Source organism: Cryptomeria japonica, chromosome 11 (genome assembly GCF_030272615.1).
Source record: "Cryptomeria japonica chromosome 11, Sugi_1.0, whole genome shotgun sequence".
Classification (NCBI taxonomy): Eukaryota; Viridiplantae; Streptophyta; class Pinopsida; order Cupressales; family Cupressaceae; genus Cryptomeria; species Cryptomeria japonica.
In genome coordinates this window covers 340021156-340093244 of record NC_081415.1, presented here as the reverse complement: position 1 = coordinate 340093244, position 72089 = coordinate 340021156, and the positions used below count along the sequence as shown (strand labels likewise).

The window sequence follows — 72089 nt, the reverse complement described above, 5'->3', positions numbered from 1 at the left end:
ATCAAGCATAAAGCGGCTAATAGGATAACCAAACTTATTGTGGATAATGGGGAGTTGGTCAAGGAGGAAGAAATAAGGAATGAAGCAAAAAGGTACTTTTCAGATCGTCTTAGGAGGGATCACAGTTTGGATGTTGATGCTCAATCTTCTTTCCTTCAAAATATTCCCTATCTCATTGATGAACAGATGAATGTCTCCCTTTCTTCCATTCCTTCGATCTTGGAAATCAAAAATGTTGGTTTTTCCTTTGATGGTAACAAAGCTCCCAGTCCAGACGGTTTCCCCATGTTCTTTTTCCAAGATTTCTGGGACATAGTTGGGAAAGATGTCTCCAATGGGGTCAAGAAATTTTTCAGGGCTAGAAGACTTTTGAAAGAAATCAAGGGTACTTTCATTTCTCTCATTCCCAAAATCCAAGGTGCAGACTCTATGGACAAGTTTAGACCAATCAGTTTATGCAGCTCTTTTTATAAGATTATTTCCAAGGTTCTTACCACTGGAATTCTGACTGTCCTTCCTTCTTTGATTAATCATCAGCAAAATGGATTTGTCCCTGAAGACAAATTCTTGACTCCATTATAATTGTCCATGAGAATATTCATTCTCTTGTTAGGGCCAAGAAGCAAGGTCTCATCCTTAAGCTTGATCTCTCCAAGGCCTACGACCAGGTTGACTAGCCTTTTCTTGTGAAGGTTCTTATGGCTTATGGTTTTTCCACTAAATGTGTTGACCTCTTTAGCCAACTTATTATTTTAGCCTCTTTTGTTGTTCTTGTTAATGGTTCCCCTTCCCCCTTCTTCCAAGCTTCTAAAGGACTAAGGCAAGGGGATCCCATTTCCCCTATCCTCTTCATCATTATGGCAGAATGTTTTGGTAGGTCCATGGAAAATATGGTTATGCAAGGATATTTTAAGGGACTCCAACCTTCTTTTGTTGACCTTATTTGCTCCCATCAACAGTTTGTGGATGATACTATTATCATGGGGGAATCAAGTATCTCTGAAGCTAGAACCCTGAAGAATACTCTTTGTAAGTTTGCCTCAGCTTTTGGTCAACTCATTAATTGGGTCAAAAGTGAATTTTTTTCCATCAATACTCCAAAGAGAAGACAACAAAGAATCAACAGAATCTTGGAATGTAGGATTGTTGATCTTCCTGCGACCTATCTTGGCTTCCCCATGGGCATTGCACCTCCTGATCCTTTTTGGAGCTCATTAGTGGATAAATTTCATAAAAAATTAGCTGGTTGGAAAGGAGCCCTTTTGAGTCAAGATGGAAAGCTTCAACTTCTAAAAGCTTCTCTTCAAAGCATACCGATCTATGCCCTAAGCATTTTTAGAATTCCAGTTAAGTATGCTAATGCAATTGAGAAAATTCAAAGAAAATTTATATGGTCAGGGGTTGAGGACAAGAAAAGAATGTCTCTTGTGGCTTGGTATCAGGTATGCAGACTGAAAAGTAAAGGAGGTCTGGGCCTAAGAAGAATCCAGACCTTAAATGAATCTCTCCTATCCAAGCAAGTCTAGAGAATGTTCCATTCAGATACTAAATGGTGTAAAATTTGGCGAAGTAAGTACTCTCTTATGTCCTCTTCTCTTTCTTCTTTTATCAATTCAGAAATCAGTATTAATGGGTCCCATATATGGAATCATACCTCTAAGTGCAGAGAAAGCATTGCTAAGGAGTTATATGGAAAGTTGGAAATGGTAGGAGAGTTAAATTCTGGCAAGACCCCTGGCTTTTTGATAAACCCTTGACTGATTTCCCTGAATGGGCCCCTCATGCTCCCTCCTGTATTAGAATTTTTGGCACCTTAGTTGAAGGGTATTGGATTGGCAATAAATGGAAAAACATTGAAGTATCCACCCAAGCCTCATAAAGCTCAATATCCACTTGTCTTCAGTCTGGTTGAACAAAGAGGAAGACTCCCTCATTTGGAAATATTAACCCAAAGTTATCATTACTATTTCTTCAATGTATGGTGTTCTCTCCTCCACCCCTCCTGATAATCCTTTCTGGTCTAAAGCTTGGATTAAGGGTTTGATCCCCAAAATCAAATTTTTCTATTGGACTATACTTCAAAATAAAATCTTGACCCTAGATAACCTCGAGGGTAGAGGTTTTGCCTTTCCTAATAGATGTGCTCTGTGTCTTAATGAGGAAGAGTCAGTGGACCACCTAGCCATCCACTGTTCCTTTTCTGCCTCGGTCTGGGAAAGATTTCTTAAAAGTTTTAGCATTGATTGGGTGTTTCCTAAAACTATCAGTGAGTTGTTCTACTCCTGGAATATCCATTGGTCTAACTCCTTTTTGAGATCTATGTGGCAACTATCACTTCCTCACATTCTGTGGGGATTATAGAAAGAAAGAAACAATCGTATCTTCAGGGACACATCCCTCCATCAGGATATTGTGTTCCAGAAAATACAATGGGTGATTGTGGAGAATATTAGGATCATTGGGGTTCCTTGTTTTTCAGCCAACCCCCTGGAATCTAACATTTTAAGTTCTTGGAATTTGAAGAATGCTAGAAGCTCTGACCCCAAGCAAAACAAAAGACTTGAAGCAAGATGGAAAACTCCCCCTCATGGTTGGTTCAAAGTCAATTTTGATGGTACTACAAAAGGTAATCTGGGCCCTATGAGTTGTGGAGGTATTCTTAGAGATGATAAAGGTATATGTATGGAAATGATTGTTGTCCCAATAGGGAGTCAAACAAACCACAAAGCAGAAGCAATGGAAGCTCTCCAAGGAATTCTCCTTGCTAAAAGATGGAATTGCCCCTTCATATGGATTGAAGGGGATTCAAACAACATCATTAAATGTCTCAAGGGGACCTCTAAGCTCTCATGGTCTATCAATAATATTATAAAAGCCACTAGAGACCTTATTAGCACTTTTGAAAAAAGTTACATATCTCATATCTACCATGAAGCCAATGGGTCTGTTGACTGGGAAGCCAACACGGCAGTCAATAAAGATGAATTGATTATGTGGATGGGAGAACAAGGACTCCTTGAGGATGTCAAATTAATCATATTTAAGGACCGATATAGTAGAACTCCAAAGATTTTTGATGGACAAAACAATAATGAAATGGACTAAATGGGTTACTCTGATTTATTATAATATTGTCAGCACCATTTATTATAATACTCATTCTACCACTTCCCATGCTTTCTGGGTAAATTTGGTAGCTCCGAGAAACTTTCTATCTAAAACTCTCTGCAAGTTTCATTTTTCTGCTCTGAACAGCGAAAACATGGATGGAAACAGACGTCGATACGAACCTAGCAGCTGCAAGGAATGGAAGTAGAAGGAAGAGGTCTGGAATATTTTGCAGAAGGGTGGGTTTTCTAAATTTATGGAGAGACTCCATGGATGGGATGGCACGGTCACCACTTTCTTCTGTAAAAACTAGAGAAAGGGCACTTTGAAGATGGGAGACTAGTCTGTTGTCATAGATGAAGATCTTATCGCCTAAGCCACAAGTCTCCAAAGGGAAGGAAGCCACTTCTATAGAGATAGAAAAGTGAGTAAGGAGGCCATTGATAGATATCCTGAAACCGACAAGGAGAAAAAATGCCTAGTGAAGCTAAGTAAAACTTACTATCCCCCTAGGGCTTTTGTTAAACCATGGTGGGAGGTCCTCTTTGTTATAATGCATTATATTACATTGGATGGTAGATTTACTAAAGTATACAGCTACCATTTTGTTTTGCTAAATTATTTTAGGCATGATGAGAAGGTTAACTTTCCTTATTTTCTGTTATGCTCTATGAATGCTACCTTTAAGGCCTATAAAGAGAACCCTATTGGGAGCACTGCCATTCATCAAGGCTTAATGGTTCTTATTTACGACCATCTCAAGGCTAATTAGATTGCCCACCCGCAGCCCTCTATTGAGTCTGAGGAGGATGAGTCAGACTCTATTTTTTCTGTGGATGAGGGTTCCGATAGTGACCCAACAAGTGACTCTAAGGAGAGTTTGGATGACTCAGAATTTGAAATTGGTAAGAAGAGGAAATATATGAAAACTAGACCTTCTTCCTCAAAGGACAAAAAACCTAAAGGCAAAATCCTCCAGATTAGCTCCTCGAAGGAGGAGGAGGTCTCTAAAAACTCGGAGAAGGAGAAACCCCAGGGTTATCTGAAAAAGAAAACTAAAGTCCATACTCAAACTAGAAACAAGTATAATAGAAAGGTGGATAATGTGAAGGAGTTGGAGGCTCATAAGCAGGAAAAGATTTCAGAAGCTGAACAGAACCTGCAGAAGGTGACCACTGGAGAGGTTCATAGGGTTGACGACATAGCTACTGTTGGTGACACTCCAAAAAAGGAACAGGACAACTCTGGTAAGATTGATCTTCCCTCGAACCCTCCTCCTGAGGGTATGAAAGGTTTTATGGACACCATGGAGTGGTTAATAACTAGTTACAAGAAAGTTGTGGATGACAACAAGAAGCTCAGCCACAGAATTCAGATTCTGGAAACTATCAACACTGGGGAAGGGAAGACTATGGCTAATTATATTGAGGATCTAAAAAATACTATTGCAAAAGCTGAAAATATAAGAGACTCCTTCAACCCTAGATTTGAGAAAATAGAGAAAGACCTGCTGGAGAGGAAAACTATTGCTGACGCTATGGATCAAACTATATCGGGCACTGTCAGTAAAGTCAGCAAAATTGAGGATTGTCTCAAGAGTATTGTAGAGAAAAGTTTAGACATCCTGAAGGTTTTTGCTGGCAATACTAAAACTCTCATCAGCAAATTGGACGAGGAAAAGGATACCCAGGATATTGACCCTGACACTGAAGGCACAGGAGATGCTCAAGGACCTAGAACTAGAACCAAAGGTAAAAAGAAAGAAAAGAAGCCTAATAAGGACCTGGATGATCCCAAAGCTATTGCGGCCACCTATGACCAGTTGGTGAAAAAGGCGGAGGACCTTCTGAAGACTATAACTGTGTAGTGCCTTCCTAGTTTCTTTGATGTTTCTTTCTTTTGTTGTCTTTTTGGTTTGCTGGCTTTTTTGTGAGTCATTTTGTAAGCGGTTTTTATGCTCTGGACTCTTTGATGACTTATTTTAATTTCCTATGTTAAAGGTTTCGGGTCCTGAAAACCTGTTTTTCTTAATTAATCAGAACATACTTACTCTGAGATAACCAAAACTTTATGTTTACCCAATCACCATTGATTTTCATACCAAAGTATATACCTTTCAACTCTCAAATCCTTCATATCAAATGCTCATGAAAGTTGAGCTTTTAGATCACAAACCATTGCCTTAGAATTATATATTAGTAACATATCATCCATACACAAGACAATGATTATAATATGGTCATCAAAACATTTAATGTATGCAAAATGATCTTCTGCACTTCTAACAAAACCCAATATCAATTTTATTTTTTTTAGACAGTAGGAATCAGGTATAGCACCCCCTATAAATTGTAGTGCATCGAGTAAAATTTTTAATGTGATAGGTGATGTTGGTACGACACATCCTCTGGTACCATGTGGTCTAGGGGGATACTAGACCTCATGACCTCGTGCTTCACTACTGGAAGCTCTCACTAATTGAGCTAGGCCCTCGGCCCAACAAAACCCAATATCATGACAAATGAATCAAATTTTTTATACCACATTCGAGAGACTATTTTAAACCATAAAGAGACTGTTTTAACCTACAAACCAAGTGTTCCTTTCCTTTGACCTCAAAATATTTAAGTTGTTGCATATGAATTTCGTCTTCCAAGTCTCCATGTAAAAAAGTAGTTTTAACATCCATTTGCTCTATCTCAAAATCATTAGCTACAACAATGAATAAAATCAATCTAATAGAAGATAATTTAGCATCAAGAGATAAAATATCACCAAAATTAACTCCCTCTCTCTGGGAGTAGCCCTTAGCTACTAGTCTATCTTTGCACTTTTCCAATGAATTGTCTGCTCCAAATCTATTTTTGTATAGCCATTTACAACCAATGGCTTTTCTTCCTTTGGGAAAACAAACAGAGTCTCATGTATCACATGATTCTAATGCCATCATCTCCTCTAGCATGTCTTGTTGCCAAGAATCACAATCATCTGCTAAAATAGCTTCTCTATAAGATCTAGGTTCAACATCACCACTTAATAAAGAAAAGATACAATGAAAATCTAGTGGGCTTATACTTGTCAATTGAATTTCGTTGTCTTGTGGATATTTTAAGAATAGGAGTATAGGGCTCATGTTGTTCTTGATCTTTCTCAAACTCTTCCTATCCTTTGACTTGATTAGTAACTATTTTAGAATCCTTGTCTTCTTCATCCTCGTTTGCATCCTCATGTCCATCTCTTTGTTCTTCCCCAAGTGCACTTTCATGCTTAATTTCAAAATACACCCTCTTTTCCTTATATTTTTCTTTTGGATGTTCAAGATCATAAACAATGCTATGTTCTCTAAACATCACATATCTATAAAGTCTTTTTTTTTGCGAATTCCATAGCTTATATCCATTAGACACAATGCACCACTGAGAGGGGGGTTAATTAGTGGTTCTCAAACTTTTCCCTTTAACTATCCTATGTGAGTATACTGGTTCTTAGATCTAACTCAATGCAGACTTACCGGTTAGTGAGGAGACTAAACACAAAAGCATTCACGCAAGAAGGACATCACATAACACCATCATACACGAGGAAAACCCAAGATGGGAAAAACCTCAATGAGAAATGTTGTTGGAGACTACTGCTCCAATCCAGCCTCATAATCAATCTCTAATTATAATGTTTAGGGCACCAACCCAAGAAGCACCAACCCCTGATTTTAGGGCACTAACCCTTGATTTTAGGTTACCAACCCAAGGAGCTACAACCCCTACACCGAGCTCCAACTCAGTGAACACAAAACTTGTTCATTTACAAGTTAATAGCCTTGTTACAAATGGATTTTGTAACACTTCTTCAAATCTCTCTACTGGATCTTTTGTCCAGTTCACTATTAGTTCTCTCTCTATCGGTTCTCTCTTCCAGTTGCCTCTTCTCTCCATTGCTCTGCTACTCTCCATTGGTACTACACTTTGTCGGTTATATCCCTGCCTTCTCTGCAGTTTCCTTCACTTCTTCTCTGTCGGTATCGTCACTGTCAGTTCTACACTTCCATTGTCAGTTGAACACTTCAAACTTGTTCTTCCTCACTCTCAATCTCTTCTCCTTCTTCCTGATGAGCACTTGACTAATTTCACCTTACATGCAGGAATACTCCCTCATCCAGCGTCAACTTTCAATGATTTTGGCTTGTATATTTATCACCTAGTTATCCTGCCAAAAGCCAATTCAAATTCCAGGTGGTTAGGGTTTCTTCTTCAACCCTGAGGCAAACCAAATCCAATCATATATCATTTGATTTGATCCCCAAGACAACTGTTTGCACATCACCGCCATTAACATGCCTTCCAATATACGTTTTCTAAACTTAGCAAACATGGTCCTGTATATCGACCTGCATCTGTCAAAACACCATAAATATCTCAGTTGTTTCCTTCTCGTGGTCCTCCTGCAATCTGATTTCCTTGCTTCAATCTAGGTGCCAACAACTCCCTAATCTTTCTCTATCGTTCATTCTTCCTCGAGCCGCACTCCTCTGATTTGATCCGCAAATCATGGGCTCCATATTAAATGCACACTTGTAGAAACACCTATCCCTACACAACACTTTATTGATCTCTGCATGTGTTCTACTTCATCTCCACATGGCAACTGTGTTGGCATCTACCTCTGCTAGGTCATCTATGTTGGTATGAATGGGATCACCAACCAACTCCATTATCAGGTTCATCTACCGTTTTACTGACCCTGTCGATTAAACCCTCAAACCAATCTATCATCAACCTTGCACTATGCTTCTCTTCCAGTGGAACACTCAAGTGGTCAACACTCTTGCTAACCTACCTTATGCACATCTTCATCAAATGAGAAGTCTTCTACATCTTCACCTTGTCCATATTACTAGTGGACTTACATACCGGTAAACACTCTTGATGACACCATGTCATCAACCTTCAACAGACTCCATCTTCAATCTATCCATTTCCCTTTGTCTACATCTTCTCAGTCTTGCCTTCTTCCTGATCAGCTCAAACACATCTCAACCAGTTTTTCAAAGTGACAAACCCATCACACTTCATCTGTTCTGGCAGCTCAACATGCCTCTCTGTCGATCCAGTGCATATCCCTGATTTCATGCACTTGAGGCATTCCTTTGATTCACTGGTAGATCCGGTGTGAGCCTTCAAACACCTACCTTTACCTCTTCTTCCTTATCTCACAGAACTATGATGCACACTATGCATAATAGGAGATAAGTTTCACTTACCGGTGGTAGTGATTCCTTGTCATCTACATCATGTGATGCACTCATGTGGCTTCCCTATTTGTGCAGCATATCTTCAAATAGGCACATGTGATCTAGTGTGGGCACATTCATTGTCAGTCATCTCTTCACATGGTGGTTGCATCTCTTATCTAGTGGGAGTCTTGTTGTTCTGTATCCACACAACATATCGGTGACTTGTACATATGTCTCCTCAAATGTTGATGTGATTTAGGTATCATTATGCCTCTTCATCACAAACAATAGCTCAAGCACCTTGCACATCCTGCTTGTACACTGGTCATGAGCTTGTCGGTTGGCAACTACACACTATCAACACAACACTTACAAGTTGACATCCTTTCCTTACCGATGATAGATTGTACCGATAACCTGTCCATTTCATCCACATAAGTCAAACACTAACTTGTGTACCGGTGACCTCAGTGATCATTCCTTTGAATGGCATTCTCTCCCTTACCTTACCGGTGTTCTGCAACACAAGATGATATCAAATATATCTCATCCTGTACTCATCCATGACAGTGTTGCACATACATCTCTTATATCGGTAGTCATCCTATACCGGTTGACATCAATGACAGCACAATGCCAACAATATCATTTTACATTATTTACCATTTCCAATGAAAATTCACTTTTCATCTTTTGAATCCAACTTTGTTTGTTCTTTAGGCACATGAACATAAACCTCACAACCAAATACCCTTAAATGCAAAAAAGAAGGTTTCTTACATGTCCACACTTCATAAGGTGTTGTATCAAGAGTCTTACAAGGAGATCTATTAACAAGTAACAAGCAATACTTACACCTTTTATCCAAAAGCATCTATGAAGCTATGACCCACTTAACATACTTCTAGCTCTTTCCATTATTGTTCAATTTAACATTTCTATCACTCCATTATGTTGTGGAGTATGCGGAGTAGTTTTTTGTCTTACGATTCATGGATGCTTACAAAATTCATCAAATTCCTTACAACAGTGTTCTCCTCCATAATCAATTCTTAATTTACCTTTATTTACAATCTATTTTCATTTCAACTAAGGCTTTAAAATATTTAAACTTAGTGAAAACTTCATATTTATGCCTTATAAAATATAACCAGGTATATCTAGAAACATCATCATTAAAGGAGACAAATTATCTAGATCTTCTAATTAATTCAATATCCACTAGACCAAATACATTTGAGTGAATAATTTCCAATTTTACTCTTAGATTTATTATTGCCTGAAGGAAATGACTTTATATTTTGTATGCCAAAAACATAATGTTCACAAAATTAAAAACTCTTATTAGAATAGGAAAAACTATCTAACAACTTTTTATTCAAAAATGGTTTTTAAACCATTCTCACTAATGTGGCCCAATCTATAGTGTCACAACATACAAGTATATTTAGATTCAATTACATTAGAAGGTTTAACAATGGTAGTGGCTTCAAGCTTAAAAAGAGTCCCCTTCCTTGTCCCTCTTGCTACCACCAAGTTTCCTCATACTAATTTGGAACTATGCTTGTCAAATATTACATGCAATCCCATATCATTCAACATGGAAACTAAAATTAAATTTATTTCTAAACTAGGACATGCAAAACTCTTGAAACAGATTTTATTATCCCATCACTAAAACACAATTAAATATAACCACCTTTTGACTATAGGATATGAAAAATTATCACTAAGGTAGATTTATCCTCCATCATACTTCTCATATATGGAAAACCTCTCCTTATGAGGAATTATATGGTATGAGCATTCTGAATCAATTAACCACTGTTATTTAGTCATAACATGAAGAGAAGAAATTAAAGCATTATCGCTAGAGTTTGAAGAGTTCTCTGTAGATGAATAAATTGTTTCTTTGGACTCTTGCATTCCTTATTAACATATTCTCTCTTTCTATAGTTCCAACACTTCAGTTTGTTCAATTTGCGAAGAATTTTAGATTTGCCCTTAGGCTTGTCTTTCAGCCCATTCTTATCTCCTTTATACCTTCTTTCTTGGGGCCTTCCCGTAACATTGAGAGCATCACCTGAACTATTCATAGCCTTCCTCCTCATTTCTTGTGCTGACAAAGCTCCAATAAGTGCATCCATCTTTGGATCTTCGAGGTTAGCAGTGATAGCAAGAATGAAATTTTTCGATGAATCGGGTAAAGAACAAAGAAGCATAATGCATTTATTCTCTTCTTCCACTAAAATATCAATGGAGGCTAGTTTACTCAAAATTAAATGAAAAGAAATTAAATGCTCAGCCATTGTATCACCTTCCTTCATCTTAAGACAAAATAATTTTCATCTCATGTAAAGTTATTTACCATACTTTTGGCTTTGTAGATCTCATCGATTTGGTTTCATAAAGCATATATTGACTCTTATTTGGGTACGTTTAAAAGAATAGAATCAGAAAGACACAACCTGATAGTACCTCGTGCCTTTCTATCCACATTCTTGCAGTCTTCATCAGTAAGTTTCTCGAGTTTCTCTTTATTTGTTACAACCACCCATTGAACTCTTTATTCAAGGAGATTTTCCATTTTTAGCTTTGACAACTAATAACTCATTCCATTGAACTTCTCTATATCCAAACGAGATGAATTGGCAGCAATGATATCGACACAAATCTGCAAAAAAAAATCTTAACTGATACAATCACAATAGCTCAAAAAACCTCCCTTCTACCACCCAAGACACAAAACTAACCAAACTCTAATATGAAATGTTAGAAAAGAAGAGGTGAACAATAGTATATGTAGCTTCAAATCAAACTATAAATCATATTTAATAGGTTTTATCATAAGAAGGAAATCAACTATAACATCAAAAGATAACACCATACAATATTAAACACATAACATCAAAATTACGTTGAGAAACCCTTTTGAGAAAAAACTTCATCAAGAGGAGATGAAAGAATTATATTAGCAGCAACATGATATTGTTAGGCCCAATATGGAAAGCTAATGTACTGAGAGGGGAGGGGTGAATCAGTACTTCAAAAAATTTCTTGAATAATAACTTTACTGTTATGCATAAATAGAATAGTGCAGTAACATAAAATAAAGTTAAAACAAATAGATAACAATCATACATGATTCACTCCATAACACATATATTTTGGTTACGTAGAAACTCTTGGTTAGAGAGAAAAACTGCGGTGGGGATGGCACCCACAACTTCACTACTGCAATAATAAAGAATGCTCGGTTAGAGCTACATTTAGCTATTTTTGATAGCTTACCCTGTTAGGAGTAACAAGATCAGTTAGATCTACCTTGCTAAAGGATTTTACAACATTTATTCTGAATGTTGTACCTAGTTAGAGGCTTTATAATTTATAGACTTGGTTAGAGTCTGTTACCCTGTTAAAGGTTTCTCTTTCAACTTCTCAATATTACAATAAAATCATTACAAATACCTACAACTTTACATCTGAAATGTTAAAGCAGATTCTATGTCTCAGAATAAGATTACCTTGCTTATAGCATATCTCGGTAACCCATATAGTAACTCAATAAACCCTTCTGTTTACTCTGTTCTTTGACTGTTCTCTGAAAACCTTATCGGTGACCTCTGTGTCTCTGTAACAGTCTTCCTTCATGCATACATGCACACACCTTGCTCTTAACTCATGCTGTATAAATAGATCTCTTAAAACGGTGATTCAATTCATTGCTTCGATCTTACAAACAAGATTCCTCGAATGAATAACTAATCAAAATATTTCATTGGTTAGATTGGCCTCGCAATCATACACAATCTTCTAGTGCAATTTCTAATGTAATAACGGTTAGATGTGCCTCGATCTTGTAACACATTTTCATATGCATGTCTAGGTTCAATGTATCTGGTAACATGTTTCACTCGGTGAATATCAACTCGATGTGTTAACTTTACTGCTCGGTAGCCATAAAAAGATACTCGGTAGACAGCCCGGTGTATACTGCGTTTTGTGACTGCTTTCCTCTGTAATCGACTAAATTGTGCATACCGACTTCTCTGTTTATACCGACTTCATGATTCAGTAGTGCTAACCAACTAGAATATATAGTATGACTTTGAATATAAAAACTAATGGCAACTTGATAAGTAGTAACAATCTCCCCTTTTGACATTAGTTGAGATGTTTGACAAAAACTACTTTCAAAGTCATAATTCAAAAATCTATATACTTTGCAAAATGACTACACTTGACAATATATACAGTAGTCAATGAAATAGTATATGCAGATATACTCCCCTTATCATTATACTGTCCATAACTCTGATTTTGCATGCTCAGTTATGTGCTTCTGTGCTTTGCTTGCTCTGCATACTTTGTATATTATGCTCGGTATACTCCCCTTGTATACAATACTCAAAACTGTATAACCAAAACTGTATCTCTCCAAATATATTATTACTCCCTTTATCTGGTATTACTCTCCCTATGTAGTATTACTCCCCCTTTTTGACAAACATCAAAAACTTAATTTCCATCCGGGGGTGGTAACTAATCAAAAATAGATTTATACTTCTTCCGGGCATCGGTGAGTGCGATTGAGAGTGCATCCTTTACACTTTCCATTAAAGAATTTTGTGCTTGAATATCAGCCAATAGTGATATTAAGCCATCAAGAGTGCTTCCCTCTTGTGTAGTTGATAAGCATGTAGCTCGGTTAATCTTCTCTTGAACTGTTGAGAGATGAGGAAGGAATAATGTCTGGAGGGTCATTATATCCATCCCGATCTTATGCTCTTCATTTCTGAGTTCTAACTGTTGAGCCATGAGCTGTTGAAGCTTGGTATAAAAATTCTAAACTGAATCAGGCTCTGTGGTCAACTTAGTTGAGAGATCAGTGATCTCTTTCTCAATTGCATCAGTTTTATTCTTGATATCTTTAATGAATAAGGAAAATGTACAAAGTTTCTGAAATAAATAAAGAATATGCTTGAGTTGAGGGGACAACTCAGCAATGAATTTGACAATCTTAACCTTTCCAATAGCTAGAGCTTTTTGTAGTTCTTCGATCATCTTTGCAGTAAGCTCTTTATCTTTTACCTTGCTCAAGTATTTAGATGCATCAACTCCAGATGTTTCTATTTGAGTAAGGAGTTCATCCAGTTGAATGTGGATGGCTGCATCGGTTGACACTGTTGTTTAAGGTAGCATATCTATGAGTAGTGTCTTTACCTTCTATAGTACTTTCTTTTTCTTTTGAATGGCCAATTGTTTTTCTTGTTCGGCCTTTGCTTTGCATAGTTCACCGAAATCAATAAGTGCTTGCCCTTTTAATTTTGAAATATCCACATTGGGCAACACTATTGGTTTAGTTAAATCAACTTTGAAACTATGCTTTCTCACCTTCTTCTCTTTACCTTTGATTGGTTGTACTAAGACAAGTGCTTGTGAGGCTTGCTGACCCTTGATAGGTTGCTCGGTAGATGCAACACTTTGGTCGGTTCCTATAGCCGTTGTGGTGTCCTTGGGTGTCTCGGTACTAGGGGTCTCAGCTGTAACATTTTCAGTGCTTGAGACATTTGATCTTTAGTTGTATCTTCTACTGCTTCAGACTTGTGACCTTTGGTTCCTTGTTCTGTATCCTTGGGAGCTTCGGTAGAGATAGGTGGCTTGACCAACGGATAAGGCTGAACTTGTTCTAAAATAGATTCACTAGTTACAAGTTTTGCATAGGTAGTGCCTTCTATCATTTCCTACTCCGATGCTTCTGCATCCATGACATCTTCATCAATTTGAATAGTATCAGCCCGGTCTTGCTTGGTAGCATTAGGACCTTGCTCGGTGACATCAGGATCTTGCTCGGTGACATCAACAATTTCAATTTGAGATTGTTCACCAACATCCTTTATTTTGAAGATATCCTGCCATTTAGCTTTTGTCTCCTTTTCCACATCAATGTATAGCCCATTCATCAATTTTAAGGCTCTCTATTTGACAAGAAATTTAGAATTGTATGTTGTCAAATGTTCTTTAATTTCTGCTCCAGACATATCAGGAAATAGATGGACGAGACTTCTTTCTCTTATTTGTTTCTCAGAGTCCATTGCATATTTCCATTTGTTATCAATATGTAAGTATAATTCACTCGGAAGTGACTTTACTAGTTCTAATGGAGCTAGCCGAAAATTTAGAAGTGTGCAGATGACAACTTCTTCAATTTGTCGCTTCTCATCATTATTCCTAGTCTCATACTTGACATATCTAAATCATGCAAATCCACCATATTCTTTAAGATTGGCACATAAGTTTTCAACACTATGAATATTTACCTTCTTGCTTTTTACAATCTGAAACTTGTTTGCATCATTGGATTCTGTATCACTAGACTCTTTTGCCAGAATGAGTCTCCGAGTAGAATTCTTGTAGGTCTTGGTTACCTTGGGTGCAGTAACACTCTTTTGTTTCTTACTCGGTGATGCAGTTGATTCTCTAATGTTAGGTCTCTTTTTTGGTGGTGGAGTCGGTAGGGCCTTTGAAGTGTCCATTTTCTTTCTTTTCAACACTTTACCCTTAGGCAATTCAGTACTCAATGTTATTGCTGCCTCTTGAGCTTCTGATTCCTCTTCGGTAATGGCAAGAGTGCCTTTGACAGGTGTAGAGGATGATTCTTCTCCGTATTTCTCAAATAGAACCTTTATCATCTTTGTAGCCTTTCTTGTAGCTTTAGGTACTACAATGCTCATTTTCATTTTTTCCTTAACTTCTTCATAAGTCCCATATCTCAGTTCAGTAGCATGCCTTGGTAATGAAAGATAGGCATCAATTTGTTGTTGTGTGATATCATAGTCAATCTCATAACCCATTGGTGGTAAAGATTGAGTCCTTGGTTCTACATCATTCACATAATAGTAATCGGTGTCTACCTCAAAACATATATCATCCTTATATTTCTCTACCAGCTATGGTGGAATCTGGTACCTGTTGTGCATCTTCTCTTGAAATTTGCTGAAATAGTCATCCATGATATCATTAAAATTATCTCCCAATTTCTTGATAAAAGCATTGATTTGATGGGTGATAGGTCGGTGTAGCTCCTAAACTACTTTACCGACTGAGGAAAAGAATTTCTCAAAGTAGAAAAACATGCATACAAGAAGTGAACCAAACTTCAGTGTGTTTGCCAAGTTGTTCTTTTTCGGCTTCCTTATTGTGTTTAGGTTCTCAAACAAGTTCTTCAGTAGCACTTCACATCTACTTTCATTCCCTTTTTCACTATTTTATAGGCTAAGTCAACTAATGCACATGGTACACTGTTTTCCCTTGCTGATTGGAAGAAACAGTAACCAATTACTCTAATTGCAAACTTAAGTTCTGCATCAGTGACATTGTTCAATTTTAGTCCTCGGTAATGAGATTCTACTCCGGTTAGATTGATTAACTCCTTCTGTGATATCATTTTATGTGCTTGTGCATGATCATAGATAGGATACCCGGTGATCACATGAATGATTTCCTTGGTGATTTTGAATGGTTGCTCCTCTAGCCACATAAAATCATCATGAACTCTGCTTAAAACAAACTTAACCCACTGGGGTTTGAACACACGGGGATAGGCTAGGGCTTAAGTTAATCCCTTGATTTTGATATGCTCGTACTTGCTATCCATTTTGCCATCGGTACATAGTTCATCATATGTGTCACTAATCTCAACATGACCGAGTTCTTCAACACGGCATTTGGTGAAGAATCTAACATCTTCGACTAACAAGACTCGATCCGAGATGAGTGAAAATACAGTTTTGTCATCTGGTTCAAAGGCGACTTTAGGAGTCAAAGAGTACTTCAACGAGGACTTCTCCACATTCTTGACAACTACGCGATCTTGAATCTTGGGCGCCATTGAGATTTCAGGTAAAAACTTAGCAAACTATCCTTAGGGTTTGACGGTTTACAAACGACTGATGCTTCACACTCGGTAGATAATAGCAATTTGACAAGATCAGAAACCAGCTTAACAGTGTGATGAGATTTGATGTAAATACCTTGAAATTCGCTCTGAATGAAGTTTGTGTTAGGGTTTCAAGCAGATCCGAAGCAAATATGAACTAACAATTATATGCAGATTTAAATACAAAAGATAAAGAAATAAAACAGGACACAGATAACATAGAGATTTAACGTGGTTCACCCAGAATGGGTTACGTCCACCATACACAGTCGTCCAATCTTTCTTATTATCCAGCAAAAATAGTACATCCACCTTACAATGCCTTAAGCATCCCAGCCGCTTATAACATGCGTTTTAGGGCAACAAACAAAGTCGGCCTTTTTTAGGGTTTTATTACAATGTCGGTTTTCATCAACAAAAAATGGCAAAAAAAAATTTCTCGGGGGTTGCTACCCCCGAACCCCCGCTTTCTCGGGGGTTGTCGGACCCCGGTGAGGATACGTGTTGAGTGTACAGTACTTTGCTGATCAGTCACCACATTTCAACAATCTTCCACTTGGAGACTGATCAGGCTCCACACCGAACAATCTCCCACTTGGAGACTGATACTACACGACACCACTGTACATGCAACATCCACTAGATAAAACACTAGGACTTGACTGGTATAAATTCCACAATTATCAATCAAGAAGACGAACAGAAACTGATGAAGAAATCAGCTTCTCCTGTGGAACTGCCTTTGTGAACATATCGGCAGGATTCTCACTTGTGTGAATCTTCTCAAGCCGTAACTGACCCTCCTCCAAAATAGTCTGGATGAAGTGGTACCTGAGTTGAATGTGCTTTGTCCTTGAATGAAAAACATAGTTCTTCGCAAGATGAATGGCACTCTGGCTATCAATATACAATGGGCTATCCTCTTGTGTCTGACCCAATTCCTTCAGAAAACATTGCAACCAAATCATCTCTTTGCTGGCTTCTGTAGCAGCAACATACTCAGCTTCAGTGGTTGAAAGTGCAACAACCTTTTGCAACCTAGAAATCCAACTGACTGTAGTTCCCCCTATAGTAAAAACATACCCTGTAGTACTCCTCCGGGAATCAATATCACCCGCCAGATCAGAGTCAACAAATCCACTTAGAGCAGCATTAGATCCTTTGAAACATAATGCCTTCGTAGTAGTTCCTTTCAAATACCGAAGAATCCATTTCACAGCATTCCAATGTTCCATACCCGGATTACTCATAAACCTGCTCACAACTCCCACTGCATGTGCAATATCTGGCCTTGTGCATACCATTGCATACATCAGACTGCCAACAGCTGATGAATACGGGATGTTAGACATTTTATTAACCTCTTCCTGTGCCTTTGGGCACATCTCCTTAGTTAATTTGAAATGACTAGCCAAAGGTGTACTAACTGTTTTTGCATCCTGCATGTTAAATCTTTTCAACACCTTTTTTATATACTCACTTTGGGACAAATTCAAGGTTCTATTTTTCCTGTCCCGTGTAATCCTCATACCAAGAATTTGCTTAGCTGCACCCAAATCCTTCATAGCAAATGACCTGGCTAATTTCTGTTTAAGATCATTTATATGTTGCATGTTAGACCCAGCAACAAGCATGTCATCAACATAAAGCAACAGGATAATATAACTGCCATTATCAAATCTCTTAAAATATACACAATGATCAGAATGACATCTATGATAACCGTGTTCAGCCATGAAACTATCAAATTTTAAATACCATTGTCGAGGTGCTTGCTTTAGGCCATACAGACTTTTCTTCAACCTGCACACCAAATTCTCCTTACCTTTGACCTCATATCCCTGTGGTTGCAACATGTAAATTTCCTCCTCCAAATCTCCATGGAGAAAAGCTGTTTTGACATCTAATTGTTCAAGATGTAAATCATCTGCAGCCACAAGACTAAGTACAGTTCTAATTGAAGTCATTTTTACAACTGGAGAAAATATTTCATCATAATCTATGCCCTTTTTCTGTGCAAAACCTTTTACCACAAGTCTGGCCTTATATCTTTTCTAACCTCCTTCCTCCTCCTTCAGCCGATAAACCCATTTGTTAGGCAAGGCTCTTTTTTCTGCAGGTAAAGGGACTAAGTCCCAAGTCTTATTTTTCATCAAGGAGTCCATCTCCTCTTTCATGCCTAGTTGCCACTGTTGTTTGGCATCCACCTGCATTGCGTCTTCATATTCTTCTGGTTCACCAGAATCCGTTAATAAAATAGAATACAAAGAAGGAGAAAATCTTTCAGGGGGTCTACTTGTCCTCGTAGAACATCTAACACTTGCAGGAGTTTGTGGGACAATCTGTTGTTGTTGAGCATCAGGTACCTGTGGCATTTCATTTTCAGGAATCTCATCCAACACCACATATTCTTGTTTGTCCTGTTCATGCTTCTTTTCCTGCATCTGTTCTTTATACATAACCTTCTCATTGAATATAACATCTCTACTTCTAATTATTTTCTTATTTTCAAAATCCCATAACCGATAGCCATATTCATCTATCCCATATCCAATGAAGGTACATTTCTGAGATTTAGCATCAAGCTTGGTTCCTGTTTTCTTTATCAACATGGACAAAAGCTTCGCAACCAAAAATTTTTAGAAAACAATAATTTACCTTTTTACCAGTCCATGCCTCCTTTGGAATACCACCATCCAAAGGGGTTGAAGGTCCTCTATTTATCAAATAGACAGCAGTATGTACAGCATCTGCCCAAAAATGTAAGGGCAATCCAGCATGCAATCTCATGCTCCTCGCACGTTCCATGATGGTCCTATTCATTCTCTCTGACACACCATTTTCCTGTGGAGTTCCTGGAACTGTCTTCTGCTTTCGAATCCCATTTAAGGAACAGTAATCTTCAAATGCTTTGCTGCAATACTCACCTCCATTATCCGATCTGAGACACTTCAACTTTTTTCCTATCTCATTCTCAACCAAAGCTTTCCATTTCTTAAAAGTTTCAAAAACATCTGATTTTTGTTTTAGGAAATATACCCATGTTTTTCTGGTTGAGTCATCAATAAAAATAACATAATAACAAGAGCCACCAAGAGATGATACCTAAGCCGGTCCCCATACATCTGAATGTACAAGCTCTAACTTCTCACTCTTCTTCTCTTTCCCAACCTTGAGAAATCTGACTCTTTTCTGTTTACCATAAACACAGTTTTCACAGAACTCTAAATCAATCTTCTTTAGTCCTGGCAATAGATTTTTGGAGTGAAGGATTTTCATCCCTTTCTCACTCATATGCCCAAGCCTATGGTGCCACATTACCGAATCTGTTCTTGCAACATTTATTGTTGTTGTCCCTGCAGTAACTATATCTGTAGCAGCTAAGGTAGAGTAAGTGTTACCAGTACACAGATATAATGTGCCTACCTTCGCACCTTTAGCTACTACTAATGATCCTTTAGTGACCGTCCACATACTGTCTGAGAAGGTAACTATGCAACCTTCACTACCTAGTTGCCCTGCAGAAATTAAATTTCTTCTTAAATTAGGAACATGTCCTACCTCCTGCAGAAACCAGTCATTACCATTCTGCAACTTGACCTTTATCTTTCCTTTTCCAACAATTTGACAGGGCTCATCATCACCCAAATATACCTGTCCAAAATCACCTTGAACATAATCTAGAAAATATTTTCTATGGGGTGTAGCATGAAATGAAGCCCCAGAATCTATTACCCAGGAATCATTAACATTATCCAAACATAAGATTAAAGCATCTTGTAAAGTATTACTTGCAATATTAGCTTCCTTACTGTCATTTTTATTTTTGTCTCCTTCTTTGTTTTTCCGAGACCAACAGTCTTTCTTTAGATGACCAGGCTTTCCGCAGTACCAGCAATCTTTCTTTCCTCTAGATTGAGAGCGTCCTTTCTTTGACTTCCCTCGTGACTTCTCATTCCCAGGGCCTTTTCCTCTTTCCTTTGATCTTCCTCTGTTCTCCACATTCAAAACACTACCCGATGATGTTGGAGTCTCACCTGTGCTTTTCCTTCGCATTTCCTCACTTAGGATAACACCAACAATATCATCAAATACCAAAGTATTTTTACCAGAGACAGAGTTACTTACAGCCATAACCAAGCTATTCTAGCTTTCTGGCAAAGAACATAAAATCAAGAGAGCCCTAACCTCTTCTGCAAAGGTAATTTTTACCGAAGACAATTGACTAGTAATTGTATTAAATTCATTTAAGTGCTCCGCTACAGATCCTCCCTCACTCATTTTCAAATTAAACAAACGCTTCATAAGAAATACCTTATTCGAAGCCGAGGGTTTCTCATACAGCTTAGCCAATGTTGCCATCAAATCTACAGTCATTTTTGCTTCTGTTATATTGAATGCTACAGATGACGCAAGGCACAATGGAATGGATCCCAGTGCCTTTCTATCTAAAATGTCCCACTCTTCATCTGATATTGTGGTCGGTTTCTTTGCCTTTCCTTCCAATGGCCGCCACAAATCCTTTTGATAAAGGTAATCCTCCATCTGCATTTTCCATAACTGATAATTTTGGCCGTTAAACTTTTTGACCTTGAATTTGGAATCCTCCATTGCTCCCACTCAAATCTGAAAGTCTTGCCAATTTACAGAAAACCTCGCTCTGATACCAATTGTTAGGGTTTCAAGCAGATCCGAAGCAAATATGAACTAACAATTATATGCAGATTTAAATACAAAAGATAAAGAAATAAAACAGGACACAGATAACACAGAGATTTAACATGGTTCACCCAGAATGGGTTACGTCCACCATACACAGCCGTCCAATCTTTCTTATTATCCAGCAAAAATAGTACATCCACCTTACAATGCCTTAAGCATCCCAGCCGCTTATAACATGTGTTTTAGGGCAACAAACAAAGTCGGCCTTTTTTAGGGTTATATTACAATGTCGGTTTTCATCAACAAAAAATGGCAAAAAAAAATTTCTCGGGGGTTGCCGCCCCCGAACCCCCGCTTTCTCGGGGGTTGTTGGACCCCGGCGAGGATACGTGCTGAGTGTACAGTACTTTGCTGATCAGTCGCCACATTTCAACAATTTGATCGCCTTGATTTGCTTTGCACTGCTCTCTTGAAAACTTGGTGAATGAAAATGACCGCGAAAATACCTTTAAGTACACAAAATACCTTATCGGGCTCCGTGCGATTTAGGTCAAGACATTAAATGTACTCGGTTCACCTTTAACCGATTTACTCCTTTTTTTTCATTTTAATCGAGTAACCAAATTTCCTTCATTTACCGATTTGACAAGCTTCCTGTATTCACCGACTTGACAGGTTTCCTGTAAAGTACTTTTGATAGAATTCCAAACCTACTAATGCATCTTAACTATGCAGATTTTGAACTTAGTACATAAAAGAATAGGAATTGTTATGATTTAACCTTTAGAGAATGCAGTCCCTTCATACCTTTTCTAAATTAATTTGGAATAGGTGCACCTAACTCGGTAGGTAAGGTGCTTTCTTCATCTGACATGATTTCCTTCTTTTTTCAAATCATCTTAAATTTTTCTTTTATCTCTTCACTGTCTCCTCTAGGTTGATCTCTGTAATCTCCAGCTAAATGTCCAACTTTGTGACAATGAAAACATATCATACTAGGATTTATCCATGATCTTCGGTTGTTCATTCCAAATCTTATAAAACAGCTGGCACTTATATGTCCATATCTTCCACAACATTCGCACCATATCCTTGTATTGTAATCCCATGGTACTGCTGCATATTGTCGGTAAGGATTTGTGTGAGTTCGGTAACCTCTGGTGTTTGCTCGGTGTGGACACCGCATGTAGTTCTTTTGCTTAGACCAGCACTTCTTGGTACTATGTCCATATCTATTGCAGTTTCTACAAAACCCTTTGAATTTTGCCTTCTGATAGTTGTTAACAGACTTTGTCCTACATTGATTAGATGTGTGACCATATTTACTACAATTGTAACAATATCCATTGGATTTAGTGATATTCGGTTGCTTACCTTTTCTGATCTGGCATATGTTGGCAGTATGACCTTGATTTCCACAGTAGTAGCAAATAGGCTTCTTCCTTTTGATGTTATTCATGTTTCCAGCTTGCTTTGATGATTCTCCTCTCTCGGTAGTATGAATTCCTTTCTCGGTATATTCTTTTCCTTTGTAACCGAGTCCTGCATCTTTGTTGGGTCTTCTTTTATTCACTTGCTCATCCAACATCTTTGATGTTCATAACTCTTCTTCAATGTTTCTTTTGATTTCTTCTCTGTTTCAAGTTCATCAATCAATCTTGATACTTCAAGTTTCAATGCTTGATTTTCATCATTCTTCATAATTGCTTCATGATGTGCATAACCTAATTGGTCTATCATATTTTGTTGAATCCCAGTTAACCTTATGATTTCATCATTCTTATCAGATACTAAGACTTCAAGTTGTTGTTTCTCTCTCTGTAGATCTCTTGCTTTATCCTCAGCTATCCTTAATGCATCTAGATTTTCAGTCATCTGTGTACTGAAATGTTTATGTTCTCTTTTCATTGCTTTTAGTTGATCAGCCAATGTTTTTTTCTTTTCTTTCAACACTCCAATCATTTCTTCAATCTCTTCAAATATACTATTCTCAGATGATGTTTCGATTTGTTCCATTAACTCTTGAAAATCCTGCAAGTCATCAGATAATCTTCTTCTTACTTTCAGAGATTTTTGCATTTGCCTTTGCATGTCTACAATCACTTGATTTGCATGATCCAGCTCTTCTTGCAGATACACAATCCTCCGAGATTGTTTATAGCCTTCCATTGATAAGATCTTTCTCTTTAGGTAGTTAAACCCTTTTCCAAGATTCAAGCTCTGACACTAATTGTTAGGCCCAATATGGAAAGCTAATGTACTGAGAGGGGAGGGGTGAATCAGTACTTCAAAAATTTTCTTGAATAATAACTTTACTGTTATGCATAAACAGAATAGTGCAGTAACATAAAATAAAGTTAAAACAAACAGATAACAATCATACATGATTCACTCCATAACACATATATTTTGGTTACGCAGAAACTCTTGGTTAGAAAGAAAAACTGCGGTGGGGATGGCACCCACAACTTCACTACTGCAATAATAAAGAATGCTCGGTTAGAGCTACATTTAGCTATTTCTGATAGCTTACCCTGTTAGGAGTAACAAGATCAGTTAGATCTACCTTGCTAAAGGATTTTACAACATTTATTCTGAATGTTGTACCTGGTTAGAGGCTTTATAATTTATAGACTTGGTTAGAGTTTGTTACCCTGTTAAAGGTTTCTCTTTCAACTTCTCAATATTACAATAAAATCATTACAAATATCTGCAACTTTACATCTGAAATGTTAAAGCAGATTCTATGTGCTCAGAATAAGATTACCTTGCTTATAGCATATCTCGGTAACCCATATAGTAACTCAATAAACCCTTCTATTTACTCTGTTCTTTGACTGTTCTCTGAAAACCTTATCGGTGACCTCTGTGTCTCTGTAACAGTCTTCCTTCATGCATACATGCACACACCTTGCTCTTAACTCATGCTGTATAAATAGATCTCTTAAAACGGTGATTCAATTCATTGCTTCGATCTTACAAACAAGATTCCTCGAATGAATAACTAATCAAAATATTTCATTGGTTAGATTGGCCTCGCAATCATACACAATCTTCTAGTGCAATTTATAATGTAATAACGGTTAGATGTGCCTCGATCTTGTAACACGTTTTCATATGCATGTCTAGGTTCAATGTATCTGGTAACATGTTTCACTCGGTGAATATCAACTCGGTGTGTTAACTTTACTGCTCAGTAGCCATAAAAAGATACCCAGTAGATAGCTCGGTGTATACTACGTTCTGTGACTGCTTTCCTCTGTAACCGACTAGACTGTGCATACCGACTTTTCTGTTTATACCGACTTCATGATTTGGTAGTGCTAACCGACTAGAATATATAGTATGACTTTGAATATAAAAACTAATGGCAACTTGATAAGTAGTAACAGTTATTGCAATACAACTTTCAAACTCTACTCTTCAATCCAATAGCATAACCCCTACAAAACAAGATTTGAACAAACTCATACTTGTCTCCAACTCAACCCCTCGATATATAGACCCTTAGGGGCTCAATTTACCACCATAAAACATTACCATGAATCAAAACAAGGTTTTGAAAAACCATGGTAAAAATCCATACAACTCCTACATGCCAAACATAACTTGTTACAAGACATTACACCTTCTTACAAGTTGTCATAAGAATCCCCCAAAAATAGGAGATACTCTTACATGCGCAATAGACTATTTATTGCAAATGTAAGGATCCTCTTACGTGTGTCATAATAAGTAATATTCACATCTAAAATGATTCACCCCACTTTTAGCCCTTACAATTGTCATAGAATTCTTCATAACATCTATAAAAATAGGCTTTCCATGTTATACCACTTGATAGGCATCTTTTGACAATAAATAACTTGATTTTTAAGGCACCGACATGTGGCTTAAGTGCCAACTAATAAAACTCCCTCACCTTATGATGGAACACGTTTATTTAATTACATGAATGCCAAATAACCATGAAAAATGTAAAATAATAATAAATACATAATCTAGAATTGCTAAGGTTGAGACACTTTAATTCTCTCAACACTTCTTAGGTGCCCAACTTGCATTAAATGCTTTGTCATATATTAATCTTGTATTTTTACACTATTTGCATCCACATGAGGTGTAAGTGGGTCCCCTCCAAATCCAATGCCTAGTTTGGCTTATTTGAAATATTTGTCATTGTAAATGTCAACAAATGCATCCAAATTTACATAGTTTTAGCATAAGGTGCTGACAAAAATATTTAATAAAATATTTGACCTTTATTACAAAAATATTCAATCTACAACATTTATTCACCTAAATTGTTGAAATCAAAATAAAATATATTTTTGGTTGATGAGGATGTTGGCAATTTGGAGGAATTGATTATGTGTTGCATTGATGTTTTGTCATTGATGGCAACACCGGTTGTTTTGGTTGTTTACCGGTTTCCGATTGGTTCCGGTAGAGTTGTTGGTTTATGATATTGATCTGGTATGTTACGGTTTGCTTTGGTTCATGGAATTGTTTTGGATCTGTCATTCATGCTATTCAGATGTGTATCACGATCAGTTGGTTCGGGATTTGATGACTCAGGAGCTATCATTTGTTCTAGTAAGCCTTTTGGTCACCGGTAAGGGTTTTACCGGCAGAGCTTTATTGAAGATATTTTGATGCACGTGATAAGTGGTGTTGGTGCGTGTTCTAGATGGCTTTCAGGATGTTGTTGGTTATCTTGTTCATGTTCATGTTGATCGGTGGTGTTGGATTTGGTTTATGGCGACCTATTTTGGGTCTGGTGTTATCTAGGTTATGGACCAGTTTATGTAACATGTTGGAGGATGTTCCTGATGCATTACCAGCGGGATTTAATGAATGGTTTACATTGTTTTCAGCCTAAGCCGACTTGGTTGATCATTGGATTGATGGTTTATGATATGAATTTATTGTATTATCTTTTAGGTGGTTGACCTAATTGTTTAGGTCCCGGGTTGGTATAAATATGATGTAAGATATCTTTGTAGATTATAGGAAAAGGTTATGGAATTATCTATGTGTAAATAATGTTGTAATCATATGCAGAGGTTTTGGTCGATCATAGGTGATTGAATTGGGTTGGTAAGAGAGGTTTAAGACCTCTGGTACTGAGCTTAACTTGAACTGTACTCAAGCATAGGAGATGATATACTTGTAGTTCAATCTTCATTCTGGTTTGTAGTCTAGATTTATTTTGTAGTCAGTGAGGCTCCTTTAGTGATGAGCAGTGCACTCTAGGTTGTTGGCCTTTTTGCATGTGTAGGCCCCTCATATTGTAATCACATACAAACTGCAAAAGTATTATCTGACTATGGGTAGGCTTCCCATTGTGGTTTTTCCCTTTACCGAGTTTTCCACGTACAATTCTTGGTGTCATGTGTTATGGATGGATGGTAACTGTAATGTGATTTATTTTTATGTTTAATTGCTATATCAGTTATTCCGGTATTTGGTTTATGCATTCCGGTATTGAGTTTATGTGTTCCAGTAATAAGGTTTTGAATGCTTAAAGTTCTATAATCCAGTGACAATTGATTCACGCCCCCTCCCCCCTCCCCTCTCTCAGTTGTCCTCTGGTTATCTGAGTTGTCTAACAGAGGATCTCTCCTAGACCATGGATGCTTCTGCATCACAAAATAATCTTGTAGATTTTTAATTTGTAGAATGAATGCTAAAGAATGTCTTAAAATACTAGCACATAAACTTAAAATTTACAAATAGTGTACGCATTTACCTTATGTCAAGAGAAAGAAGTGTCAATTGACCAAATTTTGAATTTAAAATTTAATAGGGCAAATTATTTGCAATCACAAGGTTGATCCTATGACTGAATGGGCAAATTATAATATGCAAACATTTAGTGCCTATTTTGAGATAGGTATACAAAGTGTGGGGGAAAAAGTGTCTCAATCTTGCATCCTTGTGTTCTTATTTATTAATTTATTTATTTTTAGTCCTAGCTCATTTTAAGAAGTGTAACACACCATTTGTGTTGCCATTATTTTTCATATGTCAAATAATTTACGAATTGTAAGGGATTGTAACATTATGACATTCTAATATTAGAGTTGCATATGACATATTCTAGACACATAAGAACAATAATTGTGAAAGAGTTGCATTAGGATCTTGACCAACATTATGCCACACACCATAATGCATCTTTGTGTGGATTTGAATATGCCATTTAGTCGAGCACCCATTTGAAGAGACAAATATGACAAATTTTATGATAGGGTATCATTGTAGTTAAAGCATCTTTTATTTTTAGTAGACATGACCATGGACAACTTCGGTATTGGAATTTAAACCAATTATGGTGCCAATTTTGGATCTTTATTTTGACTAGTGGTTTTGGTAAACCACTTGTGTGTGTTTTCAATTGTACCTTTTAATTGGTGCAAGAATGGAGTTTCTAATAGATTATATAATTAGTACCATTATTTCTACCAGTTGTTATCAACCATCTTGATAAGTTAACTCATTCTTTCCAACTATAATTACTTATTGCTTTTGCACTTAACTCCCCTCAAAGTTTAGAGTAAAATGCATATTCCACATCCTTTCTTCCTTTCATTTGGTATCAAAATTAATCATCTCTAATTCTCTATCTTACAAATTAAAAAAATTGTTCTCTTAGATTGGATGGAAGCTTGTATACAAAGAAATTTTGTTGTAGATAAAATGAAAAACACATCAAAGATAGAAATCGAGAGATTCATGCGTACTGCCTAAGTTGTACAAGCTAAAGATGAAGAATATGCTTGTAGATAAAGATCAATGAGCTGTTGTATCCAAATCCAAACCTGCTAAATGACACAAATGAAAAAAAGTGGAAGCTCTCAATACACAACATATTTAGTGTTATTAAGGGAGGGATCAATAGGTGAGCAGGTACCAATACATGCTATGGTGCTTAGACAAAATGAGATCAATAGTGGTACCCTAAAAATGTCATGTCAATTCTTATCCCCAAAAAAGTACCTCTAAAATTCAAAAAATAACCAATCATGTGATGCCACATCAATGCACAAGTGAACATGACTTAGTGCACACCTATTGATCTTATCACAATTTGGGACCATTTTGGACACCTTCACAAAAATGCATGCTAATGTGGTATCATATTTGACCATGTGAATTTGTAATGAAATTTTTAAATAGGGGACTTGACAAGTAAGCTGCTGTATAAAATTGAATTTTTTTTTGAAATATCTACATAATATTTTGAGAAACGTGAAGTTAGGATGCACATGTATAAGACCCTTTCTCCTAAATGCATATGAAGAAGCTACAAATCCCTTTAAAATGATTTGTGGAATTTCGTGCTTCATACTAGGTTATCCAATCGATTTGTGGAATTTTGTGCTTCATACTAGGTTATCCAATCTCTTGATTGTTTGCTCATCTCTCTCCTCAATGCAATGTATATTGCATATGACAATCATAAGCAAAAGTCACACAAGATTTCCATGTATCATTACAACCGTCTAACGTAGAGAATACTTCTAACTCGGACAAACACATCCAATTTGGTACAGCTCGCTGACAAACTCCAAAATATCAAAATGATGCCGGTCAATTAGATCACGTTAGCTTGTATGCATTAATAATATGTCCCAATTATTTCCTTCTTTCATATCCCCTTAAGCTAAGATCCTAACTTCTAATAATCATAAATTTGGATATTTTCTCTGCTATCTGCAGCTACAACAAAATCATTGAACTTGTGGCTTTTATTGTATGCCACTATGTTCTTGAGTCTTCAGACTGCTTGACCTACTCTTTGCATTTGACAAGCACATGTACAGGTAAACACAGACCTTGAGCTGCATTTTCATGTAAACAAAACCATCTCAACTGGATAAAACTCCAGTTCAAACAAAAACAACCAATTGGTATAGCTCACAAAGATAAACATCAAAGAAACTAGAATGATGTCCAAGTTATTAAACAGTATATTCATCATGACGTATAAATTATAACCAGTCCTGGCACTAACACTATTTCTTAAAGCTTATTAGTTCATTTTTGGGACTATAATTTGAGGGTTTCATAGATTTCAAGTCCTTAGAATGGCTAATGCTCAACTTTATTCGTAAATTTTTCTAGCCTTAATTTTACAACCAAAGACTCGAAACAAAAATGAACTTCAAACTATCGTCAAAGTACAAATACATGAAAAAAGGCTTGGGATAAGAGAAGGATAATAAATTTAGTACTCACGTATCTGATTTAAATTGAAAAAAATCACATGCACAATCATTTTCCCAAACTGATCATTCTTAAACCGTTAACCTTTGATTTATATGATAGAATAATGTGGACAACATAAATATTATACATTGACATTATAGTATGTAAGCACAAATGTTGATTCAACTTTCACACAACAGAGAAATCATTCTATAAAATCTAGTACAACTAAGCTGACAAAAACATACTAGAATCCAAGATCAGTAATAAGCAATGATGCAATTTACGAATGAAGCTTCGTGAATGCTTAAAATTATTGCCTTCAAACTATCTAAGAAAGAAGATTTATTACAAACTAAGCTTATAAGAAAACAAGATCAATAATATGCATTACTGCAATTTACAGATGAATTTTCGTGAATGCTTAATAGTATTGCCTTTGAATAACTTTATTATTCACAATCTGGGGATTTTTGTTGCCAAATTTTTAAAAAAAACACATTTTTACAAAGAACTAAAATCTCCAACTTTGTCGCTAGATAAGTTAATAATCCCACTTTCAGATCCTTTTTGTTCCGTTTAATCCAGATTAAAATCTACCGATCAATATGAGGTTGTCAAGCAGATTCATACACTACAGACTTGAAAGCCATGCAAGATATACTTTTTGTTAATTTTTAACTAGCTATTCTTTTTAAAAGTGGACATTAATGCCTAAACTTTCTTTACAAAATGGTGATATGATTTTGTAGTTAAATACCTACAAGTAAAATTTTGAAACAATTTAGAATTTCCCCTCATAGAAAGTAAACCAGCACCTGAAAGTGCATTTTTAAAGGCTTTGCCAAAACTGCATATTCAATATTCGCATGCGGAATTCAAATGCCAAAAAAAAGCGCTTCTGCTTCACTCATTGTGAAAACTTCAACTTCAATAAAGACATAATCAAGAATTTTACAGATATCAAACACCTGTATTGTTAAAGGCTATCAGAACCCTCTTCGTTGTGTCTGTATTATAATTTGCTATCAAGAGCAACTGCGAGTTAGGTTGTACAAACATATCCCCTTCACAGTCCCACTTATATTACAGAGCTAAATAAACTGCAACAATTGGGAAACAGAAAAATGGAGGGAATACTTCAATGCAAATCTTGGGCTTTTCAATAAATACATAATCAAGGAATTTTAAAATTTTAGAGACAGCAAAATTTATCCAAACAATACTCTGATGACATGATGCACATTTATTGCTCAAAGATGTTTGAACACTGTCAATTGTGTTTGTATTAAATTTTCCCTAAAGAGCACCTGCAAATTAAAATGTGCAAACATATCTCCTTCACAGTGCAGTACAGCACAATTGACAGAGCTTAGTAATCTGTAAATATGAATGAAATACTCCAGAGAAGTCAGCAATTTTATAAGCAAACATTACAAATCCATTTTTGAATGCATAAATGCATCTTAAGCTGTGGGTACAAGGTTTTAATCATTTAGGTACAGAAAGATAAATTCAGATTTTCAGACAGATTGTAAAATAAAACAGTAAAAATAAGTTATAAACAAATTAAAAAAAAGCTACAATGTTAAAACACTACAGACAAAAAAGAACGCCATTTAGCTTTTAGATATTCCAATCTTGTGTCTTAAACATATCTTGATAAGATATTCCCATGTTAAAATGCGTAAGATAAAACTGCCTTTCCATATCTAGACAGTCGCGTCTTAAACTATATACAACATGTTCACATTTTGCTAATGAACTGCTTTATTGTATCTAGATAACTAGATGCACATATAATCTGAGGTGTATTAGCACTCTAATGATCCTCTCTAAACCAATAGAGACAAACTACCATCAGATCTATATGTCAGGAAACCTGGCCTAGAAGAGTTTTGGGAGTATAACTCAACCTGGACTAAAAGGTAAAACTGGAAATGCCACTGGATCTAATCTGATTATTGGTTGTCGAGAGAAGAAATGACAAAAATCCATTTTTCTATTCTATTTCTGAAACTTATCTGTAACCTAAATAATACTTTAGAAAAAAATTAAAACTACAAATAGAGTTAACCTCATCTGTTCCTTTTTGCTTTTTTTTCAAAAATTAAATGGGCATGAAGGGGCTAATGTTAGGGTCCAGACCCTGAATTTTTAGTTATCCATTAGAAGGTACCCTTCGAATAGACAGACGTACCATATATGTACAAATATAACACTAGTTATTCTATATTTTTTATTGTATTTTACAGCAGAAGTGCACAAAAATAGCTATCCTGTCATCAAATTCAATCCCTGATGCTCAAGGGACCCATGTGACACCAGGGAGTTTCCTCATTTTTCATTCAAAATTACCCTTCCAATGCTAAGGCACACTATGAATAAGATACAAACATCATAAACGACACATACATATAAATATAATCATATCTAGAATTCCAATTTTTATTGTATTTTACAATAACAAATATACAAAAAGGCTATTCAGGTATCAAATATAACCCCTCATCCTGACAACAGTCAAAGTACCTGTCCCTACACCAGGAAGTCCCCACATTATCTACTCAATTTATGGAGACAGCATCATCATAAACTACACAGCGTACAAATCTATTTCTCTGGAAAACATTCCTATTTATTTTTTTACTTTACAGCAAAAAGTGCAAAAAACAAGCCATCAGATTTAGCCCTTCGTCAGATAAATGTCCAGGAAGATTTCCCCAACATTAAGGAGACATTCATAGTCTTTGATACTTTGTGGGGAAAAGGTAAGAAATCTACTGCATAAAATACGGGAGCAACCATATAATTTTCTATGATAAACCATGGCTCAGTCTAGAAACATTTTTTCATGATAGATAGATAAACAGAAATAATTTCAGTGATAAAACCAGACTCAATCAAAAAAAATTACTCCATAAACAAAAGGATAAAGATATAATTTTGATGGTAAAGCTGAAGTTGCAACTTTTAACATATATAACTAAAATCATGATTTATGAAAACTGGTTTCAACTTGTAATATATAAACTTAAGAAAAAAGCTAGTGTGGAACAAGAAATTATCATGTCTTAAGGATTCCTCCATTACAAAAACTTAAATATTTCCAGGTCCAGAGAAATTTAAGAACTCATACATTTACATGGACAAAATGAGATCTAAGAACTTATATTATTCCCAGAAGCTCGAAGCTTTGTCATCCTCATTTGAAGTTCCTCTTGCAACAAGACTAATCTTTTGATGTTAGCTTCCATCTCAACAGCTTCCTGCTCCTGCCACTTCCGTTTAAATTCTTTTTCTTCAGAGTCACTTAATGCCGGCAACTCCATGAAACTTGAAGAAGGAAACCTTTCGATCATCTCATTTGTAGAGAAAAGAAAATTACTTTTTGCTCCCTTGTTGCTGGAACATCTTTGATTTGTTTCAAGCATCCGATTTAACATATTCTGATTGTGCTTGCTCATAGTTTTCATAATCTCTTTGAACATTTCCATATTAAACTCTTTCACAGTATCCATGTTTTCTTTGACTACCTGATTCATCAAATCGAGAAGCCAGGTACCTGAAACCTTCACATCTCCTCTGCTTAACTCCCCCTTGGACCCACACAACAACAAATCCTCCTGCACACCATTAGAGAAGCGTGCAGCCGAATCCTTTCCCCGATTTTGATCGCCCTTGTTGATGCCCAACTCTTTACCCTGCATATTAGGTTCAATTCCATCATCGTCTTTCTCCTCAACTTCTTCCTCCTCTTCTTCATCATCAGGCTTTGTGGCTAACTTTTTATTCCTCTCTTTATCTTTATTTTTCTTGGTCACAGTCTCCTCTTCTTCCTCTTTGCCCCAAATTTTTTTTGACAACTTGAAAACTCTCTCTTCATGTGGACTCTTAAATCTAATCCCCGGTTCTTTAATCTTCTCTATAGAATCTTTAAACTTCATCTTAAGCCTCTTCAGCTTGTTGTCTAATTGCTTATCACTGTATTCACTATCTAGTTGACTTTTCACATAATTGAAAAGAGCATTTTTAGATAATTTTTTACCTTTTTCAGTGCACTCGGCAAGTCCGCTGAGCAACGCAATTTCGTCCTTCCCATTCCATGCAAACTTTTCCTTCCCTGACTTGTCAACTAGTGCAAGGGTGTTGCCCTTTCTATTGTTCTCACTTTTGCTCGTCTTTACCTCCGGGGTGTCAATTTCGTTCTGTTCCAATTTGCCAGTTGCATGTGAATCTGTAGCAGCTTCTTCTGTATCTTGCAAGTCTTCTTCCTCAGAAGCTGCCTTCTCTTCTTCTTCCAATTTGCCTGTTTTTTTGCTTTTCTTATGTAGAAGTTTGGAAGACTCTGTTTTACTTTCCCGCTCTCTATGTCGCTTCAAAGAAGAGGGTTTTGGTGATGTCGAAGTAAGAAAATTATTTTGGCTGGGCGGGGGATTTCTATGTTGGGTGCCTGATGGAATGGAAGGTTCGTCACTGCTTTCTGAAGAAGATGAAGAATGGGAAGAAGGCGATCCACGAAACAATGACGATCTGGACAGTCTGGCTTGAAATCCTTGCCCGCTTTTCCCCGAAGATTCTTCAGCACTGGAAGAACTGTCCGAAGAAATCATTGCTTTTGTAAAAATAAAAAACAGGAAATTTTTGCCAGAAGCGTAGGGTTTCTATGACCTGTGAGATCTGGGATTTAAGGACAATGGATGGAATTCTGTAACTATGAAAGAAGAAGTGTTTACCAAACACGTAGGGCTTAGGGTTTCGATGAGCTATGAGACCTGGGATTTCAGATAAAATATATGGATTCTGTAAACATGAAAAGAAGAAATTTTTAGCAGACAAGTAGGGTTTCTATAAGTAGCTACCAGAGCTGAGACTTGCGAAAAGTGAAAAGGATTTCTGATTCTAGGGTTTTTAATTGTTTTGGCCCAAAAATAGGAAGAAAATATGAACTGCAGTGAATTGACGGCAGCACACATCCCGTCATTTTTTTTTTAAATAATTTTTTTTTTAACGGCGAGTAAACGCGTGCATGGAAGCCGACATTTTCGTCGTAGAAGAAATCTACGGAAGTATATTGCGCGGCCTTTTATAGTTGTGTTACTAGGTAGCACTTGTATTTATTGGAGGTTCAAGGGATACATCGATAAAATTAAAAATAAAATTTAAATATATTTTTATAGTACATAATTTATTATATAATAATATAAATTTTTATACATTTTTTCAATTACTTTTTTGTTTAAGTCATTTGTTAATAAGAGATATTGATTAAAGCTTGAAGTCGATTTTATTGACATTATGCATTACTAAAACATTTTTTCTTTTTTTGGTCTTTTAGTACAATAGCTTCAAGGAATGATTTGAAGCCACCTAGATTGCTAGCAACAAGCATTCAATCAACAAAACATGATGGACAAAAGACTTTCAACGGTAGAAGCTAGACAATAGAACATATTTAATGATATCTTCTACTATTGTTTGTGAGAAGCTTGATGCTGGTACGAGAACAAACACAACAAGAAATTATACGGTCAAGTACATATTAAAAAAAAACACACTTTGAAACCATGACAAATGTCTTACGTCAAAATTGTGATGTGTTGTCAGTGATGCCAATGAATTTATACACTTTCCTCATTTCATTTGAAATAATAATAAATAACACATAATATTTTAACAAAATTAAAAAAAATATTACACAAAATCATTAGTCCAATAAAAACATCTAACCATATTTGTTAAGTTATATAAATGTTGTCTATTCATACTTATTGTTAATTTAATACTTAAATTTTAATAAACATTAAAAATAAAATCTTTAGTCCAATTTTTATGAGGCAGGAAACCATTTAACCTTCAAATGGTTCTTAGTCCTTAGTCATCCAACTGAAGGCCTTTCTTTGTCTTCCATAAGGACATGAACCAAAACCATAATAAGTCAGACTTAAACATATGTTAACTAAAATTCAAAATTCATCAATAACATATGACAATTGACAAGACCTCATGGGATGAACAAACATCTTTATTAGTGTTTAAACTACACTTGGAGTGGTAGACAATGAAGACACAGATTATGGTGATATAGATACAGATAATGGTAAAGTACAGGAAAGTGTTTATTACACAACATAACAAGTTTGAAAAATATACATTACAAAACTATGTATAACTAAGTTGATTCAAGCTACATTGACTTGAATCAATTGGTAGGAATGTGAAGTGTTTGATGATTTGGTGCATTTATATGCAACAAGTAATATGTGGTAATGCTCCATAATAGAAGAACGTGTTAAAGTCATTAACTACACCAATTACACATAATGTACACCTACATATTCTAAACAAACAAAAACACATGAGGATGATGATAATCATCTACACATATTCCTAGTAGAGTTCATAGTACCATATTTATTTAAAAGTGCAAAACAACATTGATACCATCAACTACCAAAGGTGCAACTTCAAACTCTAAGATCATAGGGGCATGATTGTTTAGACTAACTGTTTGGACAAAAATGTAAAATTGGTAAGATTTATAATCGGATGAGACTTGGTGATCTTCACAAAAAAAATGTAAAAAGTCATCCAAAACACAATTTTTGGTTTTTGTTTTTTTTTCTCAAAACATGACAATGCAAGGTAGACAAAACATTAGAGCAAAACAAAATTTATTTGTCATAATGGGTGATAAATTCATGAGAAAAATTTAACAAGGTCTACCAATTTCATGGTAGATTTTGGCTTGGCCACGTTTTTTCAAATCAAATGGTGGGAAAGGGTAAAAGTTCAATTTTTTTTGTGAAAGTATGCCTAATTCAATATTTTTCAATTTGTCATAACTTTTTGTTTGTGATTCAAAAACTAATTAATTTGAACCAAATTCAATGTAGCATATATTTTAGTCTTGCCTAGTAGGGACCCCATCCAATACTAGATGCACATAACTACATTGTACTCGAATTTTAGCTTTTACTGTTGATAGAACTGAGGTGATTGCTTTTCCTTTGAAAGCAATCACTTGGTTACTAGGGGTGGTAATTGACACCCAATCTTTGAACCCAAAGTTCTAATAGGAGAGGGCTAGCATTTGGGCTTCACTAGCTCATAATAACTTCACAGACAAAGAACAATGCAGATCTATCTATTAGAAGAAACAAATCACTCAATTTATTGTATGGCATGCTATAGTTGGAAATCATGACAGGATTTTTTTAGTCCCCAAAGTGATGAATCAAGAGACATGCGAAAATAAATCAATATGTAAGTTGGCACAAAAACAAAAACTAAATCTTTCAGTGAGCTTGCCTAGTGCATAATGGAAAGTAAGGCACAATGTCTACATAGGCATTACCATTCAAAAGGTTGGGATCTAGAAATCTGATTATTATAATACAAAAAGATGCTAATAATCTGACAAATCAATTTTTATCATTGCAGACAAATTCAAATTTTATAACATAGTTTTAAAATTTAGCATTCCTAGTAGCAATTTGATAATATAATAGTAAAATCACTGTTAAACATGTGCAAAACATAAATAAGAAGAAAAAATAGATTTCAATTTAAGCAATGTGAACAAGTGTTCAAAACATTGTTTTTAAAGGAGAATTTAAAAGGAAACAATACCAAAAGTTTACACTTTGACCCAAAGAAACTTATATGTTCTCTTTTTCTTTGGTAAAAGATGCAAAAGCAGACTAAATTTCTCATTATTTCACATATGCAACATCTACATGACTGAAATATTGCCAGTGATTCGTTGAAACATATGAGAGATAATTTATGGATGGACTCTCTAATTAAGGAATGATTCAGGTATTGTATGCCACATGAAGTGACCCATTCTAAAGTGCAATTCCTTGGTTGCCACAAAACCCTAAACTCATTTAGTATTAGCAAAAATAATTGAAGGGAAAACACTAAACACTCATTCAAAATTATGGAACAACATCTTGAAACTCAGGTTGGTTATCAAAGAAGGGCTGAAGTGGTAGATTGGGAACGATGGGAAGATTAGGTTTTGGGAAGACTCTTGGTTGGATGACAAACCTCTGGTTGAATCTCAATTATGCCAAATAATGTATTCCCTAAAGGAGCACTTTGGTGATTACATTGTTGATTACATGGTGTTGGGAAGAGGAAGATGGAAGAGCATAGCCTCAGTCTTTTCTAATTGACCTAACATGTTACCCATTGCCCTTGATCTGCAAGATCTTATGCTAGAATGTGGAATTCCCTTAGCTCCCCAGGAGGACATATTCATATGGAAGGGGACCCAGTCAGGGGAGTTCTCGGTCAAGTCTTCTTACAGACAGCTCCTGAGACCCACTGGTGATGTTGAATGTTGGAGGAAGATATGGAACTCACAACTGATTCCAAAAGTCAACTTCTTTTGGTGGTCCCTTATGCATGGAAAAATCTTGACTCAGGACAATTTGAAAAGGAGGGGATTCCAACTTCCCAACATATGCATTTTATGTAAAGCCGAGGAGGAAACTATTGACCATATTTTCATCCACTGCCCCTTTGCTAAACACTTGTGGACCATTACCCTTGAAAAATGTGGTATGCAATAGGTTTTTTAGGATAACATTCATCAGTTTGTCACTGGATGGACACCTCCCTCCCACCACCCCCTGATTCTTCAACTATGGAGGCAAATCCCTCCCCATGTCTGTTGGCGTGTCTGGAAAGAAAGAAACAACAAAATCTTTAGAGATGTTGAAACCCCCCAATTTTCTACAATTGCTTCAAAATGCTTATGGATAATATATCAGTGACTAGGTGGAAACCCCCCCCCAATCTGTAAGGAAGTTAAGTAGTGGAAACAACTTCCTACACTAATCTTGAGAGGAGGGTAATGCAAAACTTTTTCAGATCGTTACAACAGTTACAGAAAATAGAAATAGATATAATAGCATTCATACCACAACACAGTGATTTACGTGGGGAAAACCCTTTCGGGAAAAAAACCCCACCCTCCAAAAGCAGCTCAATATTTTATTCAGCAATCAAAAACATATTACAACATACTTGCAGAGCAAGCTCTTCGCAGGAGTACCATTAATCAGAGATTCAGAGGCAACTCAATAGCCATAAGACTCTTACACACAACCTCTATCTCATACACCTCATAAATAGGAGATACAATACAAGAAACCGTCAAACGGTATTACAAAACCATGGGCTAAAACCACCCAATAAGGTGTAGCCGACCTTATCTCCCTTCTATACGCCCTATGACATGTTAAAGCACACATCAACATGTGTCGCTCCCTTTTACAGCTCATTTATGTATCCGATACAAATTATTTTTCCTATTTCAGGAGTACAAACTTCCGGAGGCCATAACTTGAGAACCGGGTGTCCGATTGACAAACCGTTTGAAGCGCCGGAAAGCTCGCGAAGTGCTCTATCACCTCGTAACCCGCTTTGCCGGTTACGGCCACTTTTCAGGGCATTTCGGAGCCTCTAAAGTCCCCAAAATTAAGTTTAAATATTTTATCGCACCCCTCCAAGACGAAAACATTAATATCTTCAAAACTAGCTATGACCTTGCGACGCAACTTTACCGGAATGCTTATCTAACCAACCAGAAGCTTTAGGGAGAGTTTCGCACCATTTCATGCTCAAATGAAAACTTACTACAAATAGTAACCTCGCATAAATGCAAGGTTGAGACACCATTTTTCCCAACAAATCTCCCACTTGTCGAACACCTTGCAAGAGCGGAAGGGAATGTCAACACAATGAATCAATTGCTAGGGGCCATAAGGCCCATAGACTCTGAACACCATCTGAACTTCTCTGTGCTCACAGCCTTAGTTAAAGCATCTGCAACATTCATCAAAGTTTCCACCTTAACCAGCTTCACCCTACCATCTTCGACCATATCTCTAACAAAATGATACTGAACATCAATATGTTTGGTCCGGGCATGAAATGTCGGGTTCTTAGCTAGGCTAATTGCACTCTGACTGTCACAGTAAACTGTCACTGTACCTTGTTTTATTCCAATATCCGAACACAGTCTCTTAAGCCAAATGGCCTCTTTACAAGCATGAGTAGCTGCTATATACTCTGCTTCAGTAGTGGATAAAGCAACCACAGCCTGTCGCTTACTCATCCAACTAATTGCACCACCAAACAAAGTAAACACATAAGCACTGGTGGATCTTCTGCTATCAATATCACCTGCCCAATCTGAATCCACATAACCATGGATATCAAGGGAAGTCATGTCTCCAACTGAATTACCATGATAACACAAAGAATACTCTGAAGTACCCTTCAAATATCTGAAGACTCTTTTGACTGCATCCCAATGAACTCTACCATGATTAGACATATATCTAGAAAGTACTCCCACTGCTTGGGCAATATCTGGTCTAGTACAGACCATAGCATACATCAAGCTTCCAACCGCACTCTGGTAAGGCACTCTGCTCATGTCTTCCATCTCCAATGGGGATGTAGGACAATCTGAAACAGATAGTTTCGTTCCAACTGTAAAAGGAACACTCAATGGTCTACAATTCTGCATGTTGAACCTCTGTAACACTGAATTCACATACTTACTCTGGCCTAGCCATAGCTTTCTGTTCACCCTATCTCTTCTAATTTTCATCCCAAGAATGTGTTTTGCTGCACCAAGATCTTTCATTTCAAATTTAGCAGCGAGCCGAGACTTTAGTTCTGAAATCATACCTTTCCCTTTACCAATGAATAACATATCATCAACATACAATGCAATGAATAAGAAATGATCACCATCAGATTTATAATAAACACAGTGATCTGATTTAGAATGTTCAAATCCCAAACTCAACACATATGTATCAAATTTCTGGTACCACATCCTAGGACTTTGTTTGAGGCCATACAAAGATTTCTTCAATTTACAGACCAAATTACTTTTGCCTTTCACCACATAGTGCTCCGGCTATGTCATATAAATATCTTCCTCCAAATCACCATGAAGGAAAGCAGTTTTCACATCCATTTGCTCAACCTCTAAATCATAAGCAGTAGCAATAGAAAGCAAAAATCTAATGGACGTCATTTTTGCAACAGGAGAAAATATCTCACCGTAATCAACACCCTCAACCTGAGAGTAGCCTTTTGCAACCAACCTTGCTTTATACTTCTTAATGCTTCCATCTGAACCAATCTTTTTCTTGAACACCCATTTACAACCAACAGGTTTTCGTCCTTCAGGCAATGGTACAAGATCCCATGTATCATTCTTTTTCAAAGCTACCATTTCTTCCTCCATAGCAATCTTCCAAGATTCTGCATCATTCTTACCTAATGCCTCTTCTACATATTTCGGTTCATCCACACTAGTATTCAGAGCAAAAATACATCTCCAATCATTAGGTGAATACCTTTCAGGTGGTTTTCTATGTCTTGTAGACCTTCGAACAAGTTGAGTTGGAGGTTCTTCCTCCTCTTCTGAAGATTCAGAGCTAGACGAGCTCTCCTCAACTTCTTGCCTATCTAGGGGTCTCGATTCAACTCTTTCAGGTGTAGAAGGAAGTTGAATCACATCTTCTTTTTTAGTCTGTTCTAGCTGCAATGTAACAGAAGGAGACTTAATTTCTCTAAAAATAACACTTCTACTGTGAATTACCTTTTGTGCAACAGGGTCCCAAAGCTTGTATCCTTTCACACCATAACTATACCCGATGAAGATACATTTCACAGCCTTGTTCTCCAACTTTGTTCGCTTCTCCTTTGGCACATGTGCATATGCCTCGCAACCAAAAACTCTAAGATGTCTCAATGAAGGCTTGTGACCTGACCATGCTTCCATAGGCGTTTTATCAACAAGAGCTGATGTAGGAGACCTGTTAATCAGGTAGCAAGCAGTGGCAACAGCTTCAGTCCAGAACTTTTGTTTGAGACCAGCACCACTCAACATACTCCTAGCCTTCTCCATCAGTGTCCTGTTCATTCTTTCTGCAACTCCATTCTGCTGTGGAGAATACGGAGTTGTCTTCTGCCTATTAATTCCACAGTCTTTACAGAATCTATCAAAATCATTAGAGCAAAACTCACCGCCATTATCAGTTCTCAAACATTTTATTTTCTTTCCAGTCTGCAACTCAACCATTGCTTTAAATTCTTTAAAACGATTAAAAACTTCAGATTTACTCTTTAGAAAATAAACCCATGTCCTTCTACTAAAATCATCAATAAATGAAACATAATATGTGGATTTTCCAATCGAAGAGACATCTACTGGACCAAACACATCAGAATGGATAAGATCCAAAACACCACAAGTTTTATGAGAACTCGAGTAAAACTGAATGCGGTTTTGTTTTCCATAAATGCAATGCTCACAGAAATCAAAGTCAAGGTTACAGTCATTCAAACCTTCAACAAGGTTTTTATTTTTCAAGGTCCTTAGACCCTTTTCTCCAATGTGGCCAAGTCTCTGGTGCCATAACATAGTCTTCTCTGCAGGTAACTTTGCTTCAGACGAAAGAGCACCCTTAGGTACCCAAAAACCATTTCCATCTGCTGAAGGTGAAACCTTCAAATCTTCCAATGAAGTATCCGCAGATTTACTTTTTACAGAAGTGCTATTACATTCAACAGTGTATGCTTCAAGCTTATACAAAGTGCCAAACCTGACACCTCTAGCAACTACCATAGCACCCTTAATCATCTTACATCCTGCTTCAGAAAAGGCTACCTGCACACCCGCATCTATCAGTTTGCTCACAGATAACAGGTTTCGTTTTAATCCAGGGATATGCAGCACACCATTAATCCTTTTTATTCTACCATCAGAAAACCTGATTCTAACTTTACCTCGACCAACAATGTCTAGATGTGAATCATCACCCAAGTACACCTTACCTCCATTAAATCCTTCATATTCAGAAAACCAATCTCTATTGGAAGTCATATGAAAAGATGCACCTGAGTCAATTAGCCAGGCATCATTACCTGCATGAGTCGCCAAAGCCGCAATAAATGCATCACCATCTTCCTTGTCGGACTCAGAATCAGAATCGAACTTTTTCTTTTTCTTCTTCTTCTTTTCTTCTTTGCAGTCCTTACGGATGTGACCCGGTTTACCGCAATTCCAGCAAATGACTTTGGACTTTCCAGGAGATTTCGATCTCCCTTTGGATTTGGACTTGTCGCGCTTCTCATTCTTCTTGCCTTTCTCCCTAGGTCTTCCACGAACGGTTAGGGCTTCCTTTGAACTGATGGATACCTTCCTTCGCATCTCTTCACTGAGTAGGGCACCCACCACGTCTTCAAATTTCAAAACAACAGAAGTACTACCGATAGCCATAACAAGAGAATCCCACGAATCAGGCAAAGAACAAAGCAAGATCTGACATTTCTCCTCCTCGTCCATCTTAACACCGACGGATACTAATTGAGCCACCAACATATTGAATGCTTCCAGGTGGTCTGCAATTCGTCCACCCTCTTCCATCTTCAAGGAATACAATTTCTTTCTTAATAAAATTTGATTTAATAAAAATTTCGCTTGATACATCTCACCAAGCTTAGTCCATAGCTTCTTTGCAGAGTTCTCTTCATGGACATTGATTAGAACAGAGTCTGCCAAGCACAGTCTGATTAGACCCTTGGCTTTTCGGTCCATAACATCATACTGAGCTGTCGCAGTAAGATCTGAGGGCCTTTGGACATTCGCATCAACAGCATCCCAAAGATCTCGATCTATTAGCAGATCTTCCATCTTCAGCTTTCACATCTCAAAATTACTTCCATTAAATTTCTCCACCTCTATTCTCCCTGACGAACTCGCCATCTGAATATTCCTGCAACAAGATCAAAAAGTGTCTTCTGCACAAGCTCCCACTCAAATCTGGATTAGTTCAAAAAACCCAACTGCCCACAATTGAAACCAAAGGTGATCAGGCTCTGATACCACTTGTAAGGAAGTTAAGTAGTGGAAACAACTTCCTACACTAACCTTGAGAGGAGAGTAATGCAAAACTTTTTCAGATCGTTACAACAGTTACAGAAAATAGAAATAGATATAATAGCATTCATACCACAACACAGTGATTTACGTGGGGAAAACCCTTTCGGGAGAAAAACCCCACCCTCCAAAAGCAGCTCAATATTTTATTTAGCAATCAAAAACAAATTACAACATACTTGCAGAGCAAGCTCTTCGTAGGAGTACCATTAATCAGAGATTCAGAGGCAACTCAATAGCCATAAGACTCTTACACACAACCTCTATCTCATACACCTCATAAATAGGAGATACAATACAAGAAATCGTCAAACGGTATTACAAAACCATGGGCTAAAACCACCCAATAAGGTGTAGCCGACCTTATCTCCCTTCTATACACCCTATGACATGTTAAAGCACACATCAACATGTGTCGCTCCCTTTTACAGCTCATTTATGTATCCGATACAAATTATTTTTCCTATTTCAGGAGTACAAACTTCCGAAGGCCATAACTTGAGAACCGGGTGTCCGATTGACAAACCGTTTGAAGCGCCGAAAAGCTCGCGAAGTGCTCTATCACCTCGTAACTCGCTTCGCTGGTTACGGCCACTTTTCAGGGCATTTTGGAGCCTCTAAAGTCCCCAAAATTAAGTTTAAATATTTTATTGCACCCCTCCAAGACGAAAACATTAATATCTTCAAAACTAGCTGTGACCTTGCGACGCAACTTTACCGGAATGCTTATCTAACCAACCAGAAGCTTTAGGGAGAGTTTCGCACCATTTCGTGCTCAAATGAAAATTTACTATAAATAGTAACCTTGCATAAATGCAAGGTTGAGACACCATTTTTCCCAACACAATCCTGCTAACCCGACTAATAAAAAATTTGTTGAACTATGGAAGCTCCCCCTCGGAGTTTAAAGTCTTCAACAATAGTGCAAAGATCAACAAAATAAGACCAAATGGTTAGCCCCAAACCCCTCTTGGCACAAACTGAATTTTGATGGGTCTGCCCAAAATACCTGCTAAGCGAGAGGTGGAGTCATCCGTGACCACCAGGGGAATACTATTGTAGCCTATGTGGGTAGCCTGAAGAACCATACTATCACTCAAGCTAAGGGAATGGCTCTCCTTTGGGGTATGAGATTTGCTACTACTATTGGTATTAAGAATCTGGAAATTGAAGGTAACTCGCAAGTTATTTTGGAAGTTGTCAGTGGTAGATCTGTTGTTGGTTGGAAAGTGGATTCTATTTTGAGGGATGCTAGAATGCTTTTGGCTAACCTTGATTGTTTCACCATCTGCCACATCTTTAGAGAAGGGAATGCATGGTGCAAGGGAACCTCATCAACAAGAAAATCATGGCTCTGAGGATGAAGACTAGGATCATATTGGTTGTCTTAGTGTCTTGTGTTTATGCAAGTTTCATGTATTCAATAAAGACCCCACCATGTAAACCCATGTCACTAATTAGGCAATTTGATAAGCCAATTGGGACAATGTGGTCAAAAGGGGTAGTCAGATGTTTATTTTTGTGTTTGATGAGTTCTTAGGTTGTCTTATTGGTGTTTGGTTGATCCAAGTGTGTGGATCCCAACCTTAGAGAGTTTGACAACTTTTTATGCAAAAATGCAACTTTTGAAAGTGCAACTTTTCAAAATATGGTTGATGTAAGCATTTCAACAGCTCCAACCTCTTCCAAATTCGGTTGGTAACTGTTGGAGAGGTCTATAAGCCTTTGTGGACATGATTCCCAAGGGGGGTGATGTTGTTATTTGAAGTTGGAAGCAATAAGACACAAACAAGACTGAGTTTTCCCAGAAATTTTGAGTTTGCAGAGGTTGTACGTCCTTGTACGGAGTGAATTGAGTCACACCATTCATGGATTAGATGGAGTAATGAATTAGATTTTTTTTTGTGGTGATCTGAGGTTTTGATTGTTTCTGGGTAGTGAGAACCCTCCATTTTTCTGATTGTAACCCGAAAAGTAAGGGTTTGGCTAGGGTTTTAGCCAAAAAATGGCCATATCTTGCATTCTAGTCAACTAGAAGTTTCTTCCTTTGGTGGAGTGCAAGATTGGCCTATGTATTTTAGGATTTTCATGGGTTTTTGCAAGGGAGACTTGGTTGTGAGGAGAAAGAATCAAAACTAGGTAGGCATCTCTATGTGACTACCTTACGCAAATTTAGGATAGTCATCATAAAATCTGATAGCGGTAGATTCCAGGCGTGCAACACTACAATTAGAGGTTATTAACCTTTCCTCACATACTCATAAAGTTGGTTTTGCAGTTGGGATACCAGTAATGGGAGTTGCTTTGTAAATTAGGTCTAATCACCCTAATTAGGCCTCTAGGCTTCTAAGGGGTTCAAATGCTTAGGTTGCAAATCTTGCCAACCCATTTTGGGGATGAGTGTAACTCCCAAAAGGGTATTTGGAATGGTGAGTAGTTTGTCAAAGTGTGTGGAATATTTTGGAGTTAAGATCAATTCTCTCGCTAAATAGGGCTACTAGCCTAGGGGGTAGGCTTCCAAAGGAGGTATCAGGATTTGAAGACAAAACCCTAAACCAATGCTTGGAACAATCCTTAGTAGTCATGAAGGGACCAATTCCAAAGCCCCTAAGAGCAAGAGTCACCGGTGAGGCATGTTAGAGAAGTTAAAGCCATTTACTCATCTTGAGTAGGTGTTAGGCTTGAGTAGTGGAGAGTAGTTCAAAACCTTAAGACATGGAGTCCTTCCCTGTAGGGTATTTTTTGTCATTTGAAGGGTTAGACCCTAACCTTTTGCAATTGTCCTTAGGTTTAAGGAGGCCTCTGCATCAATGAGGATGCTAACTATATGGCTACGGTGGGTAGGCTGCAAAATGGCTTACGATGTTGGAGGAACACCGATTTGCTACCAATGATAACCAAGGAGATCTTGGAGAAAGAAAAAAACCAAGTCTAATGATGAACCCATATAACTATCATCGAATGAAGAGAACAAATTTTTAAATTTTGAATTTAGAGGGGAAACCCGCCCATCATGGGTTGGGCTTGCCACATAGCTCCATATGGCCTTGTCATCAGCTATAAGGGGGGTTAGATAATGATGATATTTATCGATGTAGTACCGATATCAGGAACGACAATTTTCTAATTATCATCCAAACGAATATCATTGGCAGCAATAAAGGCAAAAGTTGGGCTTAGCCAAATCACATTGGTTGGATTGATGGTTCACACGAGTGTAATAGATTTTGTGATGGTGAAATCTGTTTAGACATTACTTGCAATAATCACAGCATTTATTGCATGATTTTATCCCAGAGCTGGCTAAGTTTTTTTCTCGACTCTGCCTCTGCTCTGGTTCGGCCCTATTTCTTTGTTGCCCTATTTCTCATTTGCTCTGCTAAGCTGGAAGAAACGACCATGGGGGGTGACAGACTAAGACTAGAACCTGACAAAATAGATGAATTTAAAGCTAGGTCGACGGTGTGGTTTGTCTGCTCGGAAGGCGGGATTGATAAATTTATGTAAAGCATGAAAGGAAACGATGAGAGACTGTCTAAGAAGTTTGTCGCCTCCTAGGAGGATAGAAGGGTCACCATGGGTGGTATTTCCTTCAAAATCAACAAAGAGGTGATCGCTTAGGTGACGGGTCTATCCATGGAGGGGAGGAAATGGAAGAAACAAAGCCGCATTTCGGATACCACCAGCCTAAACCAGTTTTTCCACGAGGGGGAGAACCCTGTGAAGAGGGTGGGTGGCTTCAACCGGGAAGAGCTTTCGTTGCCTTGGGACGAGGTCTGCTACATCATAATGAAATATTTCACCCTTGAAGGACAATATGGGGTCTTCTACTATTTTCACCTTCCTTTCCTTAACCATCTTAGGAATAAAGATCTTATCTCCATTCCTTTTTTTCTGCTCCACTCTTTGGACTCCAATGTTAAAGATATTGCAGAGGCTAAGAAAAAAGGCAAGGACTTTCCTATTCTACACCAAGGCCTTATCCTCTACCTCTATAGTTTCCACCTGGCCCTTTGCCCGCCCCCCCCGGGCACGATTTCTATCCAGAATGTGCCTGAAAACCAACCCCTAGCCATTGTTGTTGATAAACCCGACATAAGCCCTCCTCGACTGCCTGAAATTGGCTCTTGTAGTAAGAAGAATAAAAAGCACCATTCGGAGGATGCTAAAACCCCTAAGAAGGTTAGAATTTAGGAAATTGATTCTAATGTGGAGATTACGGATGAGGCTAACACTCCCTGCCGCTCTGTTAGATTGGCCTCCAAACTCCCTGAGAAATCCTTAATGGACCCCTCCTCATCCCATGAAATTGGGAATTCCATCCCTTCTGACAATGTGGCCCCATTTCAGTCTACCTCGACCCCCCACTCTGTCAGCTTCACCCACACTTCTGAGAGTCCAAAAAATTCCATGAGTCCAGAGGCCGGACCCAAATCCCAAACCAGCTCTTCATCCCCTACTCTCAAGTTCGATAAGATGGTGGTGGTGGAGAAAGTGAGTAGCATAAAGGAGGAAGAGGACAACAATCTGGTGGAATTGGCTAAGAAATTGGAGGGTATGTTTGAAAACTCGCAGGAAATCACCAGCAAAATGGAGGTCATTGAGAACAACTTGCATGACGTCTCTAGGTTTGCTCTGAATGTTATGCACTGCTCGACAACCACTTTGTGTCTTCTGCAGGAAAGCACAATCAAAGGCAAAGGAAAGGAGGACAAAGACTACAGGGACCTCTTCAAATTCCTCACCAAGGAATGGGCTAGGAAGCTCCTCCCCAAGAGGAGCCATGGAAAAAAGAAATAGTTGTCTTCTATGGTTTGGATCTCTGGTTTTTTGTTTGGCCCTAGTGGCCTATCGGCTTATAGTTTTAGTTTCTGGTTATGCTTGAACTTAACTATCTGTTGCCCTACATGGCATACTTTTATTAAGACTTACCTGGTTAATATGCGTAGAATGATTAAAGTTTTTGATAAAGGAAAAGTTTAGGGGGCTATGATTTTGTTGCTGCTCTGCTGACAGTTGGCTTGCCACTATTTTTCTTTTTCTGTACCTGGGTCAGCCCCCTTGTTTTGGCTGCTTTTAATATAAAAAAACACCCATTCATTGTAAACAAAAAGAAACTAAAGCCATTATCATTAATGGGTTGAAATTTGGGATTCATCAGCTGTAATATGTTTAGGCATTAACAAAATAGAAAAACCCTAAATCACAAAACAACAATGAGCCCCAAACTTACTGGCTTTGTAAATGCTACATGCTCAAGAAGCTAATCCGTCATATTTATGTACAATTTGGGCAGTAGTTAGGGGCAGTGAATGTAGCAGCAATGAAGGGTATTTGTGTTGAGAAAGACTTAAATGCATTCATTTTTTCAGCAGACTGCATTCATTTCTTGAGCCACCTCTTCTAGTTGACACCAGAGAAAATGGGTGCATTGAAGATAACTTCATTCAAGCATGACTCAAGTTGACTCCACTGGAATCATAGCAAAAAGAACTTAATTTTCAGATAGCACTGAAATCGTACCAAAAAGAACAAAGTGATGGTTTATTCAAAAGTTGCAATACTTACTGTAGTCACATAAATCTGTCCACTTAATTAAATGAATACTTAGTATTTATTTGATTATTTAACCATCAATTAATGAATTAATTAAATTAATATTTAATTAATTCATCTTAACCCTCTTCTCCTATTAATTAAATAAATTATTCAATTTATTTGATTTAATTCATTTAACCAAATTCATACCATTAATTAAATAAATAAATCATATTTGTTTAATTAAATCTTCTCTCACATTTAAATATATTAATATTTATTTAAATCCCCCAAAATCCCACCTCTCACATTTAAATAAATTAATATTTATTTAAATCCCCCAAAATCCCACCTTTCACATTTAAATAAATAAATCATTTATTTAAATCACCTTTATCCTCCACCCACTTGTATTTTCCTACAAATGCAAGTTGCACAATTATTTTAAATAAATAATTTATTTAAATCACCTTTATCCTCCACCCACTTGTATTTTCCTACAAATACAAGTTGCACAATTATTTTGAATAAATAATTTATTTAAATCACCTTTATCCTCCACCCACTTGTATTTTCCTACAAAAGCAAGTTGCACAATTATTTTAAATAAATAATTTATTTAAATCACCTTTATCCTCCACCCACTTATATTTTCCTACAAATGCAAGTTGCACAATTATTTTAAATAAATAATTTATTTAAATCACCTTTATCCTTCACCCACTTGTATTTTCCTACAAAAGCAAGTTGCACAATTATTTTAAATAAATTATTTATTTAAATCACCTTTATCCTCACCCACTTGAAACCTTTAATGGTTTCCCTTAAAGTATTCAAACTTGATGGCTTTAAAGTCTTCAAACTTGATGGCTTCCTTCTATAGTCTTCTTAAGACTTTAATGGTTTTCCTTAAAGTCTTCAAGCCTTTAATGGTTCCCCTCAAAGTCTTCAAGCATTTTAATGCTTTATCTTCCTTTTTCTCATTTAAATAAATTAATATTTATTTGAATATTTATCCAAATACAACTTGCACACATTTATTGAAATAAATAAATTTTTATTTTAATAAAATCCTATTTTCCCTCACCCACCAAATCCACTTGCAAAATCTAATCCCCTTCTAGATTCTTCTAACCCCTTCCTAATTAACTTAATCCATCCCCTAATTATTGTCACATTCCTAAGCAAAATGGAGTCACTTCCCAAAGCCTAAAAGTCTTTGATAACCATTAAAGGCTTTCAACCTTCAACCACTAAATGTCTCAAAGTCTTGGATAACCTTTGAAAGCTTCCAACCTTCAACCACTAAATGGCTCAAAGTCTTTGATAAACATTGAAGGCTTTCAACCTTCAACCACTTATTCCCCAAAGTCTCCAATAACCATTAATGGTTACCTCAAACCCTCCCACATGGTTAAAACATTTGTTTTGACTCAACCTCTACCCAACCCAAGAGTCTCATCAAGCCTTTAATGCTTTGACCATGATTATCTCTTAATCATTTGCACAAAGGTTTATCCTTGCATTAACTCCTAATCTAGTGGGTAATCCTAATTTAGGCTTGACCCTTACCTTCTAGATAACCATGAGGTCTCCTCAGGCATTTAATGCCTCCAACCTCTTCTCTCAACCCAATCTTATGTTGACATTTGTCACCATTTCATTGGTGCAAATTGTGCACATGGATCCCCAACTTTCAAGCTTGACCCTTGATTAAACCTTTCAATCCTAGCCATCCATTACTCCATTTTTCCTATAAATAGAGCCCATTCCTTCATAATCCAGATCCTGAAAACTTGTATGCATCTAAGCTATAGACATTTTAGAGAGCATTTTAGCATAATCATCTAATATCTTGTTATTTTGGTTAAAATATATCATGTTAGCATCACTAGCATAGTATTTGGCTTTTCATTTCATATTTGAAGCTTAATATTAAATCTCAATCCTCCATAAGCATCCATAGTGCAAAAAGCTGCTGAGAGCTACACTATTTTGGAACTTGGAGAGGAGAGGAACAAGGGAGAAGGAGCTAAGACCATGCTAAGAGGCAGTTGGAGATGCCTCATAATCTTTGTTTCGTTTATTAGATACATTAGCATGCTTTTAGTGTCTCTCTTGATATGCCTTTTTAGATTAGTTTTTGATTGACTAACACTAATGTTTTGTATGTTTTTGTGTTCTTTGATCTTAGACTAACCTTGTGCCATTTAGGAGGGCATCACTTACATTGGGGAAAGCAGTGCTAGGATAAGAGATAAGCATGTAGGTTTGGTCAAGTGCTCCATCTCCAACAATGCGATGCCATTTCTGATGCAGAAGCATCCCCGGTTCTTGGCAATCTTGCATCAACCAAAAAAACATTCAATTTCAGTTTGTTTTCTATTTTGCAGTTTTAGCATTTCTTCCTACATTTTCTTGTATTTGCTCACTAGATCTTGTGGAGCTAGATTTTTCTTGTAAACTTGATTATCTTCCTTATTCCTAAACCGTGGGATGTTTGGATCATTTTCTGGCAATTTATCGCTTTCAAATTTCGAGACAATTTTCTGGCTTAGAACACTGGGACTGCTTGGACCTATTTGTTATTGGTGAATCTTGCAGACCCTTTATGTAGCTTGTGGAGCTTCAGCTCATTGATTCCAATGTTCCTTGGCATGTGGCCGACCTTCCCTCTGATCCGCACTTCTTCCTTTGGATTTTTCAGAGAATTTTCATTAGCGGAGGCCGACCTGGTGGTTTTACACATTTGATCTTATTCTTTAGTATTTGATCCCTCTTGGGCCAACACGGGTCTCTCTTGAGCATATATATCAATGTAATTAAGCATCATAATTAATGGGAGAGAATATAGAAGGAATATCTTAAGATTTAGAGGTTTGGAGTTGACCGATTCTGTAATTAAGCATGTGTGTAGCAGGCCAGTGAGTCGAATCTAGAAGTCTAGATGTCATCGACCGTTTGTAATCAGTTTTTATGATCTATTTCATTCAGTTTTGCATTTCCTCCATCATCTTTCCTTGCTTTCGTTGTGTTTACTTTTGTTGCACGATCCAGAAAGATCTCATTGAGGTCCCTCTTAACCGTGACTACACCAATTTCAGAAGAAAATGTAGAAATAAGCCCTACCTAGAAGGCTATAGAAAGAGCCTTTAAATCAAAAAATTTGCAACCTTTGTTCCTGTCATTAATGAGGAATGATTAAGCACTATGAGCAAGTAGGTGACTTTACAGGCAGGTTGTAGGTTGTACAACACATGATACATCTCTCGAGCCATGGAGCCACATCCTCCATTTCTCTACTGTGTCCAAGGACGTGTCATACTGTGCTCCTGATAGGAAAAAAATTCAATTGTGTATACTCTTACTCGAGATCTGATTTGATTTAGAAGCCAAGTTTCATTATATCTGCATTTAATATAAAGATAGTCTCATGATTTCTTACTGATCAATCGGTTTCCTGGGGTAGTATACTAATGTAGTTTACCCTGAAAATGGTTTCACAGCGTGAGACAATATTTTTGATAAGGTTGTGCGTGAGATTTCTCACAATAGAAGCCTATCAGCTAAGTAAAATGTTAATTGAATCTTACAATTTTTTATAATTAACTAGAATATACCTATATCTTTAAGAAATCTATACAAAATATGTTGATAAATATCTTTTTTTTTTTTGGTAAGTGCTATCAAGTATGGGGATAGCGCCCTATATTAATTATAAAAGGAGTACATATCGAAAATATATAGTGCCGATACAAAAATGGCATTACAAGAAACCGAATGCCAAGCTTCCTACTAATAATTGCCATGCATGGCTTGTAAAATAGCAGATGTAAATTCCCCAATGTTGATGACATTGTTGGTTGATTGGTCAGACAACCACTAGTCATCGGAGCGGGTAACCCTGCAGAAGGGTTCCATGTTGCCATTCCTTACTACGCATCGGAAAACCTCCCAAGCATTCTCACTAAAGATTCTCATTCTTTCACACTCTGTCGCCTTCTCTAGATATCTCTCCATAGCACGGTTGTGTCTATCATTATCCGAATCCTCCCCATCCTCCTCAGTCGACCCATCTTTTGAGCTATCTGAGGGCAGGTAGAGTTCCAATTGGAAATAGACGCTAAGGATGCTTAGCCTATGGTCGGTAGGTAAGCTCGAAATGCAATTAGCCACTTCATCTGCCACCAAAGGTTTAACGAAGCCTTCAAGTAGCCCAACCATCATTTCGCATGACTCCAAACCATCCACCACCGGGAGTAACGTAGCCTCGAAGATCTTCGAATCACACCAGTGCCTCTGGTGGTTGAGGACCACACCAACTAGTCCCTCCATGGCATCATAAATAACATCCACTGAATAGAACAAATTCTGCAGTTGTCCACACAGATCCTCCTCATAGTTAACACACGATATGTTACCAAAATAGGCCATTTTATGCATGGATCACTCTCAGAAGGAGGCAGTTTGAGTATGGTAGCAGACAAAGAGTGACCCCATAAATAGCAACAACCCAACCAAATCTAGAAACTTCTTCAAGTCCGCACCATCCTCAATGAGGATTAGAGAATCTGTCATGAATCCAGAAAATCTGAAAGTGTCAGAAGTGTCTTCAGTTCTACTGTACTTCCAGTCCACATGTCTTTAGCTCCATCAGTCCTTATGGATGCAAAGTTCAAAATAGGAACCCGTATTCCATCAGTATCCCATCAGTCGACCAAGGCATGCCAACAAGTCTGAGTCTGTCGGAGATACCTTAATAAACATGATCGACTTTGATTAGATCCTGGACTGCATCCATGGTAGAGCATTCATCAAATGTGACAGAACAATGAGGGATGTCAGTTCCCATATTGGCTACACAGTCCGCCACCCGGTTTCCCTCTCTATATGTGTGAACAATTTCATAAGAGCCTATATCATTGAGGAGTCAAGATACGCATGGGATCCATTTGTTTAATTTCCTACTATGAAAGCCACCTTTGATTATCCCTTGTATAACAATTAAGGAATCCCCTTCTATGATTAAATTGGTCATTTTATTAGTCACACATAGTTTAAGGCCTTCCATGAGGGCACAAATTTCAACATCATTATTTGTAGCCTCCCCGATGGCCCCAAAGACTTCCAAGATTAACTTACCTTCACTGTTACGTACCATCGCACCAAATCCAAAAACTCCTAGATTGCCTCTACATGCCCCATCAAAATTCAACTTCAACCAACCAACTGGTGGTGCCTTCCATCTTATGTGTTTTCTATTGCCTTTCTTATTGAATAGCTTGGGCAACTGAGAAGGGGTGACCAAGAGCCAATTCTTCTCCATACTTCTATCCCATTCACTATAGTGTTGGATCTGCTTTTTCTGCTTCCCATTGATGGTTTCTTCAATTGACACTTTAATACACTCGATGAGTCTGTCCACTGGTAGACATTTTTCTTTAAAAATTCTTCTATTCCTTACCTTCCAGATATGCCAAACAATCATTGAAGGGCCTATAGTCCAAATGTCACTCCACATTGATGATCTTTTTGAAGGCCACGAGGCAAGGAAATCTTTAAGCTTCAAGTTCCTAACAGTAGTGTAGTTTATTTTGTCAAAAAACCAGTTCCAGCAGGGCTCTGCCATTGGGCATGTAAATAGCAGATGGTCAGCAGTTTCTTCCACACTCTTACATAAGACACATATGCTCAGGCCAGAGATGCCAATTAGTTTGAGCCTATCCCCTGTGAGGATTTTGTTATGTAGAGCAATCCAGAGAAAGGTGCCAACTTTGGGGAGAAGTCTATTGTGCCAGCACAACCTATATGGCCAATCAGTGTACTAACCTTTTGCCCTTTGTGCCTCATAACCCAAATTCACACTGTACTCACCTGACTTCGATCCACACCAGAAGATACTGTCTTCTACATTGGAAACTACAATATGTCTTTTGCTTAGTATGTTTCTCAGTTGGTCGTAGATCACTTGACAGCCAGTATCCACCTATTTCCAAGTTCTAATATTTCCATTGGAGGAATCTGTGTCAAAGTAGTCACAAACATAGGATCTATACTGAGCTTCAATTGTATTAGTCCATTCCTAATCGATTATTAATTCATTTAACGTTGGTTCTCCCTCCCATGAGTCCACCCAAAATTTTGCTTTGGACCCACTACCGATATACCAAGAGATGTGGTCTGTAATAACTGATCTACAATCCCATAAAAAATTCCATGTTGCGGATCCTCTGTTTGCATTTGCCACTGCGAGGATTCTATCTGATCGGTCTGTGTCAAGACACTTTCTTTGAAAGATTTTGCACCAGAGTTTTTGAGGTTCCTGATACATTTTCCAAGAAAGCTTTGCACCCAGGGCAATGTTTTGGAGGTCCATTTTCCTCAGTCCTGCCCCACCCGATTCTTTGTGAAAACACATCATTTCCTAGTTTATGAGGGGAACTCTATTAGCATCTTTCTCCCCATCCCATACAAATTTTCTCAACATGTTATATAAATTCCTCCTAATCGCCTGTGGCAATCTAAAGAAAGACATGCTATAGATTGGAATAGCGAAAATAACAAATCGAATCATTGTTAGACACCCAGCCTGTGATAACCATCTGTTCTTCCAATGTGATGACTTGGCCTCGCAGGATTGTTTCACATCATCCCAAGTATGAGTTTGGTAGCAACCCTTGTCAATTTTAATGCCCAAGTACTTCATAGGAAGTTCCTCTATTTTGATCCTCATGAGACCCGAGATTCTTAACTGCATTTGTCTATAGGTGTTAAAAAGGTATAGTTGTGACTTATCTATGTTCATCACTTGGCCCGAGATTTTTGAATACCGATCCAAAGTTTAGAATATACACTTAGCTTCTGCCAAGGAGGCCTCGTCGAATACCACAGTGTCATCCGCAAATTGTGAGTGTGTGATGGCATTTAACTGGTCATGAATACAGATGCCTTTCCAATCCCCTTGCAAATGTTTTTTTTGAATTCTCCCCAAGACTTCTGCCATTATGATGAAATTTGAAGGGGAAAGGGGGTCACCTTGTCGCAGCCCGTTTGTGGCAAGAAAAAAACCACAGATACTACCATTAACTAAAAGAGAGAAATTGACCGAAGAGATACAAAACTTAATGCAAGCAATCCATTGAGGAGGAAATCTGAATTTTTCAAGGACACAGAGAAGAAACTGCCATACCACCTGGTCATATGCTTTTTCCACATCAAGCTTAATTGTCATTCCTCTAATCTTCTCTTTATGCATGGAGTGTATGACTTCAGAAACTAGAATTATACTGTCAACTATCTCTCTTCCCAGGGTGAATCCGTTCTGGTGCTCTGAAATTAGTTTGGGGAGCAAAACTTTAAGTCTCTCTACCATAGCTTTGGAAATGATCTTATACAGTGTGTTGCATAGAGATATCGGCCAAAAATCCTTCATAGTGGCCCATACTGCTTTTTTGGGAATAAGGCAAATCAAGGTATGATTTATTTCCTTGACAAATTTACGACATTTCCTGAAGTCTTCGACCACCCTCCATATATCTTGTCCCAAAAAATCTCAACATTTTTGAAAGAAATCAACATTTATCCCATCTAGACTTGGCGCCTTGTTTGGACGTAGCGCAAAGGTGGCAGATTTTACCTCATCTAAGGTAAAAGGGGCAGTCAACATCTTTCTATCATCTTCTGAAATGATCAGGTGAATAATATCATCAAGAACCAGGAAGGAAGTGGTCGCATCTGCTTGACCATCTCCCAAAAGCCTCTTGAAGTAATCTAGTGCAACTTGACCTATTTCCTTAGTAGTATGGACCCAAGAGTCATTTTTGTCTTTGATCGAGCAGATTCTGTTGGCGCTTTTTCTTGATTTTGCAAAAGCATGGAAAAAATTGGTGTTCATATCTCCCTCTGCGATCCAATGCTCCTGCGACTTATCCCTCTGGTACGATTCTTCTCTTTTCAAAATCTCAAAATACTGTATCTTGAGGGTTTTTCAGCTTTGAATTCCACATTTGTCATTCCTCGGGCCATTGCTTGTGTGTTAACTGCTTCCAATTTTGCTTCTATTCTATCTTTCTCAGCGAAGACATTTTTGAATGTGGTTCTGTTCCAGTCCTTTAATCTCCTTTAGACATATTGTATTCTTTTAGTGAATTTGAAACTCGGGGATCCAGAGAAAACATTACTTTCAATCCACCGATTTCTGAGATGGTTGATGAGGGAAGGGTCCTGCCACCACATACTTAGGAACTTGAAATAATTTTTATACTCCTCAGTGTCTTGACCTATAGTTAATGTTGTGGGATAATGATCTGATCCACTTTGGGGTTCGATTGCAGAAGATATGGAGTGGTGGCTTAACATCCACCACTCCCCCACAAAGAACCTGTCCAACCTTTCAGCAATGTTCGCAAAATCTCTCTTTCGGTTATTCCAAGTGAATGTCCTGTTCTTAGGGATGATATCAGCTACTTTACAATTGGTTACAAATTCCTGAAAATCTTCCAAAACCTTAGAGGGCTTCCTTAATCCTCCACTTTTTTCATCAAGACTAAGAATAGCATTGAAATCCCCTGCCATTACAACTTTCCCAAGATCCAACGTAAGAGCCAACTCAATCACCTCACTCCATAGCCTACGCTTGTCCTCTGTTTTGATTGGCCCATAGATGTTGAACAGAGGGAAACACAAGTTTGATTTTTTACACTTGACAAAACACGTCATCCAAAACTCATGTGAAGCAATAGGACACACCTTGATGTATGACAGATTCCAAAGGATCCCAAGCCTGCCTGCTGAGCCTCTTGCCTCCTGAAACATACCATCCCAGTTAAAGCAAAAAAATTTAAAATCCAGATCCTTCTCTAGATTTAACTTAGTCTCTTGCAACAAAATCACATTTGATGGAAGCTTGGTCAAAGCCCTTTTGACCAAGTGACTTTTGTCAGGGGTGGCTAAGCCCCTGACATTCCAAGAGGAGATCCTCATCTTTCTCCAAGGGAGGGGTTCCCTTCCTTGGATACTTTAAGATATTCCAAAATGCTAACAATTCCCTTCTCATTGGCTCTTTGTTCCCTCATAGTTTTGTGATTCCTGTGCCCCTTTGATCCTTTGGTTCTACCCAAGAGTGTGTTCATAGATTGACTGATGCATCTGGGATCCAAATTATCCAAGTCATCCAAATTTTCGGTATCATCATTTGGCCATGAAGATTCAGACCCCTCCACATATAGCTTATCATCCTCGATATTCTCTTGTTTAGGAGCAGGGGAAGGAGAATTTTGGACGGATGGAACATGGATAGGAATGTTATTAGAGATGGGACCTTCTGAGGAAATGTAGTTCTCTTGGGAAATATCCTTTGGAGGCATATTGGTGTTATTAGATTCCGAGCCATTCAATAGTAGTAACTTCTCTATATTTCCTGAAGACTTATGTTTCCATACCTAGTTGGATTTGCTGGGGGGTTTTTTGAATGCTTTCCTGACGAACATACCGCATCTCTCGAAGGTGTGAAGCCTACTTCCACATCTGGTGCATGGAGTGATGTCCTTTTGGATCTCAACATGTTGATCCCATCTCCCCTCTTTTGTCACATTGGAGATGGAGACAAGAATTTCCTTTACAACCGCGATCTTAAGTCTGGCATATGTATAAAGATCCACGTCAATGATTGCTTCATCGATTTCCAGAAGTGTGCCCAAAGTTCGCCCTATTCTCTCTAAACTAGGGTTACTCCAATATTCTAATGGGAGATTATATAAACAGATCCATAAAGGTTTATCATATATCGCCAAACTGAGTAGGGTCGAAATTAGGAGACCAGGGTTGTAGATATATTGGGTGGCTATCTAAGAACTAGTTTTGCGAACAAAGTATCATATCTTTTTCATCTGCCTCCACGAAAATTGCAACAAAGAAACCTTTCGGCAAGAATTTAATGACGACATGTTTCCCCCAATGTTCATCCGCCCAGGATCTGATTGTTATTCTGGGAAGTTTAGGGCCAATAACTCGCCCAATGATTGTGTGGTTCTCAAAAATAGATCTATCATCATCAACTTCATCCGATAAATCAACTTCGATCTGCTTAGGGTTTCTGATAATATTTTTTAAATTTGTATCTTTGAATCGCGCCCGAGGAATAGTGTTTTCCCTAATCTCTTCGTGCTCTGAGATGACATTCTCATCCCAATCCACATCTGCCATTTTCCATTTCACATTTCTCTGCCTGTCTTGGGAAACCTCTGAGTTTCTCTTGCTCCTACCTTCAGGGATGTAACAAGACCCCAATCTAACCTCGCGCTTCTGCCCTTTTTTCGCGAACCTGCTCTTCCTCGCGCTCCATTTTTCTATCATGATAAATATCTTTTTGTTTTAATATGATTTTATAAAAGAAAGTTTTAATTTATTATTTTTTATTTGATATTTGTTATTATTTTTTAATATTTTTTCTTTTCTTAATTTTTATATAATTTTTTATTTTTTTTGTTATTATTTTTTTAATATTTTTTTGTTACTTTTTCTATAAGTTTTATTTTATTTTATTTTTATATAAAATTATAAATGAATTTTAAGTAATTCTATTTATATTTGAAAATCTATTTATATATAATTAATTTAAATTTTATAAAATAAAATAAATAATTATATAGAAAAAATATATATTAAAGAAAAAATTTAGAAAATAATAATGAGAAATAACAAATTATCTTTTAAAAAAATTGAAAACATTTTTTTTTTAAATGGAAAGAGGCATTTTTGTTAAGAAGGATATAAATTTATCTATAATTTATTATAAAATAAAAAATAAAAAATTAGTAATTATATTGAAAATATATATATTAAAGAAAAAATTAGAAAATAATAATAAGAAATAACAAATTAAATGTTAATGATATCAGATTTCCACAATCCATATTATACTTCTTTTAGAGTGTCTGGATTAGATTGTGTGCCAAAAATTTTAACATCAACATTTCAATCACACTTCATCATCATCACTTTGAGAAAGAGTTCAAAGGAGATGAAAGATGGCAAGTTGCAAATCTAGACTAAATATAAAGAGATGAGAGAGGGAAGGGATAGGAAGACAATCTAATCTAGAAGCTCTAAAAAAAATGTTCTTTAAAAAAAATTGAAAACATGGGGGATGACCCCACAATGCAATAGTGAGTTACGAGTCTCCTACATGAGAGGTCTTGGGTTTGAGTTTTCTTGAGGCCCATGTGTCCCAAAATATGAGGATGAGGCCCCTAAAAAATTGGTATTTTTTTTAAATGCAAAGATGCATTTCTGTTAAGAAGGATAATAATAATATTAAATATAATAATTTATAATAATAAAAACATAATATAAAAGAATATAATAATAGTACTATTATATATTAAAATAATAATAATACTATATAGAAGTTGAATCCTTAGTCTTACTTAACAAGAAGTTAAGCCAAGAGGCCATGTGAGAAGATAATCAATGTCTCCAAGTTCAATATGAGGGTGATGCACAACTCAACCACTTCCCTATGTCTGATGCAAAAAAGTCTCCTAGGTAAAGATGATGACAATGAAGGGAACTACAAGGAACTTTTCAACTTCCTTACATGACTGGAGCCATGTGCTCAAATAGCCACTTGTTGGTTGGATTTAGCTTTCTAGGCATTTTGGTTTATGTTTTTAAGACTTTATATATCATTTTACTATCTTGTTAAGACTCTTTGTCATTTTTTATATATGTTGTAAGGATGTTGATGCTTCATGTGTTGTAAATTGTTAACCCTGCCAATGGGTTGTTAGTGTAAAGGGTTAACACCCTTGTTTTGTTGCTTTTAATATCAAAATCAAGAAGTTAAACCATATGCTTTACCCAAAAATGACTATGAACATAACCCTAAATTAACTCTAACTTAGAGTGAGTATGACCCTAAATTAACTCTAACCTAAAGTGACCATGTGCTAGCTTGATTCACAATGTCTAGTAGGACCTGGAATCTAGGACATCAAAGTAAATGTAAATGATAAAGCTACAAGATCTAATATGAGGTGATGGATAATGCATCATTATTCTTAAGATAAAAAAAATAAGTCCTAATCTATAATTGTAACATATAAACTTAGAAAATACTCAATTTAACTGTAAAATTATTTGTCATGACGAGTCTAATTTTTTTCACTGAACCTATATTCTTTTCATTATTTTTTCTTTCTCTTCCTATATTACTTTCGTTATTTTTTCATTTTCCTTTCTCTTCCAAACAAATTTTATTTATTTATTTATCTTGTTTTTTTATTATAATGGTTAAATTTATAATGAAGAAAATATTTATAAACAATCTATATAAAATAATTAATTTTAATTTCCAAACTTTATTTATCTACTAATTGTTTTTCTTTTGTTCAAATGATTAAATTCATTTGATAATTAATTGAGTTAGAGAGTTTTATAATGAATGTATCGAGAGGTATAATATTTATTGAATGTTTTGTAGATGAGATAGAAATTTAAATAGGTTTGATTTCATAATTATATTTATTGGAGATGGAGTAAATTAGAATGAGTGATCATCCAAGAAGTTTCAATATTTTATTCTTGTAAGCATCACTTAAATGTAAGGAATTCTAAATGTTGATCATATTTTGTCTACACTATTTAATTTATTTTTACTTGTGTGTGATTTTTAATTTTATTTTTTGAAAAAATCACCATTCATTATTTGCATTTTTTTTTGGTTAATTTTACTTTGAAAATATAAAAACATAATATATTCATATTATATTTTAATAATTTTATTTTGTAGATCTTCTTTTTTGGTAAGTGTTATCTTATGGGGATAGCTCCTTATATTAACTTTAAAAGGAAAATTACATTTAGGAGTAACATAGATTTCATGTTCAACCTGCCCTAACCAAAATGGCAATGAGAGCTAAACCTAATACCACTTCATACATAAAACCGTTTAGTTAGCCATCCTTTTGTACAAGAGTGCAAGCCCATATCCCATGTCCAATAGTCTGAATGTGCTTGGTTTGGAGATACATTTTTGCCCCGAGTCAAGTATTTATTTCAACACTAAGAAATAATTGTTTGTAATTCTAGCCTTGAACTCTTCCCATGTCGCCTCCATAGAGTTTTCATCCCTCATTTTCCTCTTTCTAAAGATAGATTTGAAGTACCTTCATTCTCCTCATTCTCCACATCCACTCCCACATTGATTTATGAGAAATATGTGCATAATGGCAATATTCAAATGATTGTCATCTAGATCCAAAATGGCATCGATCACAACTGGTCGTTTGTAATGCACCACAAACCCATTACTAATCTCAACACATTTCTCCCTTGATCCCAAAGCATCAACTAGTGGGCTAAAGATGATAAATTTTTCCATTGTGCCAATGTTGATCCTCCCCAAGACTCGAAAATATAATTATCCTCAATGCCACCTGAACATCCTCCATGTTAATTATAAATAGCCTTTGACGCTGCTCTTCTAAGCTCTCCTCTCTACATATGCAACTTAGACCAAAAAAATGTGTCATGAACACTGCTTAATTAGCTTGGTGTATCCTTGAATATCTTAGAACCACTATCCCAACTACATTTCTTATCTTACTTCTCCATATTTATGCTAGACTCTTCACATTCCCCTAAATAGTAATAATTAAAAACAAATCAACAATCGATATGTCATAGAATTAAAATCTTCCATCCTCAAACACAAATCCAATTGCATCAGATTTGGCATCGTAATCCATAGTGGTTGCACTCATTGAAGAGGGGAAAAAGAAGCAAGGTGGATTTGGATGGTTAGCATACAAATCAAAACACTAAAACATATAAGAACATGAAGCATAAATCAAATCACATAAAAACATGAACACAATTTTTTTTTACCTTGCAAACCTTTACCTTCTCCCTCAGATGGAGCTTGGATGAAGTTGAAGTGCACCCAAATGCCTCCAACATGATGTCGATTTGCTCCTAGATTGCTTGATGTGGTTGACTCTCCAATATTGTGCACAAATGGATGTGATGGATTTGAAGGACGAGATGGATAATATGGCTCAGTATGGATGAAGGATAACTTTGGCATGATGAGGGTGCAAAGATGGTTTCCTAGGCACAAACTAGCAACATGAACTTGCTAAAATTGGAGATGAAATGTGAGGGGATGGAGTCCTTAATTTATAGGGAGAGAGGAGGATAAATGAAGGGCTAGGATTGACCCAAGATGGAGGGTCATGATTCCTTGTGAGCCCACACAAGGCCTAAGAGGAGGTGTGGAGACCAAGAGATATGTCTTAAAGGCATTTCTTGTCTCCACACTCCACAAGGTACATTGAGAAGACTTCCCAATGTGCCTTGAGAAGAGCAAGGGACAGGACATTTCTTGAGGGATGGAAAGGAAGAATTAAAAATTCTTCAAAAGGGATGCTTGTAATAACCTAAAAATGGTCATCTAAACCATGGGCCCCTAATCTTGACAACATCACCAAGGTCCTAACCAAAGGCAATTAAATAAATCTTGAGCACACAATTAATTCTTTAATCATCAAATGTCACATGGTAAAATTAATCAACCAATATTAATTAAATATTTATTTAATTAATTAAATCATTCCAAGTAAATCATTTTAAACAATTATCTTATTTATTTTATTAAATATCCTAGCATATTTATTAAATAAATCAATTTGCCATAAATCTTCAAAAAAGGAAATAAATCAAAAAAAGGAATTAATTGACCAAGAAAGAATTAAAATTTGAGAAAAGAAATCAATTGGAGATAATCTTGAAAAATAAATTATAAATTGATAAATAATCTCAGAGAAAGCAATTAAAACAATTAAATATTAAAATTGAATGAAATAGAGAATAAATCAGTTTTTTCTGATTTTATCTTAATTTTAGTTCAATTTCCTTTAAAACTGAGAAAAGCATCCAATCACATCAATTCACCTAGATTGTGCTTCCTCTTGGAAAATCTTGATCGTTCATCATCATTTGATCTCAGCCTTTGGTTTCTTTCTGAATTTTCTATAAATTCAGGCTATCATCTCTCATTCAAGGATCCTGGAGAATATATTGTTATTATGCTATTTTTGCTCTAGGTTCAATAATATTTGTGCATTTAGATATTCATATATTAGTTATTGCATACATATTTAGATCATTTATTGCTTAAATAATATTAGATTAATTTTGCATTCATCTTGCTTAATCCATGCTCATATAGATTAAAAATCCTTCGTTTAGGTGTTGCCTAGTCACTAGATAGCTTAGCAATTTGAGAGCAATCCAAACTCGCATCTACTAAAAGGCAATGGGTCGATTTGTTATGGTTTTATTATTCATGTTTATATATGTCTAACCATGCATGTAATGACTTAATTGAAGTGTTGTGTATTCCAGATACAGATACAGGTCCACTTTTCACACACACATTTTTGGCGCCCACCATGGGGCAGAAGACTAATTTTTTGGCCTCAAAATCATATTTTTTATCCTGCAGGTTTTGTCTGTACAATCTCTGTGAAATATCGTACGAGTAGTTTCACTGCATCGTACGAAATTATATTGAAGCTTGTTATTTGTCGTACGACATTATATTGAAGCCTGTTATTTGTCATACAAATCAGCAAATGGTGTCGTACAACATTCTGTTCTGAATATTTGATTTTGTCTTCTGTCGTCCTATGCCTATTTCTAACTCGTACGACAAAATCCTTTTGTCATTTCATTCTATGAGAATTGTCGTACGATTCTATTTTCTATTGGATTAAAGCAAGTTTCACTTTTTCAGGGTTTTTCTTGAATTAATTTTGATTACGTTAAACACTAACCCTGAATTATCTTCCGTCTGCTTGGTATTTTTACAGCCTAACTAGTTTCTTGTAGGACGCTAGTCAAATAATTTATCAATCAAATATACGCCTATTAAAGAATAAAAACAACATGACTACTGATACATTGTTTTTGCAGGTTGCCTAAAAAGAATCAATCAAACATTGTGTATTCTTTAATTTTTTAGGCACCTAACTTGCTATCTGGTTAATGAACAAATCTATCTTTTGTGTTTTTAGAAAATTCTGAGAGGTAGGAGAGTATGCTCTTGTCTTTTTTTAGACAATCAGAAATCTAGATCCTTGAGGCATTTTCTTCGTTTGAGATTTGTACATCTTTAGCAGGCCTACCCTCCCGAGGGATTGAAAAACTCTTAAAGCCGTTACGATCGGTGTGAGGGGAACGACCTAAGTGGGAATGACTAAATGCCAAGTACTCCAACCCACTATTAAATAAATGTGATTTGATGAAAATCAAGTCAACGACAGTGCTTGAGAATGGCTCTCCTCAGTACCTTCGGGTATATTGAACCTTGGTTTTCAAGGCTGGGAGACCTCTTAATTGAGTTTATACCTCAATGCGCCAAACAAAACCCTTACTAGATCCAATTAAAATTAGAAGCTACCTGATTCACCTCCGAAAGGTTGATAATCTTTGTGCAAGAGAGATAGTAACTCTCCCAAGACACTTTCCATATCGTGCCCCCATTAGCATTTGGAGTCGGCTAATATGGCATTGAGAATCCATTGCGTGAGACTCAACGACCGTATTTTGATTAGATATTGGGTGTGTACCTAAGTCAGTAAGCAAAGGTTTCCTTCTCTAAGCCAACTTCCATAGGGTTTGCATGCTATGATTGGAGTTACTATTCATACTGCGTGTCTTCTGTGTTTTCATCCCTCAAACTAAGACTGAAATACTGAAACTCGAGAAAACAAATCAAACAAACCAACAACTCAGTGATAAAAATCTATCCGTGTCAAAACTAGTCTATCCTGGTCAAAAGTCAGTCCACCCCAGAATTGGTCATACTCAGTTGTCATACTCAGCTATTGAAAAACTCATAATTTTTGTCTCTATCCTATTAATAGTCGTACGAGCCTGATCATTTGTCATCCTGCACCAAATCTTGTGTCATACAAGTCTTCCAATTTGTCATCCGAGCTCAATCCTCTGTCATACGAGACCCAACATCCTGTCGTTTAAAGCTAAATCATGTGTCGTACGAGACAGAACTGCACTGAATCCTTTGTCGTTCGGGACCTGCCCATTTGTCATATGGTACTAGCCAACAACTCATACGAAACATAACTGTTGTCATCTTAAAACTATTATATTATTGTACGGTCTCATAAATCCTATTGTATGAGTCTCTGATTTTGCTAGTCCTAAACAATCAAACCTGCCTAAAAACAGTCTACAGCGAGCATAAAACTGGTCATCATTCCTCTAAGCATAAACAACCTTGATAGTGTACCTCCATCATTGCGTTGCACGATTTTGTCGATCATCTCTCAGCTAGTTCAAACAACATCTTATCAAACCTACGTTAACTTAGATAACGTCTTACACAGGATAGATCATTCCTGAAACTAGACCAGATCTTAGTAACTTCTCTCAATCACTACGTTAAATGAACTACTAGCTACAATTTGATCTTGACTTCTGCAACACATTTAGCTCTCAGTCCTGTCGGTGACAAATGCCTGTTCAAACCAGAAACTCTCACAACAAAATAGATAAAGGAAAAGAAACACCCTTTTCATCAAATGACAATCCATTCTTTGTAGAAAACCCCTTTCACAATAAATTGTCCTTGTCATAAATACTAGTTTATGATCTACCAATCTTTGGTCAGCCCCTATCTCCCACCATGTCTGAGGAAAGACAAGAAAGAGAAGCTAGTAAACAAGACACTCATGACAACTTCAACAATCATGTCACTGACAGTGATTCCTCATCAACTAAATCTGAGCTTCCTGAGCCTCCCGAGGCCGAAATACATAAATGTCAGAATGATAAATAATTTCAAAAAATGATGAAGGTCATCATGGCCAGGGAAAAAGAAGACTATTTCCTAGAATTAGCAAAGCAAGGCACCAAAATCCCTACTGGTTATAATGTGGAGGCCCTTGTCACTAAAGAGGAAGAGACACCATGGGGAAAGATAAGCAAACAAATGCAAACATTAGAAATAGAGGTCACAAAACTAAAAAACAAAGATAAAACACCAAAACAATATTCTCTGGACACAATATTGCCCATTCCCATTTGACAAAAACCTTTACATGCCTCCATTTACCTCAAGAGTAGAAATGCCTAAGTTTGACAAATATGATGGGAATATGGACCCCCAAGGTCATATTAGAGAATTTTGTGCTTTATGTATAGAGTTCATGCATAACCAAACGTATCTCATGCACCTTTTCCTGAGAAGTTTAGGAGGGCAAGCTATGGAATGGTTCTCAAGTCTACCCATGGGAATAAAAAATTTCAAAGAATTAATCCAACTATTCCTACAACATTCATCACCTAGTCACCATGATAGAACTTTGCAATACCAGACAAAAGACAAGAGAACCCTTTCTCACTTTTCTCCAACGATGGAGAAAGATGTTCTCTAGGTATTCGCAGACTATTCCAGACCTTGAGAAAATGGATATCTTTGTCAACAACTTAGTCCCTGAATTGAAGTACAGTGTCCAAATGCAAGTACATCCTTCATTCAACAAAATGGTAGATAACACCCTCTGAATGAAAGATGTGCTTATAAAAAAGGGAGATATATCGCTTTGGAAAGAAACATCGCAAGGTTCTAGCTCTAAAGAAAAGAGCAAGTACTGGAAATACAACAAAGATAACAATAGAAATGTTGTTAGTGATGGAGTGGTAGATACTATCCAAGCAAAAACAAAATCCACAATATTTAACTTGGCCAGTGGCACGCAAGCACTCAAGGCAGCTGAAACTGCGATAGAAAATCCTCCAAAGAAAATAAGAGAATGGTTTAAAGAAAAGCCTTGGCTTTCAAAACCAAAGCGTGATTTTACTCCTCTAGATGAGTCATATGAATTAGCTTTTAAAACTTTATTGGCAAATAATCTGATAACATTGCTAGACAATTCTAGACCATATGACCCAGAAATTAGACCCAAATGGTGGAGAGAAAATGAATACTGTGACTACCATCAGAACAAGGGACATAACATAAACAACTGCATGAAACTCCGACATGAAATCCAAGATCTCATTGATGCAGGAAAGATCATTGTTGGAAATCACGCAACTAATGCTGATCATAAGGCCTTTAAAGATCCCTTACCGACTTATGAACAAGGAGATTCCTCAAAATCCAAGGAAGGAGCTAGAGTCAATTATACCTACACTAACAACAATAATGTGATCAACATGATTCAATCTTCTCAACCTAAATATTGCAATGTGATCATAGTCCAGGATCACCAAAGTCAAGCACAAAGTGCTAATGCCCTGACTCGTGCCCAAAGGAAGATTACTCTCCCAAGAGATAGTTCCTCAACTTTTGATCAAACAACATCAAATATACCAAATAGACAAACAAATACAATCATGGCCAAATCAAAATAGCTGGCTTTATCATCTTCGCCTGGTTATAGTATTGTTGAACAATTAAAGAGAACCAATGCTCAAATCTCCATTTTGGAACTGCTTAAGATCTCTTCTACTCATAGAGAGGTCCTGGACAAGGCTCTACTTACCACCAGTGTCCATAAAGATTTAGACGTAGATATGTTTCAATCTATGGTGGGTCACCTGACCTCACCTCATTACCTCACTTTCTCTGAAGAAGATGATAACTCACTGAGTCACCCACATAACCAACCATTACACATTGAAGCCATGATCCATAAACATTGAGTTAAACATGTTTTGATAGATGGAGGCACTGAATATCTGTACATACAATCTACTGACACAACTGGGATTTTCTGCAAACGTTATTGATCCAACAAAGAAAATAACAATCAAGGCTTATGATGAAGAAGAAAGAACCTCTAAGGGTCTGGTGCGATTACCGATTAGGGTAGGACCTATAGAAAGAGATGTCATTTTTCAAGTCATGGATCTTCATCTTTCATACAACATCTTACTAGGTAGGCCATGGATTCATGAAATGAAAGCAATACCATCTACATATCATCAATGCCTGAAATTTCGTTATAATGGAGTTGAAGTTAGTATTCCTGCTGATACAAGTTATAGCTGCAATGCATTAATGCAGAGTGATGATGCTTTTGTTCCTCATAATAGAGTAGCCTCTACAGCTGAAAGTTCGAAATCTTTGCTGAATGATTTAGAAAAGAAATTGAAAATCACAAACATTGGCATAGATGGCTACAAGATAGAGCCTATACTCTCACTAATGTTTCTTCCTCCATCACCAAGACAGTCGAGAAAACCATCAGAGGTTATGAAGCCACAAACTTCAACTCCAAAAGTCATGTATGATGGTCTCTTTATACAATCCTCTACTTCTCTTGTAGGTGAAATAGAAGAGGATGATGTTCTCAAATCACTTTTCAAAGAAGATAGCGCAAATAAAGAAATACGACATTGTGAGATTTCCTCGACACAATATGGTCCAGGCTATAAGATGCTTCAACGCATGAGATATTCAGGTATTGGTCCTCTAGGCAAATGTTAAAAAGGTATTGTTGAACCTATTCAATTACAAAATAAGTCTTCTAATGATAAAGCTGGACTGGGATACAATCCAAGAAAGACATCTGATCAGAAGCACACATCCCACCATCAACTTAAGTGGAAGAAAAAGGTACTACCTTTAACAACACAGGAAATTAATACTCAACAAACTCAAGAAGAGTGTGACGATGAATAAAAAGAATTTCCCATCCAGAGAGAGGAAACAAATGGTAATAAAGTTCTAGTTATATTAGCTATAATACCACAAGAAGTAGAAGTCCCAGAGGATATGAGAGACGAAGTGTACAGAATCAGAGAATTGTTTGCACCACTGAACATTCTAGTCACATATACTGGCAAACAATAAGTAGATGATTCAGAAACTGATTCAAATGAGTACGAATGGGGTCATGACCATCTCTTAGATACCTCTACTACAAAAACCCCTAAAGAATCCAGTGATATCACAAATGATGCACAAGAGCTGATACGCCTAAAAATGCAAAAGAAAATGGAAGAAATCAGACTAAAAAGACAAGAAGACTATGAATGACAGTTGGAGGAAGAAAGGACACAAGCAATTTATTCACCTACTAATTCCCCCTCTAATGAGATAGGACAAATCAGGTACAAAACTACAAAAGAAGAATTAGAAGCTATAGAAACAGAACCAACCATTAGTCCAGAAGAAGCTGAATGGAACAGATGACAGAGATTAACATAACCATCAAGGTTATGTCCACAAGTGTGTCAAATACAAGTACTCAATGAACCAAATCACGAAGGAACTTGCATCATCAAAGATGTGGGTATTGATACTATATATACTTTTACTAAGTCACTTAGAGATGAGTCGAAAACTTCATCCTATGACTTTGATGACTCAGACAAGAGCTCTATTTATAACAACAATTATTCAACAACACATTATGACTACTTTGTCATGAATGTTGAGATGTTGTCCGCTGACCCTGTTACTGTCACACCACGGTATGTAGTCCAATCTGAAGTAGGTGACGATGCTAGAAGTAGGTCAGTTGGGTTAGGTCCAATAAATACCAACATGAATTTTTCGTGTCGTGACTCTTCCTGGTCTCGAGACACATACGCAAGGTAGCCTTCTGGAACTCGACTGATCAGTCCGAAGCCATGATGATAGTACTATGAACTCCCTTGAGCCTATTCCAACCTTATCCTTAATACACCCTAAATTAATTGATTGTACTCTTTATAACCAACCCTTGAATGTACCTACTTTTGCCAATGACTATACGTTAGCCTATTATCTCAATGTAGTTGAACCCATGAACTCTTCCACCAGTGAACAAAGTGAAAACAAGACTAAAACATATATCAAGTATCTTAGTTGCAAAAATAAGAAAAATAAAAATAAAAGACCTGATGGCAAAAACCACATTGTGGCGGTATCAGAATCTAAAAAAGAGAAAATAAAGGACGTACCTAAAGGTGAAAACCTCTCTGAGGAGCCTGAAGGTGAGATACTTGACATACTGCCAAGTCACTTCCAAGAAAGGTCTTCCATATTGATCGAGCCAACTCAGCCAGTGAACATTGAGAGTCAAGAGACACCACATATCATTCATTTAGCTCAATCCCTATTAGTAGAAGAGTTAAAAGATTTCAACAACCTTTTTTTAGAAAAGAAGATCAACTTTGCATGGACATACTCAGATATGCCAGGACTAGATCCTGATCTCATCATGCATCATCTCTCTATTACACTAGAAGTTAAACCAGTCAAGCAAAAACTCTGTAAGATGCATCCTCATGTGGCACTGCTAGTCAAGGCTGAACTAGAAAAATTGCTAAAAGATGGATTTATTAGAGCTATAGACTACGCATAATGGATATCAAATATAGTACTTGTATCAAAGGCAGACAAATCTATTAGAGTTTGCATAGACTTCAGGGATCTCAACAAGGCATGTCTGAAAGACGATTTTCCATTGCCCAACATTCACATGATAGTAGATATGACCACTGGATATGAGATGTATTCATTAATGGATGGATTCTCTGGTTACAATCAGATCAAAATAGCACTTGAAGATCAAGAAAAGACAGCTTTCACGTGTGCATGGGGAACCTTCTACTGGAATGTAATGCCGTTTGGGCTAAAGAACGCAGGAGTAACTTACCAAAGAGTGGTAAACACTATCTTCCACGATATGATGCATAAAAACATGGAATATTATGTTAATGACACATTGTTAAAAACCATGAAGAGATCTACGCATATTCAAGAATTAGGCCTCATACTAGATAGAATGGAAAGATTCAAGCTCCAGTTAAATCCTAAAAAGTGCGCATTTGGGGTAACATCAGGAAAATTGCTTGGTTACATAATTTCAAAAAAAGGAATTAGAGTTGATCCTGAAAAGGTCCAAGCTATAATGGAAATGCCTCTGCCCAAGAATATCAGTCAAATGAGAAGTTTACAAGGCCGTCTTCAATCAATAAGGTGTTTTCTATCTCAGCTAGTAGACAAAGCTCAACCCTTCACAAAGGTATTAAGGAAAGGAATTCAATACAACTGGGATAAAGATTGTGAACAACATTTAAAACAAATCAAAGAATATCTTTCTAATCCACCCATATTAATGCCACTGATTCAAGGTGAGCCACTGATCCTATACATATCAGCTACAAGTACTTCACTGGGGGCACTTCTGGCACAACAAGATGACAATAAAAAGGAACGAGCTATCTATTACATCAAAAGAATATTGGTGTTGTATGAAATGAACTGCACTATCATAGAGAAAGCATGCTTGGCATTGGTCTTTGCATCACAAAAATTAAGGCACTATATGTTAGCACACTCTATTAAGCTGGTAGCTAAGATTGATCCACTCAAATATCATCTCAGTAAAGCA

At 36.8% G+C, this 72089-nt stretch overlaps 1 protein-coding gene across 1 annotated transcript; it reads right to left on the bottom strand.

The window, feature by feature from the left end:
• Positions 1 to 32151: 32151 nt before the first annotated feature.
• Positions 32152 to 53106, bottom strand: LOC131074842 (uncharacterized). Its single transcript, XM_059214583.1, has 3 exons — positions 52612 to 53106; positions 40606 to 40659; positions 32152 to 33817 (listed from the first exon to the last, which is right to left on the bottom strand). Exons 1-3 carry the CDS (start codon positions 53104 to 53106, stop codon positions 32315 to 32317), a joined length of 2052 nt encoding a protein of 683 aa, XP_059070566.1. The 3' UTR covers positions 32152 to 32314.
• Positions 53107 to 72089: the final 18983 nt, after the last annotated feature.

Bases quoted from the DNA above. Each gene is read 5' to 3' on its own strand.
- LOC131074842 (XM_059214583.1), bottom strand. From the start codon at position 53,106: ATGGCCTATTTTGGTAACATATCGTGTGTTAACTATGAGGAGGATCTG. The intron at 40,660-52,611 runs GTAGTAAGGAAT...TCGAGACCCCTA, and splicing joins CTTGGGAGGTTTTCCGATGC to GATAGGCAAGAAGTTGAGGA. The intron at 33,818-40,605 runs GAAGAACCTCCA...CACAGGTCATAG, and splicing joins CTGAATCTTCAGAAGAGGAG to AAACCCTACGCTTCTGGCAA.